We start from the raw sequence: 72,089 nt of genomic DNA on the forward strand, positions 1-72,089 counted from the left end.
TGCTGGAGGGCTGGAATAATTTTGTGACAAAAAGGGGCCTTGCTATTTTTTTTAGTTGCTCAGCATGTAGGCCATTGTCACCTTGGCCCTGTGTTGTGCAAGAACAGCATCCTCCCACTTTCATTCCTTGTCTGTGCAAATGGCGTTTCATGAAAGGGCACGCCCCTTGAATGTGGGCCACGTCCCTTAAATATGGGCCACGCCTCTTGAATGTGGGCCACTTTTTTCGTCAGTGCCCGGGCCGAATTGTGATCCCAATCCGACCCTGGCAGGTACTGCCTTTTTGTTATAATTAAATTAGGGAGGGGGGAGGGAAGCAGAGCGGAATTTTTTCCAAATCTGTAGAACTGGGCAAGTGTAAACAGCATGCATCTCGTCTATGTTGTGAGACATGACCTTTTTTCCCCGCTGCCTCACTCCCTATGGCCATTGCCATATACGGCCTGTAGACACACAAAGCACATTTACACATATGTCATTTGGACAAAACTGCAAGCAGAAGCACAGTGTGTCCCTAAAAGCACCTATTGATGCACACATGAAAATCAACAATAGACATACATCCTTTTTAATGCTATAGTTTATAAAGCACCCTATACCCTAAAAATAGCAGGCATTGTTCAGAGGGTCGAAGATAACATTTAAAATAGTAGAAGGCAATTAAAAAAATACAAACAAGTGAAATGCTAAAAACAATAGTTAATTGCCATGATGCACCAATATTAACTCTTCCACCGCCACTCATACTCACATTTTCTGACTGAGTTGTGGTATCTTTAGTCATACATTCTCATCTTCATCACACTGTGTGATCCTAGGCAAGCCACTTCACCTCACTGGGTCTCAGTTACCATATCATCTAAAGTACAAGTTCCTAGACATAGACTATTACATAGATGTGGAGCTATATTTGACATGCACACGTATTAAGTTTACTCTTCCTGTATAAGTGAGCTGATTCTGACCCCAGTAGCAGTTTCTAGAACCTTCTCATAATATAATATGTGGCTGTGCCTGTGTGACAATAGTCAGTATTGCGATGTCCTCCTTGTCAGTGCGGAGATACATTGGCAGAATAGTAAATTTTCTTTGTGCGGGTAAAAATGCATTTGCTGCAGGTCAGGACTAATGTAGCAGCAAAGAGTCTTCAGCAGTACTTAGCACCAACCTAACAACAACCATTTTATTTTGGACATTGCACAAATATATCAATCTCTCTATATGTCTGTCTCTATCTGTCTGTTTACCTGCGGCCAAAAAACCCGCTTAAAAGGTCTCAGCTCTTATCCGCAACCTTGTTCTTCAGTTTACTTTGAAAATCCTAAATAAACTTTACTTAAACCATAAAAAAAGGAGTGAACAATGCTTCTGTCTAGAAGGGAAGACATGAGAATACATGTTCGTGTTAGAGAGAAGCTTATTTAAAGAGAAATATATCACCATTTCAAAGAAAAACCAACATCTCACTGCTGCATTGAGAAATGAAAACATGTCACTTTGCATATTTTTTTTAAACTAGCGATGCTGATTTTCCTTTCTGAACTTTGAAACCTTTACAGTTTAAATAAAAGGAAAGCTGGCCTAATGCGGAACCATTTACCAGCTCTAATAAACCAATGACAGAATGTTGACGAAGTCCATCTCTGCGCGGCATCAAGAATGAAGTTGAGAAGCCATGCATGAGTGCACTTCAGAGGAAACTGTCCACAGGGGCATTGTAAATATGCCCCATGGGGTCTGACCATGTCAGTGATAGTTTATAGGCCACTGTTAGATCATCTTTGCTTTTAAGATGAGCTGAACTTGTCTGTCTCATACCAATCTAGGAAGCCCATCTGTCTCTCCAAGTCAGCGTAGCAGTAAAATACTAAGGGAGCGTAATAAGTAGTACACAGCTCTTACTATTGTGATTATGCTGTTCCTCATTACTGTAAACTATTTGTTACAGATACCAATCTTTACATTACTTTATTGATGAACTGCACGATTACTTAAAATCTTTACAGTGTAAAAACTTGATGAGAATCCTCTCCCTCCCCCCCCCCCCCCCCGACGTGCCCCATCCACACATACAAAGTAAATACCACATTGGGTTAAAATACTGACAGTTAATACTGCTTAGTTGTCCAGAACAGAGTTCTTTTAAAAGGAGGAGAGTATTGGTTACTCCATTGTTCCACAACAGATGAAGAGAGGCACGTAGAAGTTCGATAGAATCAATTCATACACCAAAGCCGGTTGACGCTAGATGGATTCCTCGTTGGGCCCTTAAACCAACCCAGGTTAGATGACTGGGGGCGATGAATTCCAGTTGCATTGCAGGCACTCCCTAAATTAACTGTGAGCTAACATCATTGGGGCCACCGGTGGGGCGCAGACCCCATTGTCAGAACCGTTGGAATTGGTGGCTGTTAAGTGGGAGTCGAGTGCCATTTTTACCTGATGTCTGAATTTCCCGACTCTGGCTAACAGACAGGTCGTGGAGACAGAGAGGCACCAGTCCGAGGCCTCTCTGCAAGATCTGTAGCCTAAGTACTGTAAGGTCGGGCGCAGAAAACGATGACGGTCGTTGACTAGCTTTGTGCAGCAACACAGCAAGTGTAGCCAGGATTCCTTGCGATAATTGCATAGTCGACAGGCTACGGCGCCATCCGTTCTTGCCCAATTAGGGTTAAAGTCAGCGATCCAGAGGGCCAAGAGGCGAAAATACAGAATTTTCTTTCTCATGTGGGTGGATACTGGGTCGTACAGGTATGTTTGGTGTTTACCAGAAATATATGATTTGTCTAGGGCCTGAGTTAGTGGGTTTTGCCGAAGGGATGCAAGGTCAAGCCCGAATGAGATGGTCTGGACTTGACGCTTAACGGCTTGGGCCCAGGCTGAAAATGGAATTTCGTGCAGGGGCAGGCTTCTTCTCTCGAATTTCAGTACATCAGTGGCTAGTTCCACCTTGGAGTGCCATGGGGAGCCCTCTTCACCAAAGATTGTTTTTAGGAAGTGCTTTAGGGTGTGTTCTGGCACTTTCAGTACTCTAATATAGAATTTTAACAGGTCCCCCTGTAGTGCCATCTCTGGTCGCTTAAGGCCTATTTCTAGCCTTAGCCTATTGTTCCTTGCAAATCTGGGGGCCTGTAGCACCATCTTGTAGGCTTTAGCCTGGGCCGCATTGACCACTTTGTCAAATGCACCTGGGTAGGCTATATGCCCATACGAGATGGCGGGGATCAATTTTGCCCTGAGCACTGTCAGCATTGGTTCGGCTGGGGGACTGGCCAAGCGATGACTTAAGCGTCTTAGCGACAGTATGGTTTTGTCTGTTTTTGGTTTAGGCTCCTTCAGGTGTTTGTCTGCAGTGGCACTCTCGGAAACCCAGGTGCCCAGATAATTGTAAGATGAGGCAGTAACAATACGGTGCTCCCCTAGGGACCATGAAGCTTCTTTTTTATGGGGGTATTTGCCAAAGATGACGATCTTAGTCTTGTTCACGTTGATTCGTAGGTCATTTGCTTTATTATATGTTGCAAGGCTGCTAAGGGCTCTTTGGAGCCCCACCCTGGTGTGATCCATGACCACCGTGTCGTCTGCATACTGGAGCGTTCCCAAGACGAGCTTCCACAATCTTAGGGGTGCTAAATTGGCATCTTTCAAGGCTGTCCCCATGTCCGGAGTATACAAGTTAAAAAGCATGGGGGCCAAGACGCACCCCTGCTTAAGGCCAGAATTGGTGTCGATTCTTGCAGTTGTTATTGTAGGACTTAATGTCACCTTGACCCAGGTCCCCTCATAGAATGCTTTTATGGCTTTTAGCAGGACTTGGGGTAGCCCCCAGGAATCGTGTTTTTTACCCAAAGCCGACCTCTGTTCACTCGATCAAAGGCTGTAGAGTAGTCTATGAAACAGCAGAACAGGGGCGGCTTATTCCTTGTGTTGGTCTTCTTCGCGAGGTAGGAAAGGGCTATGATGTTATCGAGGGTGGAGCAATTAGCCCTAAAGCTGGTCTGTGTGGGCGGGAGAATGCTGTTCTTGCCCACCCAATCCTCCAGATCCCTTAGAAGAAGGTGAGCGTATATCTTTGCTTCTATGTCGAGGAGAGCTATAAGCCTATAATTGGCTGGGTTCGTGTGATCCCCCTTTTTGTGAATAGGGAATAGGATTGAACCTTTCCAAGAAGTTGGCAGAATTGCGGTGGCAAAAGAGTGGTTAAATAAAGGGTTAAGTCTGGATGCAAAAAAGCTGAGGCAGTTTTGAAGACCTGGGCTGGAATCCCATTTGGGCCTGGAGCGCCATCGGTTTTAATGGCCTTGATGCACTTTAGGACCTCCGCCTCTGTGAACTTTCGGGGCCAGGTCGAACTTAGGCCTTCTGTCGGGGAGCTTTCGGGTCGATAGTTGCAGCCGCCACCTTGGACCACGCAAGGCTTCCGGGGGTGAGCCGGTTTGGCTCACAGGTGTACAGCCCCTTGGCGTACTGTTCCCATACTTTCCCTGCAACACTGTTTTCCTTGTGCACGCCTCTGGGGGTCAGACTATTGATGAAGTGCCAAAGCTTGCTGTTATCATTTCCTTTAATTAAGGAAAACACTGTCAGCCAATGCTGTTCGGTCTGCAGTCTTTTGTGCTCCCAGACTTTCTTTTTATAGTCAGTTCGCAAAGCGGCAATGGAGTGCCTCCCTGGCAAATGAGTGCCTTTCTTTTGTGCCCTGATTGCCTTGTTAAGAGCACGCTTACTCTGTATCAAGCACTGCGATTTTGAGCGGCGAGACCCAGTATGGAATTGGCAGCTTCTTAGATGGTGATTATTGCCCAGGCATTTCAATATGTTGGAGGTCAGTGTTTCCCAGAGGTGTGTGATGGGTTTGGTTCTTCCTCCCTTCTGGCTACATAACCTGACAGTCTATGGCTGAGGTTGGTTGACCATTTTATTCTTTTAAGGACTTTATGATGTTCTTCGCCCGTGGTGGTTCCTATGACTTCCTGTGATTCCACTTGTTCCCGCGCCAGATTGAATGTGGTGCGGAGGAGCCTGTGGTTGCTTCCATCTCTGTCATCCACTATGAAGTTGCAAAGTTTATGGGCTAGTCCTTCATTGGTGAAAATGTAGTCTATGGTGGAGACATTTCTAAAGGTTGGATTGGCAGTCCATTCTGGGTGGGTCTTTTTTTGTGTTCTGTGGGTGGAGTGCAGATTAAAATTTATAAGAAATTCAATCAATGGGGCTGACTTCTTGCTTGGTGGTGCCTCCGGAATTAGACCCAGGCCTCTGAAATTGAAGTCGCCCGCGATTATTACATCTTGGGCCTCCCGGTTTATTAAAAGGTCTTCCAATGTTGTGATAAGTGATTCCATGGCCTGGGAGGTTTGATATTTAATTGGGTTGAGATAACAATTGATTAAAAAAAGGGGACGGGATTTTTGACCCGATAACAAGCCCTCTATTGTGATGGCTTGAAGGTCAGGAGACCACAGTTTTAGTTCAGTTGTATAAATTTTACACGCCTGACTTACGTAGATGGAAAGGCCTCTTGACAGGCGACCAAAGATTGTCCTTTTGGTCGCTGGTTTAAAGTGTTCGTAAAAGCCACCAATGGCGGTCGTTGCCCTTGCCCAGGTTTCCTGAAAGCACAGTATGTCCCCCTGTGCTAGGTAATCAAGTGTAGTAGTGTCCCCAAAAATGTTACTCAGCCCGGCGATATTCCATGAAATAATGGTTAACTTATCAACTAGTCCCCTGAGTGGGTTTGCACGGGCATTGTTTACATTGCTGTTAGTTAGGTTAGGGACCCTGTCTCCATGTGACCTCCGGATGATCTGATACCTGCTGAGGCCGCTGCACACTCCATTGCCAGTCATTTTGCTGAATTTTGATGTTTAGCGGGGTTCTTGCCCGACCTGATTTTGTCCCCCCATCTGGGCGGGTGGACCTTGTACCTTTGAGAACAGATGTAGGTACGTGTATGTCATAGTGAGGCATCAGGACGTGTGGATATTTCAGTGCTCTTGGGGCGGCAACTTCAATGCCCCATTCAGCGAATAGTGTTGCTTCCTTAAGGACGGCCTGTTGAGCTTGCTGGGTCACAAATCCGATTATGGTAGAGTCGTCGTGGGTGTTTGTCTCCAGTCTCTTAAATTTCACCCATTCAATATTTTCTGATGTAATTTGTGCCAGCGAATCAATATGGCCAAAGAGACGGACAATATTGGACCTATTCAAGGTGTCAAATGAGTCTTTAGCTATATACCTTGGGGTTAGCTGCAGCTCGTAGGTAATTAATTTATTTTTATCTGCGATGGAGCACCAGCTCGCCCCTTCTCCCGGGAGCTTTGGCCTCTGGTTGCTTAATTTTGGAGGGTTTTTATGAGTGGTTTCTGGGTGCTGCCCATTAGACACCATGCTAGATCGACCATCCGCACGCGGCAATCCTTGCCACTCCCCCTGGTCTGGTGTCGAATTTGGGTGATTTTTGAATGTGTCGCCTGGCTGCTGCTTTCCTGGCCCCTCAAATGGTAGACTTACCACTCTTGGCAGATCTGGCTGGACTCCCTGGTTTAGTTTAGGATTTGTTACAGACTTGTGTTGAGGAACCCAGCCGAAAGGGCTGGGGCACCTGATGGTGCGGCAACTGCCACCTGTGAAGGCCTTTGTTGAGAATCCTCGTTGGTTTGATTCTCCGTAAAAGGGATTTGTTGTCTTTGGGCCTCGCCAGAAATGAGGGATGCGTCATAAGGCTTGCCGATCTTAGATGCCTGTTTAGGTATAAAAGTATAAAAATGGGAAAGAGTGGTTTGGGGGTGCTTTTAGTTTCAGTGGCACCCAAGGTTGATGACGCCGGTGGTATGTTTCTACTTCTGGCTTTGGATTTCTTTAGTTGTTTTTTAAGTCTTTTTTAGCTCTCCTTGACAATGGAGCTTTAGCGCTTTCCGATGCTCCTTCGGCCTTCTCCGCCAGAAGGGTAAAGACAGACAGGTCGTCACTTGCGGTATCAAGAGCCGAGACCTCGGGGTCACCATTCCCTTGTACAGCCAAAGTGTCATTATTACAGGGCCCAACTGAAGGTTCCTTAGGGGCACTGTTGGCCGCCGTGCTATAAGTTGTCTTTTCAGCGTGCTCTGTCGTCAATACTGGTAGCTTTTGTGCGGCTTGTTCTTGCATGGTCGTCTCGCCCAGACCCTTGGCTAGTGCAAGAATCTCTTTTAGAACTTCTGGTAGGCTTGCCCATTTATCAATTATGGCAGCACAGGAATTAGTACTGGCATCGTGAGCGTATTGAGCGTCGTATAGGGCTTCCAGCTTTGCCAGCTTATCGTCTTGACGCGCCAGGTGCTGGGCTATAGACTGCAAAAGATCGATTTGGACTTCCATCTTTGTGGATGGCCAGAGCAGTGCCCTAGCCATTGTGTCCTGAACTTCTCTGATTACGGACAAGTTTAAATCTTTAAAAGTGGCTTCTTCAATTGGGACAGTTAGGTCTTGGTGATGAGTTGGTGCAATACGCGGGACATTACCTCTTCCTAGTTTAATAGGTGTTGTTTCAAGTGTGCGTTCGATTGACTGTTCCAATTTTAATAAAAACAAGATTGTTGGTACCTCCGTTCCCTTGGAGTTAGGCCTCTGTGTTTCCCGGGATGTCACAGTTGCATTTAGTCCCTTGCCTGTGCTCTTTGGAGAGGAGGGTGAGACAGGCTCATTTGGCCTCTCAATGTCTGTGTCTGCATTCACCCCCAATATGGACCTGTCATGAATGTCAGCGGTGATCCTGATCGGGCTCTTCACCCTGGCGACGGGCTGAAAACGTGCTTCTGGGCTCCCACTTGTCTCGACGTTAACAGACTCGTAGGATTAAGAAACCCTTTGAGCCTGGGGGAACTTTTGGGGCCCCGGCGTGGCACTGCTCACAGGACCTTGTGGTGGTTCTACCAAGGGTGATGGGCAGATTGAGGCCTGAAAGAATTGAGTAATGAGGCCTTGAGGGAGGGAATTGCCAGTGCCGGTGACTTGGCCCTGGAGTTTTTGAGTACTTGTACTTCTGGTTACCCTTCATTGTGCTAAATTCTCAGGGATCACTTCCGCCTCATCCTCCGTGCAGGATTTAGTCTTCCTCAGCGCCGTCTTTTGTACGACGTTGGCTGGGGATGGGGCTGGGGCCCAGATGAGCGGTGCTCAATTCATTGACCTTGGAAGTATAAAAGGCTCAGTTGGTATTGCCATGATTCATATTTTGTAATCTGCACACTACACAAACGACAACTGCCTAACTTGCAGATGGATATTACCAGCGTGGCCTGAAACATGTATACAAAGTATCTAGTGATACCAATTAATTATTTGTGATAGGGGCGGAGTTTGCCTGGTTCCTAGATGGCTGCAAGGTAGAACAGCTCCTGCGGCCTATCTATGCTGTTAAATTATCCTGGCACCCACAGATAAGCATCGATCTGCACCGAAGGCAGTTTACGCTGCTATTACAGCAGAGTGCACCGTAGCATCGAGGGAGAGCTGCTTGGGGCTGCAGCAGGACTGTGGAAAGGGATCGCGAGCTGAGGAGGCCTGTGAGGTCGGCCCCTGGTGACTCGCTGTACATCGGCTGAGTTCCCGAGGACGGGCCCGACCTGTGGGCTCTCTGGCCAAACTCTGAGATAGCCATGGATGTATGGGAGGGGTCCAGCTGCCCCAGTCGGTAGATACTGGAATTAATGGAGAACATGCTGGATCTAGCGATTTGCAGACCCAAGAGTGGAATGTCGCAAGGGCCAGGTGCATTCAGCTACAGGGCCTCAGGCGCAGCGGTCACAATGTATTCCGCACAATGAAGAAGTGCAAGACACTAGCAGGCACTTTTGGTGATCAGAGTAGGAGACCAGCACAGACCCCCAACTTGCCCTATACAAGATGCACAGGGAAAGATGCTCTAGCCTGGTTGGCGCTGCATGGACATCCATCACTGCTCCTTTTAAGCATAATTACATTGATGAAGACTTAGCCTAGTGTCACACAGTGCAAAACATACAGCCAGATGGTCACAAGTGGTGGCAAAGGGCAGAAGGCTTGGTATAAGACTAATAGAGACAGAGCTGCATTATACATAAGACGCAAGACTAGAGGTATACACATGCTTGGTGGCTACTGCTGCATATAAAACTGCTTACACTGTTCATACTACTGGTGAAGGTTTGACTGCACTAGGCGCATATAGAACATTGTGATTTGTGGGCCCTGTGGCATTGGGTGCAATGTGCTGGGTTTTTGCCATGGGCAAGACAAAAATAGGAGCAGTCCAAGCTTCAGTTTGAGCTGCGCAGGGCACCAAAATAGAGTGAGGCGGAATCTGTCGCCCCAGAGTCTGGTCCAGAAACTACCAACCTTACTACAAACACAGAATTAAAGCAAATACTCCCAGCCATGCAACGTAGTCAGCCATCTGACGTAGATTGATGGGAAGATTGGTGCCCTCCCTTACAGCATTGATTGAATGACAGAGAGGCTTGATAAGCATCCTGAGTGGCTGGATATAGTTGAAATTGCTGAACACCCCACAGGCTAAGACTGAGGAGTAGGATGCCATGTCACAGATAGTGGGAGTGGCGGAACCAACCAAACATGGACAACATGGAACTATATGTGGAACGTCTCTTGATAACACTGCTGGGTAGAGACAGTTTCTCAGATATCTTCATCTTGGAGTGAGTACATGTATCCCTAGCCCGATCCCTGGTGCTCGCCCACGTCCAATATTAGCGAGACTCCTGAGTCATAGAGATCAGGACACGGCATTGCGGAAGGCTCAAGATCTGAAGACATTGTAACATGAAAGAATCAAATTGACTTCACACAACACGTTTAAGAGTCCAGTTGACCATTTCTTTCGGTCAAACGAAAATTGTGTGAACTTAATCTAGAATATAGCATGCTATACCCAGATGCTGGAGGGCAAAGGACATTTCTTCACTGACCGAAGCCAGCGCTGCAGTTCATCACAAGGAAAGAGAGGGCCAGAAACAGACGTGGATCACCCGAGGAACATCTAATGATGAGGAAGAGAATCAGGATATAGAGGAACAATGAGTGGACACTTGTATTCAATACGGACTGGAAAGGGAAGTGGAAGCTGAAACTTCATCGAGTGGCACTGGTGTTCTCCTCCAGGATTGTGATAGTTATTATGCTTGGCACTATTTTTGAGGTGTTTGGAGGTGTTGAGACAGATGCTGCACTGAACATAGGAAGAGGGACCCCTCTCCAGTGTATCGAACCTGAAATGGTGGTGAGACTGTTCCAAAAGTATCAATATGAAATACCGGAAGGGGTAGATACTTGCTCGGGGTGTAGGCAGATATGTAATGTACGGTGGTGATAGAAGTTCCTTCCCTCCTTTTCAATTCTTGTCTGTGTTATGGGTGAAAGTAAGAATTATTTTTCTTTAGATTCACAATGGGCGCAACTAATGTCTATATACTTAGTGGATTGGTTGGGCCTTACAGGGGCTTTTGTGTTGGACAATATCCGCCCCATGTGTACACCACAGTGGGTTGATTTTTGTTATTTTTTTATCTGATTGGGATGATGGGAAGGGAGGGCTAGGGAGGGATGCAAAACAGCTAAGCAACTTGGGTTATGCATAGCATTGGTGGAGTTCTTTAGCAGGGTTTATCTTCTATAAACATTGTAAAAAGATGATACAGACTGTATTTTTTGGTGTTACAGTGACTATTACACTAACAGGGTCGGATGGGAGATGTAGGACAAGTGTCATGATTCGTCCACTGATCGAACTGCTCAGGTGGAATGTAAGGAGCTTTAATGACCACTGTAAGTTACGCAAAGTGTTCGCATACCAGAAAATACATAATATTGACAAAGCGATTTTGCAGGAGACTCACCTGGCTCCAGACAGTAGAATGCTGACATGATGCCGGCTGCAGGGACATTACTGTGCCACTGGTTTCACCTCACATTCTCGGGGGGTACTCATATGGGAGGACAGAAGGTCCAGGATTGCGCTCCGGGAGGTATATGTGGATCCGGGAGGCAGAAATGTAGTTGAAAGATGCTATAGGGAGGACTTCGCATTATTGTTGGGAATATGTGAATTGAACTACAATGACCCAGAGTTCTACCACACGCTTAATGCATGACTGCTTCAGTGGAGTGATCTCCTGCGGGGGTTACAATTGTGTTTGGACCCCGTCAAGGACAAATCGAAGGACCCACTCCATCGTTCATCAGCATCCGTTAGAGCATTGCTAGAGATTTCTGAAAATACAGGTCTAGTGAACATTTGGAGACACAGATCACCTGAGGGCTCCAGATTCACACATTATACAGCACAACACGACATATCCACTTGCATGGATTACTGGTTGCTTTCAATGAGTTTAGCTTCCAGAGTCAATAACTGTGGAATACTCCCACAGACCTACTCTGACCCTTCTCTGGTGATGTTGGAACTGGCACTCCAGGCTCGGAAAGCTGTCTTTTTCATGTGGAGGTTCCCTCCCTTAGATGTGGTCTTCAAGGCAGAAATTGAGCAGGCCATTGGGGAATATTTTGAGAATAGTTTGGGCACAGTGAATAGATTTACTACAATATGGGAGACTTTTAAGGTGGACATTAGAGGCATTGCCCTCTCCAAGCATGCAAGAGTCCTCAAACCATTGAGAAACAGGCTGACACAACTAGAGAGGGAAATAGTGGAATTGGGGAGGAGGCATCAAACCTCGGCTGAGGATCAGATACTAGGGGAAATTAAAATCAAGCTGGAGGAGTATCACTAAACAGCCAGTAGTGAAGTTAGACACCAAGGCAAATATGCGGTCGACCGGTCATATGGGAGGGGGAGGGACTGGGGGTTAAACTAGCAGCATTATTGAGACCCAAACCAGAGACAATGTTGATTATGGAAATATTCAACAAGACTGAGCTCTCATAATGGCATGGAGCACATAGCTGATCGCGTTCACAGATAATATATGGATCTATACAGATCCCATATGCCCCCCTGAAGATACGAGTATTACTGAATACTTCATGGTGGCTCTTTACAAAGCCTACAAGATCTACTAATACGACATCTGATCACACTGTTTGAGGAGCTAGCGAAAATGGGCATCATGTCCACTTCGATGAGGGAAGCTAGGATAGTCACACTACTGATACCTAACAAACCATCCAATCACTGTTCCTCATTATAAATAACTAATATCACTAAAAAATGTAGATACCGAGCTATATGAAAAGATACTAACAAATAGATTGGCCCCAAAAATGCCTGGCATTGTGCTCCCGGAGCAGGCTGGGTTTGTACCAGGCCACAGTATCACATACAATCTGAGAACATTATTCGGCACCATGCAGCGTATTTACTCAGAAGTGAAGGGGGCCCGATTATCTTAGACACCGAAAAGGCGTTTGACTCCGTAGAGTGGAGCTTCAAGTGGGCTATTCTTTTTTTTTGTTTTGGTGTGGAGTAAGTATTTTTTCACCTGCTTAAGGTAATATACTCGGAACCTATGGCTAGGATCAGAGAGGGTAACTCTGCCACAGCACTGATCAAAATCTCCAGCGGAACCCAGCAGGGATACCCCTTATCGACTCTACTGTATGCTCTGGTAGCCAAACCACTGGTGTGTGCTCTTAGAGAATATCATAGTCACTGGGGGTTGTGTTTTCTTGACTATAGGCTTATAATATTGACATACGGAGATGACACATTGCGCTACGTATGCAACCCAGAGAGCAATCTAAAGCCTATACTCCGAAAGGTGGCGCGATTTGAAGGGGCATCGCCTCCGCATTGATTGGGACAAGTCTATAATTTTACTAAGTACTCCCACCACAGTGCCAATGGTAATGGAATGCCCATTACAGTGAACATTGGACTTTGTGAGATACCTTGGAATACAAGTTCACATTGAACCAGCCAGAGTGGTAGCTGATAATTATGGGAAAGCGTTGTAAAGACTGGTGGAGGTTGTGAAATGCTGTTCTAAGCTACCACTATCAATGATGGGCACATTGCTATAACAAAGATGGTGGTACTCCTCAGTATATTATTCCTCTTCCGAAACATACCAATAATTCCGCCACAAGTTATATTGGATAATTTGCGATCATTGCTTATCAAATTGTCCGGAGCCGGCAATCAACCTGGAGTGAGGTGGGAAGTGCTTACTTTAACATAAGATATGGGGGAGTTGAATGCTCCGAACTTGGAATTATATTATTAAGTAGCCTAGAAAGCATTTCCATTCCACTGGATTCACGGCCTGCATGATTTGCCACATTTGTACATTGAGAAAGATGCCACAGACCCACATGCGCTTCTGCAGATGCTGTCTTGATGTCCAGCTCGGCAACACAGTATATTTGATGTATTAAATTCTACAACTCACGCTTGGTGGAGCTTACTTGAGAAACAATGCGGTTCTCTATTATGCTTCCCACATACACCAATAGAATGGTGCTCCTAGTTCCAGATGGAATAGGAGAGAGCGGTAAGGTGTGCTTTGCATGCTCTGGGAATAATCACTATGGGAGATTTGTTCCAAGATGGCATAGCATGTAATTGGGAGATATCACAGGCCAGGACAAGTTCAACTACAGTGCTTACCCACTTTCAGTACTTTAGAACAAGGAATGAGCTGTGTGATTTACCAGGAGAAGATATTCAGGAATTACTCTAAATCCTAGCATTTTCTTCTCTTTTACAAGTAGTTGCTCCCCAGAGGTTGATAACAAGGCTTCATGCCCTCATGCAGGAAGCACATAGGCCTGGAATGGTGAAAGCCCATCTAGACTGGCAGAGGGATCTAGATCGAACTATAGATTATCAATGCTGGCGGTATTGTTGTGAAAAAATAGGTTGGTATAACTTAATAATAGACACAGGATAATGCATTTCAAGTATGTTCATAGAGATAACTACACTCCGGAACATCTTTGTCGATCTGGATTGCGAAACACAGTGGAGTGTCAATGGTGTAGTGCTAGAATAGCTGGGTTCACACATGTTGCATAGTACTGTCCAGAAGTATATGATTTCTAGGGGAAAGTTTTCAACAAGCTAAAGGCCATTACCGGAAATGCCATGGAAGTGGACTTGCTACTGACACTGATGGGATATGAAAGGGAAGTCGTTAAGTCAATTAGGAGACTGGGAGCTATGGGTCTGATGCTGGCGAAGCGCAGAGTGGCAAAGAGATGGGCTAAAAGGTCCAATTCCTACTCTCAAGGACTGGCATGCAGATATGATACAAATAGTTGTAGGGATTCTAGAAGTAGAAATTCCACGTGCAATATTCTGGTCCCTTTATTTTTCCTCCTGAGCTTCTGATTAACCATTTGTTATACAAACCGACTATGGGTAAAAGGAAGCTGATAAGCCCCAAATCCAGAGGAATAACACGGGTCTCTAGCAACACCCAACACACCCTATTAAGCTATCTTGGGGGGCAATGGGGCCACTGGACAAGCAGATATCTTCAGTGGTAGAATCACTGGAGACAGGCACATCATGTCCAGAGCCTGAACTTGAACAACCTGAAATCTTGGACCCTCAGGGCTGTAGTTTAAATCGAAACCCACCTATAAACGGCTGCATTCAGAATTTTTCTGGGAAGATTCTATCGAGTGATTCTGAATCCTCGTTGCAACCCCCACAGAAAAATCAAAGGAACCCAGTAATGGGGGAAAAGAAAGTTGGTGAACAGCCCACTAGTGACGGAGGTAAAAAACAATCTAAGGCCACTTTGCTCGCAGTGACGAGACAAAATCACCAAGGGATTAAAGAGTGGAAACCAGAAAAGGCTTGTATAAGGGGAAAAAAGATAGTAATTAAAGAAATGAAACCCACCAAGCTGACCTGAAAACCTTAACAACCCTAGTTGAGAGATTGAACTTTTATGTAAGAACAACATTAGAACAACTGGTGCTAGATTGTCCCATATCGAAAAATCCTTGACAAGTGAATCTTCCCAAGATATGGACAGAGATCTGTTACTTACTGAGACATGTTCTGTGAACAGAGGCAACATGACGCAAACAGGGCAACCCTGTGTAGTTGACATAAGACCTAGGGAAATTAATGCTTCAAAGCTGCCTACTCACCCAGATAGATACATTGATATCAGAAAAGTACATCATCCACAAACAGGGGTGAATAATTCTTTAACATCTCCCCTGCTGATGACGGAACCGCTCCGTCATCAGCTGCGGTGGCGCTGTGCTGATGACGGAGCAGTTCCGTCATGGCCCGGCCGCTGCGCCTGCGCGGCGCTGATTTCGCGCCTGCGCAGCGCGTTCTATTGAATGGGCGGGGCCATGACGGAACCGCTCCGTCACGAGCACAGCTCAACCGCGGCTGGTGACGGAGCGTTTTTTTCACCAGAATGCGGCCGCCGCGCGGCCGCCCCGCCCTGTTAGCGCTGCGGCGGAATAGCCGCCGCAGCAAAAGGGTTAAATAACATTGAGATAGGGACCGGGTATAGGGATGCTATAGCTATGGGAAGTGTAAATAGTATTAATATCCCCTCCCATGCTTCACAGATCTATCATCCCCCAGCACTCCCCAACACACTACAAGCTCTGCGAAAATACCCAATAGACGAACATCTTGATTTACCACCTGACGCAACTCCTTATTTAGTCATCCTGGCAAATGTGCCCAAAAAGGCCCCATTAGAAAAAGAAACATGGGACACGCTAAGGAATAAGTCGCTACATTGGTTGGGAATGAGGACTGGATTAACCCAACAGTTTTTCGCTGAGTTTAAAATGGCAAGAAGGGTACAGTGGGTGGGCACTCAAGGGAAAACATTTTCAGTTGATTGTATTGTCCTGTCATTTAAAACTCCAGCACTTGTGAAGAACATACTCTGGACAGGAAGTAACAGTTTGTTACTAGAGGGTTGGATTAACGTTTTACCACTTGGCTTTTTGTATCCACCTCGCATTAGGGCTGTGAATAATTACAGCACTAACAAGGCAGGCTCCATTCAAGGTCAATGGAATACTCTTCAAATTCACAATAGATTTGATGTGTTGTCAGGTATGGCAGGAACAAACTGACTGGCTAAATCCAAATCTCTACATTATGGGAAGCAGAACGCATTGAGAGGACTTGGCTCTTCCCCGATGGAATTTCATCTAAAATTGAACCCCCCTCCTCCCATTTAGATAACTAGCTCCGAATCCGAACCCCAGCTTAGTCAATATTGTCGTCCGGTGGCGTGTATCGCCACACCATTGTAAAATAATGCTCTCCCAGACCATAAAAGCGTGGGGGATGAAGTTAATCACGACGATAAAGGGGGCCCTATGAAACACAGTCTAGCTCAGAAAGGAACCCCCGGTGGGCCCAGGGTACACTTTTCTTTTTGGAATGTAGCAGGTTTGGGTTCTAAACTAGTTAACGATCAATGGCTCGGATTCACTGTAAGGTTCAATGTTCTCTGCCTACAGGAGACCTGGGCTACCTCCGCTATACATTTGGAGAGTTATAAGACCTATTTTTCGCCCGCAATTCCCTCAATCTCAGGGAGAGCCAAGGGAGGATTGATTATGTTCATCTCTAATCTTATAGAGTTTAATGAAATAGTTCCTCTTAAATTGCAACCAAATTTCCAAATTATCACCCTTGGCACAAGCAAATATGATGCCTATGTGCTGGTCAATTTTTATATTAACATTAAAGGAGCCCAGTTACTTAGTTAATTACTGTTCTAAAAGAGATCCGCTCCATCCTAATGGACCTCAATCACAAGAACCCTAAAAAGGTATCCATCATTTTGGGCGGAGATTTTAACTTAACACCGTGTGGGCATAATAATAATCTAACCTGTGGTATGATAGACGAGGACGGGAACAATTTAACACATTTCCTGCATTCGGTAAGTGGGAGCTGTCTAAACGATACACTATTCATTTTGGATCTTGCTTTGGCTAATGAATTAGTGGTTCCTCCAGTACCATTGACACAGACCTTTAATGGCAGAGGAGTTAGCACTATTATAGATTTTATATTTGTATCGAGGAATGCTGGGTCCCGCATTCTAAATTTTAAAACCCATGACAATGCTACTAGTGACCACTTTCCAAACAGCGTAAAATTACTATATCCTAATAAACCTAGTAGGAGTGATCGGGCCAGAACACTAGGACAAAAAGATCTAACTATAGACAGGCTGAACGGAAACTCACTTAAGTGGGATAGAGTTGACCCACTTCAGATTACAACGGAGGTGATAAAAAATTCCCGTAAATCAATAGAGGTATGTATAGACGCTACCTCCATGAACCAATACATTTTAGTCAGCTTCGAGGCCTTAACACGAGTAGTAAAATGTGCCCTAACTGTCCAACAGAGAAAGAAAGAAAAACCTAAAGGATGGTTTAACAGAGCATGCACTAAGGCATATTCTGACTTAAAATTCTCCCTGCGTAAAGCAGTTAGGGATAAAAATGAAATAGCCCTCCTTAGAAAGGTATATAATAAGGCCATAAAAACAAGGAAAGCTGAATTAAAAAATGAGGCATGGGAAAAGCTACATAAAAGCGGCAATGAGAAGGATAGCGTGGCTTTTTGGAAAACTATTAAATCCCCACTTTTATCTGTAAACAGTGATGTACCAAAAATAAAAATAGCCAAATCGCTGTGGGTAGAACATTTCTCGCAGATATTTGGGATGTGTGATAAGGAAGCACGTTTCCTAAGTTCTGGGGAGAGAGTAAGTCCCCATGTTAACCCCTCAATCTTCCCCATTGTCCTTGATATCTCCACGTTGGAGGTTGAGCGTGCCTTAATGGCTAGCAAAGGGGGTAAGGCACCTGGCCCCGATGGGGTTCCAGTAGATTTGTTCAAATTTAATATGGATCTTTTGATACTGATTCTGACAAGGGTGTTGGAAGCTTCTTGTGCAGTGGGCCTTATTGATTCATGGTCCAAATCAATCCTGGTCCCGATATTTAAAAAAGGAGACCGCCAAAGTCCATCCTGCTACTGACCTATTTCTTTGTTAGACTCTTTTTGTAAGTTAGCGGGATGTATTATCCTCGACCGTCTACATCAATGGTCAGAGGACAATAACATTCTGTCCGATCTCCAATTAGGGTTCAGGGAGGGACTGGGCACCAAGGAACAAGCATTAAATTTGACTCTACTGATGGGGAAGTATAAGAACGCGAAGGGGGAAACCTGTACATGGCCTACGTAGATCTAACAGCAGCCTTTGACTGCGTAAACCATGTAAAACTATGGATTATTTTAAGTGAGCTGGGAATCCAGCTTCCTGTGCTAAATTTTTTATGAGAAATGTACACAAATGCCACGGCTAGGGTCCGTTTTGGAACAGGCGGGGAACTCAAGACATCTTTTAGAGTGGAGAGAGGGGTAAGACAGGGCTGTGTCCTGGCGCCCTCCCTTTTTTCACTCTACACTAATGGCCTAGAACAGGCCATGTTGGAAGGGTGCCAGGACATACCCTGCATGAAAAACCGCCCAGTCCCCGCTCTATTATATGCCGACAATGCTGTGATTATAGCACAAACTCCTCTCGAACTCCAGCGTGCTCTTACCAGGTCACATAGCTATATGGCCATTCTAGATTTAAGGATTAAAATAAAAAAAACCTTTGTTATGTGTTCTGAGACAAGTCATAAGAAAATGAAGAGTGTTTTTATAGAAAAATCCAAGTTGGAAAACATTATTACGTACCCATACCTTGGAATTTTAATTGACAACAAGTGTTCCTGGAGCCAGGTAATAGAGGCCAGAAAAGTATTGTTTATAAGTGCCACCACCGCGTTAGTCAACTTTGCACACAGGCTTGGTAGAAGGCCACCTACAGAAATTATACAAATCTACAGAGCAAAATGTGTTAGTGCAGTGATCTATGGTGCAGGGGTGTGGGGTTATGGAAATGTAGATGCCCTTCAAAAGGTAGAGAGTAGCTTTTTGGGTTGTATGGCATTGCAACACGGGCTTTTACCACGCGTGCCATTACAACGCTGTTTTTACAAGGCAAGTCGTTACAACGACTTGCGCTGTAAGCGCTGGATAGTGGAATAGTTTAATTTTCTATTCCAACTCCAGCCCACGTTACAGTAGGGAAGGTGTTGGAATAGAAAATTAAACTATTCCCTATCCAATAGCGCCCTCCAGCGCAAGTCGTTGTAACGACTTGCATTGTAATAGCAGCGTTGTAATGGTAGCGCGTGGTAATACCCGCATTGTAAAGGCTGTTCCCAGCTTTTTGAGGTTTCTCCTTGCGGTGCCGAGAGGTACATCTACCTTTAGCTGCCATATGGAATTGGGTCTCCAATACATCACCGACTTGGTGAAACTCCAACCAATCCTTCTGTGGCATCAAATCTGGACCTCCCCAAATTTGGTTTTTAACAGAGAGCTTCTGAACGACAAGCCTTTCCCTCGAAAATTCAGCTAAGATAGGCTGGATCTTATATGTTAAACATTTTTTGTATGATTTGGGTATGGCAAGATACTACAATAAGCCCCTACTTATTCGGGAGATCTCTAGGAAAAACCTAAAGAAACTATGTTTGCCACACCTGGAGGTATTGCGACTGACCATTGAGGCACCTAAAAGTTCAGTTCAACACATCCTGCTATTACAAATCACACTGACCATCCAGCCCTACCTGACATTTAAACTGAGCGGTTATGATAGGTTTGTGCTCCCCCGATTTAGAATGAACACATTCCACCGATTGTTAACTTTTCCTAAAGTCAGTGATTGGTCTCACCTATTATCACTGTGTCCCTGTGATGAAATGTCCAGTCAGTCCACGATGCACGTGGTCTTGTTCTGAAAATTCTACCACAAACCAAGGAAGTATTGGGTGAAACCGATAATGAAATCTTGGATTTGCGACAATGTCGCCCGGCCGTCCTTGTGATTCAATACTTAGAAGTGGAGTGTTTTGCAAAGAACATAGCTAAATTTTTAAAACTCTGTATAAAGCACAGGCCGCATTTGGAACTGGACACCTGAAGTAACTACAGTGAAACAAACTTTAGTGTTTGTAAATTATTTAACTTCTGACTTGCCCTCAATTGTCTTAGACAGCACTCTGTAATTTTGTAATTATGGCCGGCAAACATTGTCATGGATAAAATATTGATTGTGCTTTTATCAAAATTTTCTACTCTTAGAAAATGTAATTACAATCATGTTGTTTTAAATGAACTTTTATGGTTTTTAGATTCCTAAAAACCGAATAAAGAAACTTTGATTGATTGATATGATATATTGTTGTTCTCAATTAGGTGTGTATAGTGAACTACTTGCAACACAAAGTTAACCTAAGAACAATTAGGGCCCATACCAAACTTACCTGGGGGGATGGAGACCGGTAGCCAGAAGGGGAAGATGAGGAGTGATTTGGACTTAGAACAAGTATTAATGCCGCACAGAATTTAACAATTCCCAGTATTCAAAGTTGTGAATATACATACCAAATGATTGATGAGCAACGATAATTACAGATGTGTGTGTTCAAGCCTGACACCCTGTGTTGCATCACCAGTAAATAAAATAATGTAAAGAAATTAATCATTTATAATAGAAATGTAAAACTGGAGTAATCTAATACTTGTGTGATTAATCTTCTGTCCTAACGTATACTGTTAAACCAATTTTACTACATTTTCCCTAAAAATGAAGACAACATTTAAAAAAAAGTTTATAGCACCTATTAGTGTGTTGAGTTTGAGAGGCACTTTGTTCCCCACACTCCCTCCATAGCAGAGTACTTGAGTTATTCAAATTTTAGCAGATAATCGAGAAGTGGTCTAGGAACCTGCATGTGAGTGGCAATCAGTACATTAAATGGTATGGTAGTTCCATGACGTTTAATGGGTACATGCCCATGCTGCGCAGGGATCACTGAAATAATATCGACTGACAAAATATCGAGTTTGTATCTACAAACAGGTAAGTACAAAAATATCGAGTTAAAAATATCGTTAACAAAAATATAGATGTAAAAAATATCGACTTTATTAAAAACAGTGTTAAATTAAATTAATATTAAATTTTAATTACTAAAATATACTTAAAACGACTTAAATTAAATTATAATAATTAAATAATAAATGAAAATAATAAAAATAATTTTTTTAAATCTTATTTGTTGACCCTGAACCCTAAAAATACCCCTTTACCCAAAAACCCAAAACTGACCCTGAACCCTAACAATACCCCTTTACCCAAAAACTAAAAACTGACCCTGAACCCTAAAAATACCCCTTTACCCAAAAACTAAAAACTGACCCTGAACCCTAAAAATACCCCTTTACCCAAAAACTGAAAACTGACCCTGAACCCTAAAAATACCCCTTTACCCATGAACTGAAAACTGACCCTGAACCCTAAAAATACCCCTTTACCCAAAAACTGAAAACTGACCCTGAACCCTAAAAATACCCCTTTACCCATGAACTGAAAACTGACCCTGAACCCTAAAAATACCCCTTTACCCATGAACTGAAAACTGACCCTGAACCCTAAAAATACCCCTTTACCCAAAAACTAAAAACTGACCCTGAACCCTAAAAATACCCCTTTACCCAAAAACTGAAAACTGACCCTGAACCCTAAAAATACCCCTTTACCCAAAAACTGAAAACTGACCCTGAACCCTAAAAATACCCCTTTACCCAAAAACTGAAAACTGACCCTGAACCCTAAAAATACCCCTTTACCCAAAAACTGAAAACTGACCCTGAACCCTAAAAATACCCCTTTACCCAAAAACTAAAAACTGACCCTGAACCCTAAAAATACCCCTTTAATTTAACATAATTAACAATTAATCTATTAAATTAAATTAATTACCAATTACATTTTAATTAAATACCATATATTATTTAATTACCAATTAATTAATTATTACTACCAATTAATAAATTTACATATTTAATTAATTATAATTAAATTACTTCCCACCCTATTCCCCTATAAACCCACAACCCGCTACAGAAAAGACATTATTTTAATTTACATAATTAGAAATTAATCAATTAAATTAAATTAATTACCAATTAAATTTTAAATAATTAACATATATTATTTAATTACCAATTAATTAATTATTACTACCAATTAATGAATTTACATATTTAATTAATTATAATTAAATTACTTCCCACCCTATTCCCCTATAAACCCACAACCCGCTACATAATAAAATGACACAATAATTAAAAAAATCATTAATTAAAAATAATTATAAAATAAAATGACACTTTTCACACATATTATTACATAAAAACACTATAAATAATTAAATATTATTTTAAAAACTATATTTTTTACTATCTAAATTATATACTTGGATATTTTCACTGTCTATATTATTTACAGTCGATATTACTTCACTTACCTTAAAAACGATATTTTGGCTGTCGATATTCTGTCTAGTCGATATTATGTCCAAACGATATTTAAAACTCGATATTCTGTCCAAACGATATTTTGGAGTCGATATTATGTCTGTGCACCGCTGTGCAGATCCCACAAATTCATACAGGGAAATTTGAACATCACAGATAAAATTCCATTGAAGTATGGTGTGGTTTGAGTCAGAGAAACATGGTTGCCTGATCCCTCAGCCCTGTCACAATGCACCTAGTAGCGGAACTATTCTGGCACAGTAAGACAGTGCAAAACATGGAACCACATCAAGGATCATCCCCAACCGCCCCTGACAACTTGCGAGGTCTCTTGTCACAGAACCCTGTACTCACCTGTCAGAATGTGTATGGTGTAAGGACCGAGCTGGTATGATTCTTACGAGTCTCCAAATTGACCACCACCATGAACCTTGCGCCTGCAATGGTGGCTCATGCTCCTGCCAACCGCTGATGCCCTGATCACTGGCACGTACCACCAGCAAGTCAGAACACCATCACACATGCTGCGGTTTTGATAGAACTTTTACATTGTCAGTGCCCTGTATTCCCACACCGGTCATTGCACCAATAACAGGATGAAGGAAGGGGCATGCTCCTCAGACTCACTAAATAGGAGCAATCAATGTTAGAGTAACGGTATCCATTTTACAACCATACATATTCACCAAACACTGAGTTCCTATAGGTACTCAGTGTCAGAACAGCAGTGCTCACTCTACCTTCTACATCTGCGGCGCCATTTTTGTAGCCACCATTACGCCTACCTCCTCTAAGCATACAGTGTGTTCCATGAAAACCACTCCTACCACAAAAGACAGTGTTTAAATGAAAACTTTAATTTTGGGGTCGGAACAAAGCCCCCTGCTTTGGTCACATAAAAGTGCGGTATTGTGTGGTTGCTTGACTCCTATGGGAGCTGGCGAAGTAACAACAGCAAAGCACCATGCGGAAAAGAAACCTTGAGAGCATACGCCGATGTGACTATTACGCCAACTTAGTGGACTTCTGAACTAAATTAGTAAAACCTTAAAAAAAGAGAAGTGGCAAAAGTGGGCACACCCAACCTCATGGCGATCTAATACCTCTTCTCCCTCTCGCATGAACATTGCTCTTAAAGAAACCGATGTGGTGAGGTGTGCTGCCTACATCACTTCCATCGCTCAAACGAGACACACAGAATACAACTCCAAAATACAATTAGGAGGCTGCTCGAAAGATTCGGACTTCAGAGGTAAAGAGTGCAAATATGCAAGAGACCACAAAGAGATAAAAGAGATACAAGCAGGCCAAAAACACTTCAAAGCTGAAACCCTAGGTCCTCCTTCACCAGTTAGGTTGGAGGTGGATATCACTGCTAACATGGACATTATCCTGCAAAGACTGGGGGAATTTACCAATCTAGTTCAAGAAACCAAAACCAATACTAATATTATGTAAAGTGGTGCCATAAGGAAATACATCAAGAGTTTAACACCCAGGATCAATGAGGCAGGAGGCAGAATACGTTATTTGGAGGACTCAAATACAACAATTAAAAAGCAGTCCAGGAACTGACAAAGGTTACCTCCCTGAAGAAGGAGGTCAATGAGCAGGAGAATCACAACTGAAGGGGGAGCTTTAGTCTCATCGGACTTCCTGAGGATGTGGAAAGCATTTCGAACTCCTTTGCTGAATTCTTAGAAATATAGATCCCCAACATCCTAGGAAGTGCCTGTGACAAGAATTTGAAATTAAAAGAGCACATAGGATTCCGACTTCCAAGAGACTAAATGTGCCTCCAGGATTCTCCCAGCCAATAAGGATGATGATTTTTAGGCTTCTCAGATGCCTTCATACTGACGGAATAATATCACACATGAAAAAAATACAATATATTCAGTGGAACGGAGCAAGAATCAACAGTGCACAAAGATACTCAGCCATACCCTACTCTTTCATTGGACAATCAAAATAATTCAGAATTCTGCACAAGGATAAACAAATTTAGCCCTATTCACAAAGGTAAAGTTAGACGAATATTCTATGTTTAGACCAAAAGTCTAACTTTATTACTTTTCAGTATTCACAAAGGTAAGTTACGAGTAGTATCTTTACGACTGCGGAGGTTCCACACTGGGGGTGGAGATTTAGCACTCAGGGTTTAGATTCCACACTTAGGCAAAACCATCCAGTAAGGAGGGGCAAGATTCTAGAATATTGCAAATAATTGAAGGGTGATATAATTTTACTACTAAAAATGAAAATCGACCTGAAAGACAACATTAAGTTACAAGCCCCATGGACATTTGACTGTATAATCTCCCCAGGTCCACATGAGTTACTTCGCTTTTCTCCACAAAATATGAGATTACAGTTCTCTCCCAATCATTTGACAATGAGGGGGGATAGCTCATTGTTAAGTGCAAAAAGAAGGACAAGGTTTTTCATATTGTTAATATTTAGGCTCCCGTAGTCAACTCATTTGGATTTTTGGAATCTCTAGATAAAACTCTCTCTGACCTCCGTAGTAAGGCAGACATAATATTAGGTGAAGATTTTAGCCTCCCTATCAATGGAAATTTAGATAAACTATCAACAATCTAATTCAGAGAATCCAAGTCCTATGACCAGAAAAGAGGATTCTACAATATTTATAATCTTGCAGATGTGTGGCGACTATTTAACTATACATGCAATGGAATACACCTTTACTCAATCCATCACCAGTCATGTTCTAGAATAGATTTCATACATACTAATAATAGCCATGACCTCCGATCTTAAAATCAGACCTATCATCGACTCTGACCATACATTCATCTTCTTGGAAATAAGGATTGGCGAAAACAAGCCGACTACGAAACAATGGAGACTCAGCGATGCTCTATTAGAGGATCCTAAATCAAGAGTTCAAATCCTTCAGTCTATTTTATATTATTTAGAAGTAAATCATCCACTGTCGACCACTGCAGTTATTAGATAGGATGCATTAAAAGCCACCTTCATAGTCCTGATGATAAATCTAATGGCACTTAAAAACAGGGCCACGAGCAATGAACGTTTAGACCTAGAAAACAGTTCTACCAAACCTACACACTCTTCAATATGAATACAAAAAAGGTTTAAGTCGAAGATCACAGAAAATGGATTGACATAAACAAAGCTAACACAGCATGCACAAGAAACAGGGTGGAGAAGCTATTATTTCAAATACACCAAAAACAAATTAATAAGGCATGCAGTTAAAAGTAAACAAGCATTGTGATAGCCAATAGGACTCGCCTTTGGGACCTTATAAGTGTTTAGCCATGCAACAGTTAATGTTGTTGCAGTAAGGAAATTGTGCTGCATAACTAAATGCATAAAGGTCACAAAGGTGAGACCTATTGGCTATGCCAATGCTTGTTATATAAGGTAGCTCGAATGCCCTTGGGATGAGTTAGCGCTATATAAAAGTGCATAAAATGGTCTGTTAGTGAAACATGTAGTACCCCTGGTAAGGCCTGTGTAATCAACATGTTTGGCTCAAGTTAACAGCTCAGAGGAAAATCAGAAAGGAATACCCGATGAGTGACAGGCGGATGGAATATGGGTATGGCAGCTGCACAGAGAAGCCCTCCCGAAGATCTAAACCACATGCGCCTTTTGCCAGTCAGTGAAATGGCAGCAGTTGAGCTGAAGGCATGATCTGTGCCATGCACTGGTCTAGCAATGGAGCCATTGGACGTAATGCAAGCAGACAAAATGCAGCATCTCCCCAAAGAATTTCCCCGAAGCCACTGCACCTGTTGTACTATGGATACCTAGGCATGAATGAGAACCAGCAGATAGCTTATAGGAATGCCTCGTGGGCGGGACTTGTATGCAGAAGAGCAAAATAACTGAACCCCGGAAGTGAGGTGTTAATATACATACAATTTGATATATCCTAAGGGTTACCAGCAACTCATAAGTGAAGGGTTCTAGCATCAACAAGCTTTCTACAAGACCAGGAGTTTTATCTGTGTTGCGGGGCCCAGCACCTTTCAGGACTTTTTCATAATCACCTCATTGTTCAGTTAACAGACTAGGGTTTTAGATGCATGTTGTTATGTGGATAACCTTGACATACTCCTCAGTCCTAATGTATAAACAACGATGCTCTGTTTTTATTATCTGATACTCCAATAAAACGATTGAATTAGAAACAAGTCCATTGAAATATTATAAAGTAATAACATATTTCAAACATTGTGTATTGTATCCCACTGATATATTGAACCTGCTAATATGCCTCAAAATATGATGGTGCAAAACACACTGAACAAATGAAAAACATCGTTATTTTTTTTGTCTTAAAATGTTAGTTGGCGGAGTACATCTTTTTGCAACAAACATAATTTCTTAAAAACTAATTTCCATAACTTAAACACACTGATATGTTGATTTGCAATTGCCTACATTTCCACTGAAAAACGCCCACTAAAGAACAATATAAAACAAGTTGTTTTTATTCCTTGTGCGTGACACAAAGGTTCACTTGACATTTCTAAAAGAGAAATCTGTCACACTCCCGTATTAAGTAGTAGTGAGCCCTTAAAAATATTTGTGCATGCATTCACAATCCCTTCCCATTTGCGAGTACTTTACCACCATTCTGAGAAGGGTGGTTAACTGTGAGTGTTTTGCGACCGCAATTGAGGTCGCAAAACATTCTTACATAGATTAAGGTTTCACTATTAGGAAGGGACGTCCTTGGAACGCCCCCCCCCCCCCCCAATAGCGAGCTGCTAATAGTATTTTGCGACCTCCAAATTGATTTGTGACTCGCAAAAAAAGATTAGTACATGGGCCACAGGTTTTTTTGCGAGCGCAAATGGGTCTAAAATCCATTTGCACCCGCAACAAACCTTTGTACATCTGGCCCAGTATGCCAATTTCTTTGGACCAATCTCTGTGTGGGCAAAAGGACATGGAGGTGGTAGGCAGTGATGGAGCGAGCTTCAGAAATGATTTTATTCTGGCTCGTGATATAAAACTCTCATAACTTGAATTAACATATTAATGAGTTATTGCATGATTTGTTATAATTAAACCAACCTAGAGTAAGATTTCCATTACATCACACACGAGACTAACATTATGTGCTTTTATGTTGCAACTGCAAGTATGTTATAATAAATAACTAATGCTGTTTTGTCTGTCCTATTGTCTTTGTCAACATTAATGCGGCTGATTATCTGATGGCATGTGCTTTTATTATGTGTGCTTATGTGTTTGTCTATGTTGTGTCTGTTTATCCAGGTTGTGTTTGTCTATCTTTTGACTCTTTCAGATATATGAAGAATCCTGCTGGACATTATGAAGAATGTTAGATTTTAAATGTGCTGCTTTTCTGTGTGCTTCTGCTAGGTGACTTATACTAATGGGTTAACATTAGCTATGAAGGTAGGAAACAGAATGACTTTCATTTCCTGAATTAATTATTGTTTTGTGTTTGTTTAAATAATAGTTTTCTGAAAAAGTGACGCGAGCTAAAAGTGGCGCAGTGACGCAAGCAAAAGTGGCGCAGAAAATTGATGCTTTCTGAAAAGAGGCCTGCTGATGAAAAGCCACATGAGAAAAACTTATTTTGAAAAGGATGAGAAGCCTATGGACTTTTATTGTGAAAAGTTTTTGAAAAGAACTGCAAAAGGCGACTCTGTGGAAAGGTTTGCTAATGTGCCACGAGAAGCTCAGAACGGACAGGCTCAAGGCCAGGATGTGAGTCGCTGCATTTTTGTTAAGGGTGGGCGGCCAGCTACGCTCCGTGCACGGAGTGCGCGTAGTGCCGTGTCCTACGCATTTTGCGTAGCCGGCGTAGCCAGGCGGTACTACGCGCGCTCCGCAGACGGTGCGTAGTCGGCCGCCACCCGCCTCCCTCCCGCCCTCCCTAAATACTGAAATAAAAGGATAGAAAGCTTTTAAAAATACTTACCTTGTCCGCCGTGTCCCCGGGGCTTCCTCTCGCCGTCTCTGGATTCGCGCCGCCATTTTGGATACTAATGCGCATGCGCGGGCGTCCGCGCATGCCCATTTCTCATGAGAAATGCGCATGCGCGGGCGCCCGCGCATGCGCATTAGTATCTGAATCGGTGGCGGCGCAAATTGCGGGACGGCGAGAGGGAACCCCGGGGACGCGGCGGACAAGGTAAGTGTTTTTAAAAGCTTTCTATCCTTTTATTTAAGTATTTAGGGAGGGCGGGAGGGAGGCGGGTGGCGCGTAGTGGGGCTATGCGGAGTGCGCGGGTGGGCGTAGTTTTGTGCCCACTTCGCGTAGCTCCGCGTAGCCCCAGTCCGCACACTACGCCCAGGGTTAATTTTTGTGCACTCCATGAACAATCTTTGCTACAAAATGTAGCAGCCTAAGGAAGTGCTGCCAGGACTCTGTGCATGAACAATGGCTTTGTGTAAAAGCCTGGACTTGAGGTGGAAGATGTCGCAATTTACTGTGGTGTGAGGTAGTTCAGCCAATGGGGAGCCAGAATTCAGCTGATGGTATGTGAAATTAGTTAGTTTAGCCATAGTTTTAGGGTATAAGAATAGGCTCTAGGAGCAGATTTTTGGCTTACGCTTCTTGATTCCAGAAGGACGTGTTCTGCTGTCCGATGAACACACGTAAGGAAAGGTGACATTTAAAAGACTTAGTTTTCAGGCGATGAGGGTAGAGACAGAGAATTAGTTAGGGTTTGGAAATGCTCTTTTTCACTTATTTCTGCTAATGAATAATATTTTCTTGAATTAAGCTCTCTTTGTAAATGATGAATAAAACTTTCTTATGACTTTTTAAAATGCTTGCTTAATAAAGTTCCAAAACCTAAGTTTTCCTGAATATGTTTGAATAAACATTTAAAATGACAAGCTGGTCTTGTTTATTGTGGATAGTTTAAACAACATATAAGATCCATTCGCCTCATGATTCAGCTGCTCTGTCATTTTATGGGCCTAGTATTGATTGGTAAGTTTTGGTGGTAGATGGTGACATCATTTATGCAGAATTTTAGTCGGAGCGCTGGATCAGTTTTTGGTAGCATTCATACGGTTATATGTTGTTTTTGACATACATGCTACATACATGATACATATATGCTGGTATATACATAGGATCAATGTTTAACATATGTTGAGTTTTTGATTTTGTCATATTGTTATATGTAGTTTTAAGGGTTTTTCCAGCAGTGTGAAAAATTCCTGGTTTGCCATGGCAAGAGTAGTGTGACTAGAAAAGTTACACAGTGCATTTGTTCTGCTTCAAAAGGTGATATCGCCGCATATCACGTGTTGTGGACGTACAACACAAGTTTAGGGACATTAGATTGACTGGTTAAATGTATAGTGAGGATTGTCTATGAAATCGTAGCATTGAGCATAGGGACCTGGTGAGCCTGTTTTAAAACTCTCTGTGAAAAGAGTAATAGGATTTATCCAAGCTTAAGTGAAGGGTAAGCATTATTTTATGGCCGAGATACCCGCCACCCCCTCTCAACACAATCCCCAAAAGGAGGGAAACTGGAAACAGTTCTTGAAGTTTTTGGAAGTGGGATGGAGTGACCATCCCGGCCGTATTTATTAAAACAAAATTAAAAACATTAAACGTTTCATGTTATGTACAATTTCATTACCACATTGCGATGTTTGGCTAACCTTAACAGATTCTCTAATACAGAGGTTCTCCTAGCCGAACTAGCATCCTACAAAACATTTTCTTGACATATTGAAATTGTACATCCTAACGTTTAAGGGCCAACGGCAAGGTCATAACCGGTGTCAAGATCCCTAACCAGACTTACCCCTCCCACTTGGGAGGGGCGACAGCACGGAGGCGTACCTCAAGTGCAACTATTACCAATTTCCCTTGACTTGACGGGGGCACCTAAAAAATTCGACGCCAGTTAAAGGTCGTTCGAATACTCGTGTGAGGTATCTAGAAGGTATCGTAGACCTTATCCCAACCCCACACAACTTACCGCATCTGCCGTCGCAGATGTCACTGGCCCCGGGAAATTCCCCAGGAGGGGGCTGTAACCCCTCCTACAAAGGAAGGGGCCTTGACCGCCTTTCCTTTACTTCCGGCGACCCATCCTTAGAAGGGACCGCCTCCCCATTGAGGGGCCAATGGCCACCTCTCCCGAGCGCTCCCATCCGTGTTGGGTGACGCCCACTCATAGGGATCTACTAATTAGTGCTCACCGATCATGACCTTACCGCCTACCAAAATAAATACGACAGTGCTAACTAAACCTAAGAATACATTGGCCACTATGACCGAAAGAGCATGCTTAAAAAATCAACACTATATCTGAATCATTTTAATGGCAAAACGTACTCAAACAGACCATTCTTTATTATACTTAACATCAACATGACACTACAACCTGCAAACGAAAGAGAAGCAGAATTAATCAACTTTATTACAAACAACTGGCTGTCTTCAGGGGCTGGTGGGTGGGTCAAAATTGGCTCTTCGTTCTGTCCCGAGCTCACGTGCAGCGAGGAGGTGCAGCTTCAGAGCACAAGAACAAGAGGATGTCTTCTGGTCTTGCGTCCCTTTTTATCCGTCTTCAGGGCGGGCGTACACCCGCCCCTGCCTGCCCCGAGGGCGTGGCTGGCTGCGTCATTGTCTAGGCCAGCCCACTCTAGGGCGGGAAAGGGCGCGCCCCAGCTACGCCGCTTCGGGCATACCAGCCGAGACGCGCCTCCCGCCCAAAATGGCTTCCCGGGGGGATCGAGGCACTCTGCCATACGTTCGGGGGGACCGAGTGGTCGCCCCTTTCCATATGGCCGAGATACCCGCCACCCCCTCTCAACACAATCCCCAAAAGGAGGGAAACTGGAAACAGTTCTTGAAGTTTTTGGAAGTGGGATGGAGTGACCATCCCGGCCGTATTTATTAAAACAAAATTAAAAACATTAAACGTTTCATGTTATGTACAATTTCATTACCACATTGCGATGTTTGGCTAACCTTAACAGATTCTCTAATACAGAGGTTCTCCTAGCCGAACTAGCATCCTACAAAACATTTTCTTGACATATTGAAATTGTACATCCTAACGTTTAAGGGCCAACGGCAAGGTCATAACCGGTGTCAAGATCCCTAACCAGACTTACCCCTCCCACTTGGGAGGGGCGACAGCACGGAGGCGTACCTCAAGTGCAACTATTACCAATTTCCCTTGACTTGACGGGGGCACCTAAAAAATTCGACGCCAGTTAAAGGTCGTTCGAATACTCGTGTGAGGTATCTAGAAGGTATCGTAGACCTTATCCCAACCCCACACAACTTACCGCATCTGCCGTCGCAGATGTCACTGGCCCCGGGAAATTCCCCAGGAGGGGGCTGTAACCCCTCCTACAAAGGAAGGGGCCTTGACCGCCTTTCCTTTACTTCCGGCGACCCATCCTTAGAAGGGACCGCCTCCCCATTGAGGGGCCAATGGCCACCTCTCCCGAGCGCTCCCATCCGTGTTGGGTGACGCCCACTCATAGGGATCTACTAATTAGTGCTCACCGATCATGACCTTACCGCCACAGGCCGGATAGTTGACCGGCTATCCGGACCCCCCACAAAACTCCTACCTAAAGGTCATGTTTCAACGTTTTTAACCATGCTAAGAAGTCTCCTATGAGTAACTCATTTCCCACCCGAGACAAATGCACACCATCCCCTAAATACATACTGTCATCATTAATACAACCATGCGAGATAGAATGCAATGTCTTGGAACGGAACAACCTACTCACTTTGTTATTAAGTTTTCTAACAGAATGGTTCAAAGCAGGAATCGATATAGCCCCCCGCCACACTTTTCGTGGGATCATATGAGACCACGCAATTATGCACCCCGGAACTTTCCTCGCCAACCAACTTACAGTGGAAAGCATTGCCTCTAGGAGAAGTCGTCTACCGGTGGTGACCAAATCATTGCCCCCCAAATGTACTATGACTATAGACGGCGGTGACCTCGTCCGCCCTAACAAACCCTCAAAGAATGCTTGAAACTGGTCAATACAGAGGCCGCCCCTTCCGTAGAAGGACACCCTGTACCCGTATTCCCAGGCTACGTGAATCATGTCACCTGCTTCGAATACGTCTGCGGCACGCCTCACGTATGAGTGGCCCACGACCCACACCTCCTTTTTCACAGCCGGTGATGTCTGACCGCTGGCCCGGTGTTGGGTCGACTGCATAGTCCGCCCTGCCTCGTAGGCTTGCGCAACTGAAAACCAAACAAAAATAAGAGGCGTGAGTACATCGTTACAGCTTTACAACATGTGCAACCGCACATACCTCTTATAACAATTGGAGGACCAACGCCCCACTCGTTTTACTTGTTCAACATTAAGACCCCTGGCTGTAGCTTCAGTGGCAGCCCCTATCCGAAAGGAATGGGTCCCGAACTCGCCCGGGTCCAAGCCCGCTGCGGTAATTGACATCGCAAGCACCCGCTGAAACTGAAACTTCGTCAGTGGGGTGGCGTCCGCGTGTCTCAACAATGTCCCCCCCCATGATGCCACCCTTCGTGCTAGGTAATCTTCTAAACACTTTACCGGACACATGGAGGACCCAGGAATCCTGCGAATGATTATGCAGTCACCCATCCCATCTTGATCGGTCTTGGACCTGACAAAGGAGACAGTCATCGTCTCGCCCCTGATCTGAACGTGTTCCTGGCACAAACCCCCCTCCACATCCTGTTTGTTCCTCGCTACTAATTCACTTATCCTCATCGCCCCGTGAAATGCAAGCGTAAAAGCAGCTCGGAACAACAACGTCTCAAACTGAGACGAGCATGTGGCAGGGAGTGCGGCCAGCAACTGGGACAACCTATCCAGACCTATCGGGCGCCTCTCATCTACTCTGCGACCCTCAAGGCGTTGCCACCCACGCAGCGCTTTTTGTACCACGAAAGACGCTGTCGGGTCCTGGATATTGTGTGCCCTGGCAGCAAAGGAAATGGCAGCACGATGCCTCTGGGCCGTAGCCACTGACTTCCCAGCCCTACGCAAGAACATCAGAAAATGTACTACCCATTCCTCATAGCCCCAAAGCCCCTCTCTCTCAGTCCCCAAAAAGGCTAAATAAGCCCTGAACGCCCCTTCATATGCCTTCCTCGTCCTTGGTGCTAGACTCTCTCCCACGAGGTGACGAAGTTCGGGGCACCGAGAGACCAGAGAGCTTCGGGAAAGGGTGCCGGCTCTGGGTCCGCTGAGGGAAGGAAACCCGAGAAAGCCTGCATTTGAAAACGAGACAGTGCATCAGCCGCCTGATTCAACACCCCTGGGACATGTTTTGCTCTGAATATTACGTTCAGTCGCATACACAGTAAGACAATTTCTTTGAGCAGCCTTAAAATCATTTTACAACGTGCTGCCTGACTATTGATGCATTCTACAACGGTCATATTGTCAGACCAAAATATGACAGAATGATCTTTGAACCCTTCGGGCCAGGTTCTGAGGGCCACCAAAATGGGAAACAGTTCAAGGAAAGCAATATTACTTGTCAGCCCCTCTTCATGCCACCATGTCGGCCATCTTTGTGCCGACCATTTTGTGCCGAAGATGGCGCCAAAGCCCATGCTTCCCGCTGAATCTGTCCATAGACCAAGCTCATCAGAGGACACGGCTGGTTTGTTCCAGACGACTCGACCATTGAAGTCCGCCAAAAATGCTAACCAGATACGCATGTCCTGGCGGACCTCAGCCGATAGTCTCGTGCGATGATGACCCTCCTTTAGGCCAACCATCGCTTGAGCAATTGAACGGGAAAAGGGGCGGGCCATTGGGATCACCCTCAGGGCAAAATTCAACTTCCCCACCAGTTGCTGCAATTGATGCAGCGTAACTTTAGATGCATTTATACATACTTGCAGGGCTGCCCTGAATTTCGACACTTTAGCAGCTGGTAAACGAAAACAACCCTCACTAGAGTCCAACTCAATCCCCAGAAACTCGAGGCAAGTCGTGGGACCCACAGTTTTACCTGGTGCCAATGGCACGCCAAATTGACCCATTAACACACATTCGTCATCCCCGGCGGCCCCAAGGAACAAAAAGTCATCAAGGTAATGCATTACGTTCCGGAAACCCGTTTTCTTCGTGAAGACCCATTGCAGAAAACTACTGAAATTCTCGAAATATGCACAAGATATAGAGCACCCCATCGGCATACACTTATCCATGTAATACGAACCTTGAAACATGAATCCCAGAAGACGCTGGTCGTCTGGGTGTACCGGGAGCAATCGGAACGCTGACTCGATATCTGATTTCGCCATCAGCGTCCCGGGCCCCAGGCGATTCAAAATGGCTACGGCCTCATCGAATGATGCGTACCGCACCGAACATACCTCTGGATCAATTGCATCGTTTACAGAAAGACCATGAGGAGCTGATAAATTATGAATCAATCGAAACTCACCTGGGTCCTTCTTGGGGACCACCCCTAAAGGAGAACAGACAAAATTCTGTACCGGGGGTACACTAAACGGGCCGGCGACCCGACCTCGGGCAACCTCTTTCCGGATCTTATCCTGCACTACGGTCGTATGCTGCAAGACGGAAAGTTGATTTTTGCACGTCTCGACACCCTGAAAGTCCCCTACCGGGATGCGGAAACCATATGAAAAACCGTTCCGCAGCACCCCAGCAGAAGTACGATCCGGGTATTCACTGAGCCAGGGAATCATCGCCAAGGTATCAATCGGGGTTGGTAAAGGCGCCCCTCGGACTACTTTAGACCTGTTTGGCGCCTCCTCTACCCCCATTCTCACCCGTTCTGGCTCTGCACGAGGACTCAGGATGGGGCGACCCGCAACCACTACATTCATGCTTGAACTTGCACGATCCCTGGGGCCTAGTACATTTACCTTTGTTAAAATTGAAACAGAAACCCCTTTTCCCTGTACTGCCGGCAGGTCTCGAGTAATCGTCGGTACCCGCCCCTGACCGAAAGGGCGTCCCTGCATATTGGCGGGAGGACTCGCCAACATTGCCCCCCACCAACGGTATTTTCAACATTCCTGATTCTTTCATCTTATCCCATGTTAAAGAATCATAACAGTCCCAGGTTAAACTTTTGTTATGCTCCATCGCCTTCCTGAAAAGGTTATCATAACAGAACCACTGGTTACCTTGGTGCGATGTCGAGTACCCCATGATTCGTGACTGATAAACTGGAAACTCGGGAAGCAATTCAGGCCTACGTTCCCCCAAAATCGACGTAAAAATTCCCCATGCATTGCCCCAGTTGCCAATATTCTCATTCACTTTAAAGGCGGCCATTTTTGCGCGCCAAACACTCGGATGCATTAGATCCTTTTGACCCTTAACAGTTTCCACCTCATAATGATCGACAAGCAGGGAGAAAATATTCACATATTCCCCCGCCCAAATCTTTTCCTTTATTGCCAAAGGAACATGTTGCCCCAATTTTTCTCTACGGGAGGGTGCTGACTCGTCCCTCGCGATCGGCAATGGCCGCTTACCTGCACCGGACGCTGCTTCCGCCACTCGTGGCTTGTCTATCACTGCAGCCGGCGTGGGCACCTTGGCTGCACCTCGTTTCTCACGTAACTGTTTCATCAGCGCTTGTGCCTCGGCAGCCGTGGCGCCCTCGCTACTGTCGCCCAACCACGCTGCTAGCTGTGCCGCCAACTCGGGAGGCATATCCTCGGTGGATGTCGGGGTGACCACAACGGGAATCGGATTCCCCTCCCCCGGTACCGGGGCTGGCGCCTCGAGCGGGGCACTGGGAACCGGGACGTCTCCCCCGGCTGGTCCCCTTTTTGGCCTCTTGGGCTTCCCTCCAGAAACTGCTCCAGCCGATGGACGCCCCGATCCCTCCTCCCCGTCTCGCTCCGCCAACCGCTTCTTTATTTCGGACATCTCCTTTACGAGGACCCGAACCATTTGGTCAGTCGTCATTCTCTTCGCGCCTTTCTTGGGCATCTCTCCGATAAAGTATCTGGAAGACAAAAAGAAAGATCAAAAACGCTCAAAATTGGCTCTTCGTTCTGTCCCGAGCTCACGTGCAGCGAGGAGGTGCAGCTTCAGAGCACAAGAACAAGAGGATGTCTTCTGGTCTTGCGTCCCTTTTTATCCGTCTTCAGGGCGGGCGTACACCCGCCCCTGCCTGCCCCGAGGGCGTGGCTGGCTGCGTCAGTGTCTAGGCCAGCCCACTCTAGGGCGGGAAAGGGCGCGCCCCAGCTACGCCGCTTCGGGCATACCAGCCGAGACGCGCCTCCCGCCCAAAATGGCTTCCCGGGGGGATCGAGGCACTCTGCCATACGTTCGGGGGGACCGAGTGGTCGCCCCTTTCCATTCTTCTAGGGTTTGAGTCCTAAAGAAGAAAGGTAAGCGTTGTTTCTTTCCTAAGGTTAGAGTCCTAAGGAAGAAATAAGCATTGTTTTCTTACTGGCGATTCTGGATTACTACGGTTGGTTAGAGTCCTACCGAAGTTTTCATGTATGTTTGTTTTAGGGTTTTCTTGTTTGAAAGTGCGTGAATGATTTGTAATATCAATTGAGTTAAATTTTGAATTGCTAAATGTATCTGCATTCAATTAGAGACACAATTGGTTATTATCTGTTAGAAGGGTAGGGTAAGAATTGCTCTATTGGCCATGGAGACTATTCTGTGAGAATAGCGTCGTCCATTCCACGCTGAGAATACTTGAACGAATGTTTAAAACTATCTCTTTGTTTAGAGAAGCAGGCAAATGGTTTGTTTTATGTAGTTACTAATTGAGTTTAAAAAAGTAATTGGAAAGTGTTTTTAAAGCCTTCAGGGTAAAGTAAAAGCATTGTAAAGTGCTCCGCGCTATTTAAAAACATTTTAAAGTATTGCGCGCTATTTAAAACCATTCAAAAGTGTCCCGATCGAAAATTGTAAGGAGGGGCTGTTTTGAAAGCGAGAGCGTGTGGGGAGAGCCTGGAGTTGCAGCGGCTGTGTGCGTCATAGCCGCCGCGCTCTGATTGGTTCAGGCGTTCAAAGCATCACAGCAAAGCCGCGTTCTGATTGGCTGAGGCGTCGTGCAAGCAGCTGTGATTCGCTGACAGCGTTTTTAATGTTTAGAAGTGGTTGCCCGTGACATTTATATTTTGCAAGTATCCCTTGAAAATAAATAGGTGGTTCGGCTGAATTAATTAAAGTCTATTCCATATTGGGGCACACGTCATGAGCTAGTCCCGAGTGCATGGCAAGAGCACACTCGAACATAGAACTGGGCCAGATGAGTACAACTACTGTGCTTGAAGGAGAACACACAGTGCCTAGTGGGATTATGTTGCACCTCGCTTTGATTTCCTCACAGCCGCGCTGTTTATTTAAAGGGAAATAAGTGGCGAGCGTCTCGTGCATTTTATAAAGGAGGGGCCGTTTTCTGAGTGAGGAGCGTAAGGGGAGAGCTGCCAGCTGCAGCGGCTGTCTACGTCAAAAAAGCTGCGCTCTCATTGGTCAGGGTGACGCAGTGTCATAGCAGGGCCGCACCCTGATTAGTTGAAGGGCCCTAGTGTCACAGCGGAGCTGCGCTGTGATTCGTTGAGGCGTTTGTGGTGTCACAGCAAAATCGCGCTGTGATTAGATGAAGCGCTGCTGTATTGTTTGTAATTGAGAATGTTGTTCCCGATTTGTTTCCTTCCTGGTTGCACGATTGAATAAAGAAAGCATGTTACAACTGACGTGGGCGAGAGATTGCGCGCTGTGTTGAGATCGTATTTGGCAGAGGAGGGGCTGAGCGAGAGAGGAGAGAGACTGCAGCAGCAGCAGTAATGTTATAGCTACAGCCGTGCTGTGATTGGCTGAGCTCGCGAAAGCAGCGCTCTGATTGGCTGGAGCGCTGTGCTGTGATTGGCTGAGGCATCGCTGCAAATGGCCGATGCACGTTGTTTGTTTACTTTTACTCTAGCGCTTGTGCCTTTTTAGTGACTGTCTCGTTCATAGCGTAGCGTTCGCATCTCATATTTGCCAGTGCAGACCTTATCTGCCGTTTATGGCTGGTATCTGCTGTTGTTTTTACAAGTGGGTGTGCAAGATTGGGCACAGATTTAAAGGAAGACACATTCTGAGAGCCTAGTGCACAGTCCTCTCATAGTTTCCCATCAGCGTGGGAACAGGGCAGTGTTTGATTCAGAGAGACAAGTGTTGTCAGATGCCCTGTTAGTGAAGCGCATGTTAATAAAAGCGTTCTTTCTTACACTTCATCGTTTTTTTTCAATAACGCAAGTCTTCTGAATACTAGAGGGATAAAAGCTTATAATTATTTTACTACTTCAGTGATAATCTGGTACACACATTAATTAAAAAATACACAGTCCTTGTTCAATTGGCCAAATTAATATGAGAATACAGGAAAAAGAGAAGGGCTTTGTGAACTAATTAGTGATTTTTGCGTGTTGGTTAGCTGATGTCGCAAGGTCAACATGGTAAACAAATTTAAATTGAGATTATTTTTTTTAATAAAGGTAAGTATTTTACATCATGGATAATTATTATCCAAAAAAGAAGAAAATGTTTTTCTGCTATCAGAAAATGAAAAATGTATTTAAAAAGGTTAAAAAGGTTGTTGCTACATGTGAGAGTAAATTAATGAATAAACAGGCGAATAATAAGCATACTGATAAGGAAAATGTAGCTTTAAAAGACATATATTGTGAAAGAATACCACCTCCCCCAAAATAAATAATTTTGAATGAAAATTCGATTCCCAAATCAGAAAATCTAAATAAAAAACCTGTTAGAGAAGAATTAATTGATCATTGTAAAAATGATGTTGTAAATACAGATCAGGACAGAAATTCAAGCAGATCCCCAGAGCAGATTAATGTAATGCCAAGAGTCCCAGTTCAGATTAATGAAGTCCCAGCCCAGACCCCTTCTCAAGGCGTCACAACAGAAAGGTATGATGAGATGCCTAGTACTTCTGGAATTAATATTCCTGGTTATGTAAATTCTACAAATGATTTAATTGAGCAGTTAACCAGAAACATGGAAGCAGTGACAGATCCTATGACAATTGGACCTGATCTCTCAGTGCTTAAGAAAGATGAAACTAGTCCCACAGCTTTAATGGTCACATTGAATTGTGAAATTCAAAAGTTTGCTGAAAAACTTTATTCTAATGTACCTGAAAATGAGCTAGTAATGATTCCAACTCAGCAAGAGAGAGTGATGACTTTAGCTTCAGCTAGTGTGGACTCTGACGTTGACCTGATTGACCTGACACAGCCTGATGAGAATAAACTACTGGATGTTACAAAATTAAAAAGTGATTTAGAAGAATTAATAAATGATACAATCAGTACAGACAGATTAAAAACATATCAGGATGATAAGGACATTGAAGGCTTGAACAATACAGGTAGGATTGCCCCTGCCCATATAAAAGATTTAATTTGGGCTTTGAGAAAAAGGGGTAGTCTGAATAAATGAAAAACAAAATGGAAGAATAAAAAAGAGAAAGAAAAAGCGTATTTAGCTGTTGTAGGAGAGTGTAAAAATCCACAGATGCAGAATGAGATAAATCAGCAGCAACAGTTACTGAATCAACAGCTACAAATACAGCGACATGAGGTGATTCAGCAGAATGAGATACCTCCGCCGCCATTTCCAAATTATGTTAATGAGCAGAAATACAATACAGATACAGGATTCAGTGGAGACCAGAAAAACAGACCAGATCCAGTTAAAGTTACAAACAAGCAGGGAAACTCATTTCCTAATGTTCCACAGTACACGATGAAGCCAGAAACAATTCCTGTTATTGAAACATTCATTAAGCAGGATGTTCTAAAAGAGATTGAGAACAGTCTTTGTAACTCACCAGATATGGGTATTAAAAAGCCAGATGAAACGTACAGAATAGTACAGGACCTGAGAAAGGTTAACGAGATAGTTATCCCTGGTTGTTCTATTGTGCCCAAACAAGCAGAGATCCTTTGTCAGATACCACATGATGATGAGTGGTATTGGGTCCCAATACACCCAGAGAGTCAAATAATTTTTGCTTTCAGGTTCCAAGAGAGAACTCCCAGTCAGGTAACTATTGAGAGAAATAAAATGATTGAGGCAATGGAATCCCCAAAGACACAAAAACAGGTAAGAATGTTCCTAGGCATGGTTGGTTACTGTTGCCAATGGATTAGTGGTTTCTCAGTAATTATGAGGCCATTGCAAAGACTGACAAAAGCAGATATAAGAGACCGAATTGTCCTGACAAAAATTGAGCTTAAAGCCATTGAGCAATTTAAAAAGAGTTTGAGTGAAGCTCCTGTTCTGGGCATGCCAGACTTCAACAAAGTGTCATATGGTTACTACGTTTCTGTATATTGTGTTAAGTTAGCATGAGTTTATTAAATGTTTAAACACCATATTTTCCTTCGGCTTCAGTTTGCACACGACACCTAATTGTTATTGTAGCTTTCAACCTAGACGAAAGATGTGATTTATTTGAGAATAAAATGTTATTGCTCTGATATCAGTCGTGCTTGGTACACTTGGTACAACTGTCTGCACACTGAGAACTGCACCCTCTAAGAATAACCTAACACAAGGTTGCTGAAGGCCTGCTCCTCGCACCACATTAGACATAACACAAATAATGTTGCTGCCAACATTGGGCTCTACGCGGGTTTAAGATAGAGTTGCAGGGAATGAATCAACACACTTGATGCTTCGCATGCAGAGAGCTGATAGCTGTTGATGTGATCTGCTCCTACTGACCATTAGAGGTATGGGCCCGCCCTGCTAAAACCCCAAATGAGACCTTCTTAGATATAATATAGTATGCTAAATAGGGTGCGCGAAATATAGGTGATACAGAATTTCTATAGATTTTGCATTATATTATGCTATCACCGTTCGCTTATTATGGACTAGTGACTATGCTGATAACTCTGATTTTTATAATATGTATGTTGATATTAAATAAGATACTGCGTTTGAGAACCTTGCATTGAAAAATAAACATTTCAAACTTGCACGTGTGTTCTTTGACTCCCCGTTTTGGTTTGTACGGATTATATAACGAAAGAGTGTTCATGTGTTCCACGATACCTGAGGTACCCTAAGTTCATGTTCTGGATTGTCTAAGTCATTGGGAAGTTATTACTACCGATGAGACACTGTAGCTAGCTTGGTAAGGGGATTTCTGAAACTAACTGGTTCGAGAGAAGATCGATAACAAGAAAGCGTTTGGTCCCTCATATCGTGCACCGGTTCGAGTTTTTGGAGTGAAGGGCACAAGAACAGTCATTTTACCACCACTTCCAGGTCGTAAGGATAACAGATTTATTTCTATTGACAATGTCAAGACACACAGGGTGGCCGATTCTTCATAGCATGATACCGGCTGTATCCTGTCCTACCATGGTGAGGCATTCTGTGCTGGCAATAACTTCTGGTGCAGAACAGGAGGTGTCCCTCGAGATGCCTGCCATATCCAGTCCTTTATTAAATACTATTCCTGTTACTAGCATTGATGAGCTGAACTACACCTATCCTGCTGATTTATCGATGCCTGATTTGCAGACTCACATGGCCGACCAGTCCAGATTCTCTTTTGACTCTGTTTCGGAACTTTCAAAGAAACCCTCAACTATTGCAAAATATGCCACGTTATTTAAAAAACATTTTTTAATTCCCCCTTGGACATACATTTGGTTGATCCTATTTTCATTTTACCTTTTTATGTCAATTGGTTTTGTGTTTTATTTTTTCCGCCTGATCGATGGTCACTACGTTAAAGAAAGAACAGGAATTCAGTACCTTAATGGAACATTGGCCCCTCTTTCCTCTTCACATTCAGCACACGGACTGAAACGAAACTTGAATACAGTCAACATTACAGCTTGGCCTGTCCTTGATGGGATTGTGTGGGATGCGGTTAGATTTCAAATACATGGGCCCACTGAAGTGATTAATGTTCCGAATGTGCTTAGAGTAAACATGGGAGATGTGATTAAACAAAATATACGTTCTGATGATTGGGATATTCAGGCCGTAGAAGCATTATTTTCTGATTTAAAATACTATGCGACTTTTGATGCTGAAGACTTATATTTAGATTCTATTAATTATGGTGATTTGTTTTGCTTCCAACATTATGGTAATCATTTTCTCCATAAGACGAATTCCAGGAGGGTTGCTGTGAATTACACGCAGTGGGAACACTGCCCAGCTCCTTTAATTGGAAGCTCAAGTACATTTCTGAAAAAATACAGTTATTTTACAGATTTCAATCAATCAAATCCTGAGTCATTTTATTCCAGAATGACAGAAAAGTCCATGTCCAAAGTTAGACTTACCAATACAAAGTTGCTGTATTCAAAGTCCTTTCTAGACAAATTAGCTTTAGATGGCTACGAGTTCTGGAAGGGAATAATTGACCTTAAATCGGTTTGGGGTACCAAAGATTGGCAGGTACAAGGCACTGAGGCTTTGCACCGTGCATGTCTCATCCCAAATCACATGTTGTTTCTAAATTCTACTATTTCACAAACAACATGCTTTGGATTGGCTACTTCTGAAACATTAAATACACCAATTATCCCCGAATTAGAAGAATATTCAGGGTGGGGTAATTTTTCTGAATTGTCTATTTGTGAGATACAGTCTTTAATACACAATTGGTCCTTTAATGTATCCAGCTTGGATCCAAAGGGTTGGCTGTTGTGTTCTGATTCTTGCCAACGTCGATTTCTGGGGTTGGCTGAAGGGTTCACACAAGTGCGACCAGATCCCCGTTTTGAAACTGATTATACTGTCACCACTTACTCTGTAGGGAAACTGTGTCAGAATTGGTTACAACATTCCACATTAGCTGCAGTTAAACTACATCTGTCTCAGTTAACTGAAAACGTGGATTTAAATGATTTTATAAAAGGCCCAGCTAAGGGTAGATCTAAACGGTGGATTTATGCTGTTTACCAATGAAATTTGGAAAGTGTCTCAAATTGAGGCTGCTAAGCGCCTAAGGGCAATTGACCAAGCAAATTTGGAAAAAGTACTTGCAGTGGTCGATAACAGTATTAACACGCATTCTTCCCGAATTTACACATTAAACAATATTGTTTCTTCTGTTGTTGACATTGTGCATGATGAAGTGTCCGTATTATATCATGGTCAAAATCAATTGCGTTCTGTTATGCAGTTTGCATGGACACTACAGACTCTGAAGGCTGGTCGAGTGCCTTGGAGCTATATGAACGTCTCATCACTATTTGCCCCTTTTAATCTGACTGACAAGCAGTGCATGCTTTCCATGCGAGATGCATCATTTTCTATGTTACACATTGAGAAGTTAGAATATTTGCCATTCTCTGTGGCTGAGGCGGCTGCTGCTACATGGCTTATCCATGGTATTATTACTTTACCATTTGCTCTGTATAAGTTTACAAATTGTATGAGATATTTTGCTATAGGGCGATATGAACCACTAGGCAGTGCTTTCCTACATGAGACATGGTCTTTATCATATACATACAGATGTCTGAAAGAAGGAAAGGAAGTGAATCTGAATGGTGAAGAATGCACACAGTCGCCTGACCGTTCACTGATATGCAGGCACATCCAATTGCATGGTTCTTGTAATCAGGACAGGCCAAATTTAGCCTGTGTTTTAAAAGGCACACCGGTTCCTGCAATAGTTCCCACATTCACTTTATTGTCTAACGGTAGTTATTTACTTTTGAACAACGAGATGTTTTGTGGGTTAATGGTCGGTATCGCCTATGTGGTTACTGTATCAGAACGTGTGGTGTGTTGCAAGAACGTGTTATATCCACCCACGCATGGGAATTCAGATGTTTCCATTTGGTCGCGAATCCCAACCTTGAGAGCGGAGTTCAATGGTTTGAGCCGAATAAGAGCCCTATTGTCTCAAAAAGAAGTGGCCCTGAGCTCGGCCCGTGAAACTTATGTCCTTCACATAGCTAACACACGCACAGAGGTGCAGGCGCTTTTAAATACTGATTTGCCGTTTCATTTCTGCGAGCTGGTTCATCAAATCTTTAATGCCTCCTCCACGTCTGGTCTCGCACATTTTTTAAAATTGGTTAGCAGTGGTCTCGTGACTACGTTTGAAAAAGTATTTGGTATTATCCCTGCGTTTTTTCATTCTATATTCGCAAGTTTGTTTGGCGGATTCCCTGTTTTGCTGGCTTTGGCTGCAGGCGTTCTGGTGATATTTTGCTTTATAAAACATGGATGCCCATCCTGCGCAAGAAAACGCTCAGCCCCTACTGTTGCTGTTTCGCAACCGGATGCTTGATTACTATGGCACCTTACCGCTTGCGACTTTAAGCACGGCTTTTGGATTATCGTTTTGATTTTCCTATTTCACATGTGTCCAGCCTGTGTTTCATTGCCTGAGCTGTGATTTCGACTGGGCCATTGATTTGTGTCTCTGCTTACCGACTTCTCCTGACGTCGATTTTGATCAGCTGATGAGCCCCGTAGTTGCTCACAAGTTGGTTTGTTCTGGCGAAAGGGTTATGGCCGTGGCAGCGATGCATGGACTAATGGGTCAGTGGGACATATCCGCAGCGGCGCATGACTTTCCGGCACATAGCGTTCTCGAGAACCCACTGAGTTGTCCTCTGATGTTGCTAGAGGATTCGGTGCTGGAGGAGCACGTATGTTCTTTCCCATTACTTAATTGGATGGCTGAACTGTTATCGGATGATGACAGTGATTTCATGTTGGAAGCTGTGGCTACCTATTTTGCATATTCTATCCACCCATGAGTGGCTTTGGAGACTTTCACTATTATGGCATGTGACTTTTAAGGAATTCTGAATGGTGCCTTTTCTATTACGAACATTGGACTTTTATATGTTCTGGTCCTATGATTTTATAAATGGCCTCAGGTTCAAGTTTTTTTTATATTTTTGTGTGGCCACTATAGGCATTCATACATATTTTGTATTATTGATTTTTATATACATTTACATACATTTAGCTTGGCTCAATATTGTTGAACTCTGCTTTCATGTTTTGCCTTTCTTATAGTATTGGCTTAATTTTTTCCTTTTTTGACCGTCCTCGGATCATTGGGGGGGTGTCATATGGTTACTACGTTTCTATATATTGTGTTAAGTTAGCATGAGTTTATTAAATGTTTAAACACCATATTTTCCTTCGGCTTCAGTTTGCACACAACACCTAATTGTTATTGTAGCTTTCAACCTAGACGAAAGATGTGATTTATTTGAGAATAATATGTTATTGCTCTGATATCAGTCGTGCTTGGTACACTTGGTACAACTGTCTGCACACTGAGAACTGCACCCTCTGAGAATAACCTAACACAAGGTTGCTGAAGGCCTGATCCTCGCACCACATTAGACATAACACAAATAATGTTGCTGCCAACATTGGGCTCTACGCGGGTTTAAGATAGAGTTACAGGGAATGAATCAACACACTTGATGCTTCGCATGCAGAGAGCTGGTAGCTGTTGATGTGATCTGCTCCTATTGACCATTAGAGGTATGGGCCCGCCCTGCTAAAAACTCAAATGAGACCTTCTTAGATATAATATAGTATGCTAAATAGGGTGCGCGAAATATAGGTGGTACAGAATTTCTATAGATTTTGCATTATATTATGCTATCACCGTTCGCTTATTATGGACTTGTGACTATGCTGATAACTCTGATTTTTATAATATGTATGTTGATATTATATAAGATACTGCGTTTGAGAACCTTTCATTGAAAAATAAACATTTCAAACTTGCACGTGTGTTCTTTGACTACCCGTTTTGGTTTGTACTGATTATATAACGAAAGAGTGTTCATGTGTTCCACGATACCTGAGGTACCCTAAGTTCATGTTCTGGATTGTCTAAGTCATTGGGAAGTTATTACTACCGATGAGACACTGTAGCTAGCTTGGTAAGGGGATTTCTGAAACTAAGGTGAGTTTTGGGCCACCCTAACTCACCCAGGTTCTAGATCTCTGTGCACAGTTCTGTGGGAGAACGGAAACCCTGCTACAAAAGAAATTGAGCTTCTTGACAAAATAGCAGTGATAAAATGTGCTACAAATGGAGAGAAAAATAATTATGTCTCAAAAGGCAATGAGCACGCAGGTACCATTGTTAAGTTTTGTGCTCAGGAGTGGGTTGCAATCAACGGGGAAAAATTCAATGAACATGTTTCAAGCATCCTCATACTAATGTTTGCAATTCAGACATGGCAAGAATTAAAACAATTACAAGATGAGACACATGATGAGGAGAAAAACACATGGCTCAAAGAAGGTTTCAGACAGCAGGAGGAAGATGAAATTTGGTTTTACAAAGATGACAGACCTGTTATGCCCAATTGCATAATTGCTGACATGGCACGGATGTACCATGGTCCAATTGAGAGTTTGGGAACCATAGGCCGGGAGGGTGGTTCATTTACACATATTCAAATAGACTTCTTTGAAATGCCCCAACATAACAAAATGAGATATGTCCTAGTCATCATTTGTTTATTTTCAAAATGGGTAGAAGCTTTTCCAACAAGAAAAAATGACACAATTTCTGTATTCCATCAGTTGGGAACAAATGTGTTTTCAAAAGAAAAGGAGCAGGCTCATAATCTATTGCCAGGAGATTTGCTCAGGACAAAGGCTCATCGGAGGAAGAACTGTTTAGTACCCAGGAAGCAAAACGCAAAACAGGTGATATCAGTCACAACAAATTCTGTAAAGTGCAGGGGTCTGAAAAGGTGGGTGCATGCAAGTCATATCCTTTGTGTACCTGCACCTGATAACACTGATGAAGATAGTGAAGACACTGCAACTGATTCAGACTCTGAAGAAGAAAGTTCTGAAGAAAATCCAGATCTTGAAGATCGACAAGGTGTTCGACATCTGGATGATGATGTCAATGTGAATGAAACATTGAATGAAGAAGATCTAGAGATTGTGATTCTAGATTCGGAAAAGGATGAAGATCTGCTAGAAAAAGAAGCAGAAAAAGAGTCCGAGACTGAAGAGATTCAAGAGCAGGAGAGTATTGAAAAGCAGATTGGAAGCTCTGAAAGCAGGAACAGAAATTCTGGAACTGGGAAGCTAGTAGCAAGTCCAGAAGAGAAGGACAAATTGCCAAGTACCAGCTACAGAGATGTTGTTCCTAACGGAGTGAAGCTACTGAGTAAAGAAGTTCCTAGATACAGTATTGAAATCTCTGAAACTGACTCTAATGAAAGTGATGAAGAGTCTGAAATAAGAAAATTCAGAGGAAGGGCTTGGAAAGCTAAATATATTGAAATAAAGCCTAAGAAGAAACTCTTGAGAAAAGGTGATGTCTGGCCTAAAGAAGATTTGAAGTTCAAATTCATGAATAAATTGAAAGAACAAGTCAATGAAGTGTCAAATCAGAAGAGTGATTCAGACAAAAAAGAGCAAGCTGGAAAGAAAATTGAAATGATTACCAGGAAAAGCAAAAAACCCTTAAAGCCCACTCTTAAGTACAAATCTCCAGAGTGGGCCTATATTTTGATTCCATCAGTAGTTGAAATTAGCAGTAGCAGCCAAAAAGATTTGGAAGAAAATGGTGACAATGACTAGGTTTAGTTTTCTTTAAGTTGAGGTTTATTTTTGGCATAAGGCTGAAGAAATTGTGTTAGGGTGACACAAGGTTGAAGAAATTGTGTTAGCTGGAAATACTTTTATGTAAGACGCAAGGTCAAAGAAAACATGTTTTAGAATTTGAAAAAAAGAGGGGGTATATATACTATGTACTAATTTTTCAAAAATGTTTCAAAAATTTAAGGTTTTGTATTTTGTTTTGTTTTATACTACTCAGATTGATATTTGTTTTGTTGGTGCAATTCAAAAAGTAGTTATGCAATTTAAAACTTAGTTACCTATAAATTCATTGGGGGTTGGGGATTCAAAGGTGGAAAGGATCCAACTTAGCTAAATATAGAAAGGGTAAATGATATAGAATTAGTAGGATGAGAGACTCAATACTCATTATGAAAGTTGCAGAAATATAGATGAAATTAGAGTTTAAATACTAATCCTGAGTAAGCCTGAAACATGTTCAATAGATAACATTTTTAAGTAAAATGTTTGGATTTTGTTTGGTGATTTTGAAATCACCAGATGAGGGAGTTGATGGAGCGAGCTTCAGAAATGATTTTATTCTGGCTCGTGATATAAAACTCTCATAACTTGAATTAACATATTAATGAGTTATTGCATGATTTGTTATAATTAAACCAACCTAGAGTAGGATTTCCATTACATCACACACGGGACTAACATTATGTGCTTTTATGTTGCAACTGCAAGTATGTTATAATAAATAACTAATGCTGTTTTGTCTGTCCTATTGTCTTTGTCAACATTAATGCGGCTGATTATCTGATGGCATGTGCTTTTATTATGTGGGCTTATGTGTTTGTCTATGTTGTGTCTGTTTATCCATGTTGTGTTTGTCTATCTTTTTACTCTTTCAGATATATGAAGAATCCTGCTGGACATTATGAAGAATGGTAGATTTTAAATGTGCTGCTTTTCTGTGTGCTTCTGCTAGGTGACTTATACTAATGGGTTAACATTAGCTATAAAGGTTGGAAACAGAATGACTTTCATTTCCTGAATTAATTATTGTTTTGTGTTTGTTTAAATATTAGTTTTCTGAAAAAGTGACGCGCTAAAAGTGGCGCAGTGACGCAAGCAAAAGTGGCGCAGAAAATTGATGCTTTCTGAAAAGAGGCCTGCTGATGAAAAGCCACATGAGAAAAACTTATTTTGAAAAGGATGAGAAGCCTATGAACTTTTATTGTGAAAAGTTTTTGAAAAGAACTGCAAAAGGCGACTCTGTGGAAAGGTTTGCTAATGTGCCACGAGAAGCTCAGAACGGACAGGCTCAAGGCCAGGATGTGAGTCGGGACATTTTTGTGCACTCCATGAACAATCTTTGCTACAAGGAAGTGCTGCCAGGACTCTGTGCATGAACAATGGCTTTGTGTAAAAGCCTGGACTTGAGGTGGAAGATGTCGCAGTTTACTGTGGCGTGAGGTGGTTCAGCCAATGGGGAGCCAGAATTCAGCTGATGGTATGTGAAATTAGTTAGTTTAGCCATAGTTTTAGGTTGTAAGAATAGGCTCTAGGAGCACATTTTTGGCTTACGCTTCTTGATTCCAGAAGGACGTGTTCTGCTGTCCGATGAATACACGTAAGGAAAGGTGACACTTTGTTTTCAGGCGATGAGGGAGGAGACAGAGAATTAACTAGGGTTTGGAAATGCTCTTTTTCACTTATTTCTGCTAATGAATAATATTTTCTTGAATTAAGCTCTCTTTATAAATGCTGAATAAAACTTTCTTATGACTTTTTAAAATGCTTGCTTAATAAAGTTCCAAAACCTTTCCTGAATATGTTTGAATAAACTTTTAAAATGGCAAGCTGGTCTTGTTTATTGTGGATAGTTTAAACAACATATCAGATCCATTCGCCTCATGATTCAGCTGCTCTGTCATTTTATGGGCCTGGTATTGATTGGTAAGTTTTGGTGGTAGATGGTGACATCATTTATGCAGAATTTTAGTAGGAGCGCTGGATCAGCAGTATGGGTGGCCGGCAGTGAAAGGAAAGCAGGACACAGGAGACCTTAATAGCACTTAGCATGGATTAATGTACCTCACAACAGGATCCTTCCTATTGGGTATTCATGTTTTTGCCATATCTTTCTATCTCACACCAACTTGTAGACAGCCCCTGCTTCAGTTGGCAGCCATTGGAGAGTGGTCAGCATGGGGGGTAATGCGGTCTTCTCTCTCGGCTCCGCAGATGAACCGCGCTGCTCAGTGTAGCATCATTTGAAGGTGGTGACATGGGTTTTGAGAGACTGGCCAGAAGAGAGTTACATTACCCCCAGGTCCCTTATGTCCTCATCCCATTCATTAAAAATGTGGAGATAATCATCACCCGACAGAAAAAAAGACAAGAGGAATGCTGGGACCCTAATACTGCCCCTCCCACTGGGAGTACATAAGCAGTACTTACCCAGCATCCCTCCTGTTCTTTTTTTCTGTCTGTCGACAGAATGTACTTTGGATATGCTGCTCCTGCTGGGCTGGAGTGCTGGTGCTTCTCTTCACCCCCCACCCGGCTGCCTGGCTGTGTGGGCGCAGGGTTTCCAGGACTGTCTCTCGGCCTGCCGGGCTTGCTGGGAGTCCGTCTCTGTTCCTGCCAGAATCCTGCTTGGAAGGGCCCTTTGCGGCTGGTGCGTGTGCTCCTGTTTCATTCCGGTTCGCGGGTTCGTCTTCCCGAGCCTGGCCGGGTGGACGTGCCTCGCTTGAGCTGTTCCTTGTTTCCCCTGGATTCCTGCTGGCAGTTGGGGGGGGGGAGGCCTTCGCGCTGGTGTTGGCCCCTGCCCCGGGTGAGTCCCGCTTGGCGGATTTTCTCTCCCCTGCTTCTTCTGCATGCATATGAAATGTCCTGGGCTCGTGAGTCTCTGGGTTCTGTTGACCGTAGGGGCTGCGGTCTGCTCCTCTGCCGCCACTATGTAGTGTGTGTGTTGCACGGGGAGCTCGTCTTCCTCTTATTTTCTGTCTTTCAGCTTCTGCTTGCTGCTGCCTCCTGTTAGCCTGGCTGAGGCGCGTTGTTGCCAGAAGGAGTATGCAGCGTTTCTTGCCGATGAGGCTGTAGGTTCCATTCCCATCCTGGTACCTTCTGCATTGGGGAGAGGAGTTGGCCTACCGGCTGGGGCGCTCGACCTTGGCCCTGGAGTTCTGGCTTTGAGTCTCTGTAATGACGCTATAAATCCTGTGCTTCTGGGCTCCTCACTGACGGCCATTGTTGACTTGGCTTTTTAATTTCTGATGCCTGGCTATGGATTGCGTGTTTCCCTTCAACTTGCTTTGCACTGTCTACTCGAATGTCTCTATTGGGCTGTTCACGGGTTCGGGCCTTGCGGACCTTCGTGGCTTCTGCTCTGCTTGCCACTTTGTTGTGTCGGCCGGTGTTTTGTTTCCGGGATGGTCGTGATCGGTTGCTGTTCATGCTGTTTGTGTCAGCTGCATGTTTTTCGTTGCGGCAGGGATGGCGTCCTTGCTGCCCTACGGGTGCCGGGCTTGGCTGGCTGCTCCTTAGGATACTCCTGGGGTGCCCGCTCCTATTGGCAGCAGTTGGGGCTGGTGATCCTGTGTTCTGATTCTGGGATCAACTCACGGGCTGCCGGAGGTGGGGGTTCTTTCCTGACCTCCCTTCGGTTTTTTGCTCGTCAGATGGCTGTGATGTCCGGGGTCACTGGTTCTCGTCCGGTCGGGAGGAGCTGGGCCCTTTGGGGGCTGGCCATGCTTTCTCTCTCCTCCTGCGAGCGGCTGCCTCTTGGGTGGCTCTCGTTCATCATTTTGTCATTGACAGTCTCTGTCATGCCTGCCGTACTTTTAGGCTCTTCTGGCGCGGACCCCTTTTTCCGTTGCTGGGGTCTTGCTTTGGTGTTGCGGGCCTCGCTGCTGTGGCTCTGTTTTCCCTTGTAGGGTCTGGCTCGCGCCCCCTCCCTCCCGCCCTGCACTTGCTGTGCTGTGCACTGGCTGTTTCCTGCCTGGTGGCACTCTGTCCCTGGTTTGGGTGCCTCGTGGTCCCCCGAGTCTGTGTCCCTTATTTCCCGGCCTGGTTCTCTTTGTCGGTGCTTGGTGCCTGGTGGTGTGTTTTGTCCTGGCCCTTGTTCCTGGCTGCCTGTCTCCCCTTTGCTGTGTGGTGCGCCATGCCACACCTGCCTCTCTGGCTGTTCTTTCTTTTATTGCCGGCCCTGGTGGATGTTTCAGGGTGTTCAGCTGTCGTCCTGGGTGGTACTGTGCTACTGCCTCCCTTTTGGTGTGGTGGCCGCTGCACTGGTGGCTTCCTGGGGTGCCCTGCTCTTGCTGGCGGCTGACTTCCCTGGGTGTTGCGAAAGTTGGGACCGTGGTCCTCCTGGGCCTGCGTGGCAGTTGTGCTCCCCGCCCTTGTTCTGGTATTGGTGGTTGTTTTTCAGCTAACCCCTCACTGGTGCTTGCCCTCTCCTGGGCTTTTGGTCCTGCCGGGGTCTGCCCTCTTTTTCTGTCGTGCCTTCCCGGTCTTGCTTCTTAGTGTGTTCCTGGTGCAGGTTCTGTGGTCTGGGCTCGGGGTGCTGGATCCACGGTGTGGGGCGGTGTACGCTTCCTCCTGGTTCCAGGAGTTTGCGCCTGTTGCTGCCTCCTTTTCCTGCGGCCGGGGTTTGTCTTGGCCTTCTTTGTGCTGGGGTATGCCTTGTCTACCTGCCCTGGCTCACTCCTGTCTCCCTTTGCTTCTACGAGCTCTGCTCCGTGTGTGGGTGTTGCTCTCCTGGTTGCTCATGGCTCTGGCGCTCCCTTTGCGCTGTTGCTGGCTTCTGGGGGTTCCTTGGCTTTGTCCTTGTGTTCCCTGATTTTACTGCACCCCTGCTCTGTTTCCTGTGTCTTTGGCTTACTTCGGTGGGTCTTGGCCGCCCCTCCTGGTTCGGCCGTCGGTGCTGCTCGGTCTGGTTTGGGCTCCTGCTCTTCCTTTCCTTTGCACCTCCCTCCCCCGGGCGTGTTCCCTGTTGTGGTTCGCCTGTTTGGTCCTTGGAGGTTTGTGCCCCTTCTGTTTGTGCCTGGTGGTCTTTCGATGTTGCCCTGTCCTAGGCTCTGGCCCCTGTATCCCCTCTTCATTGCTGCGCTAGGGGTTCTGTCTGGGCTCCTCAGGTGGTTGCTCCCTGGTAGGGAGGGGGGTGTCCTGGTGTGGTCTGGTCCCCCTTCCTGGTTGCCTGGCTGGGGTCCTCTGGCTTTCTGGATTCCTGTGCGTTTTTGGGGCCTGTTGGTCGCTTTCTTCGGCCCTGCCTCCTTGCTTGTGCTCTCTCTGTCTGGCCTGGCGCGTTGCTCATGGTGTCGGGCCCTGTCCTGGTGTGTCCTTCTGGGCCTTCTCCTGGTGTCAGATCTCTTCCCGGGCCTGTTTCTCCTGTGGTTGGGTGTCCATTTCTCTCCTTGGTCCTGGGGTCTCCGTTCTGGGCTTTTGGGGTTGCCCTGGTGCTCCTTCTTCATTGGCCCTCTTTCTATGGCCTTGTCCGGGCCTGTGTATGGTCCTGGTGTTCGGTGCTTCTGGGTTGGCATTTCCAGGGTTGCCTTCTGTTGCTCCTGGCCTACCGGCTTCCTTCTGGTATTGCATTGCCTCTGGCGGTGCCTCTTTGGTTTGCTGGTTGTGCCGTCTCTTCTCTGCCGGCTGTGGGTTGTATTTGCCGGGCGTTCCCAGTTTTTTTCTGGTGCCGGTGTCCTGGCTCGCTCCTGTCTCCCTTTGCTTCTACGAGCTCTGCTCAGAGTGTGGGTGTTTGCCCCCGCTTCTCTTGTTGGGATGCGGTTCTGTGGCCTCTGGGGAGTCCTCCCTCTTGGCAGCGGGTTGTCCGGGGTCTGCTGCTGGTTGGGCTCTGGCTTCGCTGCTTCGCTGCTTCACTGCTTCGCTGCTTCCTCCGCTTTCCACTCATCGTTTTTCTCTGTTTGTTTCTTCTGCCTTCTGAGTGGTCCTGCGGTGGTTTGCTGGGGGTCTCTTGTTGCCCTCCTGCCCTTGCTTTGGCCTTTGGGCTGCCTGGGCTCCTTCCGGGGGGCTGGTGCCTACATGGTCGGGTTGCTTGGCTCCGGTCCTGGATTCCTGGTTCCTTTGCATTTGTTTTCCTGTTTCCTGGCCGGTTTTCTTGGCTCCTCTCCGGCGTTGGCTGGTGTCGGGCCTGGTGGGTTTCTGGCCTGTGGGCTGTGCGCCTTGGCGCCTTTTCCACTATTCCTGGCCTTGCTGCGTGTTTGGCTGGCAGGTTCGGTGCCTGTGCTGAGCTGGGCTGGCTCGTGTTTTATTTGGCCCGTCTGTGGTTCAGTGGTTTCTTGCTTGGTTGTTCCTGTTTTGGGGGCTGCTGGGGGTTTCCGTTGCCCTGGGCTTGAACCCTGTCTTGTTTTCCCTCCCTCTTGGGTTGTGGGTTCTTGGGGTTGTGTCCGGTGGCCCTGTCCCCTCCCTTGCTGGGCATGTTTGGTTCTGGCTTGTTGGTTCCTGGTGTTTGTTGGCCTCCCTGTTGTTTGGTCCGCTGCTGGTTCTTTCTGGGGGCTTCCCTGGCCTGTGGTCTTTTGGTTTGGCGTCCTCTGCCCCTGCTGGTCTGGGTGTGGGGGCTCTACTGGTTCGGCTGTAGGCCCCTTTCCCTGTGGGGTTTTTGGCTTCCTGGGGTTCTGGTCTCTGCTGCCGGGTCCTATGTGCCTTCCTGCTGGTTCTGGGCTGGGCTGCCGTGTCGGGTGGGCCCATTGGCCATGTCCTTTGGGTCTTTTTCCCTGGTTGCCCTGTCTGCAGTTTGTCTCCTTGTTGTGGCTCCGGCCTTCTGTCTTTTCTTGGTTGTCTCCGGTCCGTATTTGGTCGCTGCTGTCCTGTTCTGGGTTGCGGTCCAGTTGGTCCTGCGGTCCCACCGTCCCTCCTTCTCGTGCTCCTTGGGTTGCTGCATTTGTTGTGGTTTCCTGAGTGCATTTGTGGGTTCGGAAGGACGGTTTTCTGCTTTGGTATGCTCCACATTGTTAATAAATAGGACGAGGACATAAGGAACCTGGGGGTAATGCTCTATTACTTACCGGTAATCTTCATTACTCCGGGTCCCGTTGTCCTCGTCCCATTCATAGGCCCCTCCCTCCTGCCCTGCGGCCAGCCTTCCTGTTTGGGATTGGTTGTACAGGCGGAATGCTGGGTAACTACTGCTTATGTACTGCCTGTGGGAGGGGCTGTATTAGGGTCCCAGCATTCCTCTTGTCTTTTTTTCTGTTAGGGGATGATTATCTCCACATTGTTAATGAACGGGACGAGGACAACGGGACCCGGAGTAATGAAGATTACCGGTAAGCAATAGAGCAATACTCTACTACACCTGCTATAAGCGCTGAGCTGTTCCACATGAATACACATTGGTAGCTCACTGTAATCCTTAAGATGCGCACAATGGATACAATGTATGAACAGCACGAAGAGGGACCACACAGCTAGCACAAGAACAGAGCTGTATTAAGCAAGATGACAAGAAGTAGAAGACGTGAATAACCTGGCAAACACCAGCTGCGCCTTCCCTAAGAATCGAGCTTGTTAACCGAAGATCACACAAAGCACTGCTGAAGGTGCCGTGAGATGCTGTGCTGGTTCCAATCTGTGGTCAGAAGTTTCCAAATCTCTAGTTCTATGATAGAGGCTCTTATCTGAGGCAGGAGAGTTGTACAACCGATACACTATCAGTCGAGGTATCTATGTTCTCATATTAAGGAAAATATTCAGTGCTAGGTTTTAAAGCACTTTTGGCATGTACATTGGCAAAAAGACCTTTCTTTTCGGAGATGCTTCTGAAGGGCACTGAGAAAGTCCTTGTTGTCCTCTAGACACAACTTCAAGTACCTTAAAGAATATCAGTAATGTAGTTATTATATAATTTTGTGAATTTATAAAGTGCTTACTATCCTGAAGTGGCCTTGAAGCACTTTGCAGTATGGTAGCACTCTACTCCATGGAGCTCAGAGTTAGATTCCAATGCTACTTGTAAGTATGTCAGTGAGCCCTTTATTAAGTCACAGTATTAGACAATGCCTGACCAATTGTTGTATGGTGTTTATAGTAATAAATGGAAGTTAGTTGTTATCGTTAATTTACGCTAATGCTTAAGGTATGGATAGTTTTATATTCTTGATATCTGTGATTTGGCGGTAAATAGGGAGCAAGCGCTGAAGTGTGTGTGCCCTACCATACTTAATTAGTTGCCTAGTGCACTGTGCTATCGAATGGGCACTGTGTTAGCTTTGCTGTATAGCTATACGTGTTTTAGCACATGCTTATTAGTGCTGGGTCCAGGGCCGGACTGGGAACCAAAACTGGCCCTGGCAAAGTGCTCGGCGGCCCCCCCACCCCCACCCTCCCCCTCCCCACACGGGGGGTTGGAGGTGCCGCCGAGCGCTTTGCTAGGGCCGGTTTTCGGACGATTTTGTTGCAGGGCCGATTTTACAGCTATGTTGCAAAAACGGCCCTATAACAAAATCGACACCCAGGGGTTCAAACCGGCCCCCAACCTTGCGGCGCACAGGGGGATTGCCCGGTTCCCGCTGCCCGCTGCCCGCTATGGCCAGTCCGGGCCTGGCTAGGTCATTAAAACTAGAGCGAGTATTCAGTGGGGTTTAGCCTGGAAAGTTGAGAAATATGGACAGAGGAGTTATGGACCGGTTCCGGTTAGTAGGTGTAGGAATAGGCACTTTCCAAATTATTTGGATTTGGCAGTAGTTCCTATGTGATTTTATGCTGCCAGCACAAGTACTACAGGAATTAGCAGAAATGAATAGAGTCGAGTTCAGTTTGGTATTTATTATTAATTCTTAATGAGTTCTTCATTTACTAAGCGTTCTCGGAGTTTCCATGGTACTGTTCTTTGAATCTCTCTTTTTTTTTTAATAATAGAAATATTGGGCCTTACCTGGTCTGAGAGCTGTCCACAAGAGCAGCAGGGGCAACTATAGAAGTTAATTATGAGTTTTACCCAGGAGCAAATGATCCTCAGCAAGTAGCTATGGTCTATGACCAGAAGCAAATACACCTCGCCAGACTGTGCCCAACAGCAACTATTCTGCAGCAGGCATCTATGTGACCCACAAAGCAGCAACTATTTCCTAGAAGATCATCAGTGGTGGATGAAAGGAGAACCCGTTTCAGGAGATAGGATCTTTCCAGGACCAAACTGGCAATGTCCTTCACCTGTCATCCTTCACCTGGATGCCCTTGCTGGACCCGCCTAGATTCCAAATTTAATTGAGGCACAAATTTAGCTATCACATGGCCAGGATCCAAACGGAGCCCTACATGCTATAGACTGGCGGGGGTAATCTAGTACCAAAGTTCAGCCCTAATGCACAGCTGATCAAGCGGAGCCACCCTGCTGTTAATCACCCTGTTGTTAATGATCATCTAACCGACTTACTGGGCACAATGGAAAAAGCAGAGAGTTGCACATAAGGTGTTTCAAATTATCACAAAGCTTAAAAAAAAAGACTACTGTGATCTGCCCTTGTGCAGTGAACTTATTTTTGGTGGGAAAAAGAGACGGTGTGCATTGAGAGAAGTAGAAAATAGAGAAGGCAGAAATGGAGTGAACAGAAGGAAAGGAAAAAATGGCGAAAGAAACGTACGTGAGAAAGTGATGAGGGCTGAGACAAAAACAAAGTGAGGAAAATGGTGGAGAGGAAGATAAGGAGAAAGGAAAAGTAGAACAGAATAGAGAGAAATTGAAAATATAACATCACAGAGGAGTGTCTGGTGCTTGCCTAGATTGCCAGGGGTGGGGGCAAGGGAGAAGCAAAAGCACAATTGCGCAGTGCCAATTCCAATTTAAACCACAGCATCAAAGTTTTCAAAAGCAGTTCTAAATAATTCAGGTTAATGCACTTGTAAAAGAGCATATATGAATAAATAAACTTATGAACTGTAAGCACACAAGCCCATTTTGGAGGAACAAAACTTATCAGCTGACCCTGGCATAAGAGGAAACGGTCATCTGCAAGGAAGCCATACCAGGAAAGAAAGGCCAGGTGATGTACCCTATATAGGTAATCCACTGAAGGGTTGTGGGGGTCCCAAAAGAGGAGTATATGAAATTCCAAACTACCCTAGAAGATGGAATCGAAGTAGTTCAGGTTGTATGAAAACGTAAAGAGGGTCGACAGACAGAGAGAACAAGGGAGGGGAGCGTGGAAAGGAAAAGGAATATAAAGAGCAGCGGAAGAGAAGGAGAGAAAGCCGGACGGGGAAAGGGAGGAGTGGAGGAGACAGATCTGGGAGTCACATTGTATAGCAGCTAGCCTCTTCTGCTGGCAAGTCATTGCAGACACAAGTTAACTCCTCTTTGCTTGTGTCGCACATAACAGCCCGAGAGCCTCCTCTCTGTGCAGTGAGGTTACATGCTGCAGAGACCTCATGCCCCGTGAAGTTACACAATGAGGGGTGCGCTCTGACAGTATATGGGCCTCTGAGTCACGGTGACTTGACATAGGGCTTCAGGACAAACGCATCATAGAGACAAGTGACTAATAATACAGCGACACATTTCTTTTAATAACAGGGGACCTCAGTGAGATGGTCAATTACGGGGCCCGCATTGTTCCTGCTCAGCGGCTTCTTTTACGATGCATGAACCCGGGCAGAGGCCACAGCCGAGGCACTTCCAGAGTGTAGTGATGATGCCGTGACAGGGGTCGCAGCGGTCTGTAACTGCAGAGACAGGGAGGGTGACACCAACACCACGAGTCTCCTACAATACCCTTTACTGCACTCCCCACAGCAGCCGCACACCACCCACCCATCTCACGCTGCTTTAGGGGCGCCACCCACAGCAGAGGTACTCATCCCCCCTGCGAGTCTCACACCCATTGCTGTTCCGCTCCTTCCAATGCTGTTCAGCCAACTCGGACAAGGCTCATTCAGCAGCGGGACCAGGACACAGCAAGGGGCTGGCCTCCGTGGGGGCAGAGCAGGGTGTAAACACCAAGCCATGTTCTGTGTAGCGTTCACAAAGTAGGCATCCATGATTCAGGGGAAAGGAGGTGGCAGAATGGGTGTGCGTAAACACCTCCACCAATCTTTGGATGGATCCTGCAGGCGGGTTTAGTTTTGGCTTTGGTCTGACAACCTTTTGTTGCCGTAGCTTGAACCCGCCCACTTGCATCTCATGCAACGCAGATGCTCTCGATGTAAAGATGCAATTTTTTCAGGGGCAGTAAATTGCACGCACGGCTGCAACAAGTACCTCACAACTAGCGATCTTCATGACGACACTTGTCATAAAGGCAGTGCGTGAAAAAACAAGAAGTCAGGGACTGCGGGACGGAGGGGGAGGGACAGGAAGAAAGTAGGTCTGTGCAATAAAGGGCCCGCTATCCATGGAAGGATACAAATGACGACATGGCTGTCAATGGGGAGGGACTAAAAAGCCTGAAACCAATCGGAAGGCAGCATTTAACACACAAGCCAATGGGCGGAGAGTGGGCGTAGCGTCCACGAAGCTTCCAAGCTATAGTGAATACTGCATGTCTCAAAGAGACAGCGCAAGCGCTGCCTAGCTGAGACCTAAAAAGGATAAAAACCCAAAAGATGTCAACTCATATTGAGCCATTAGCTTGTTGATTACAAGCTTGTAATGAACCAGAGGCGCAACTAGAGCCAAATTTCGGGGGGGGGGGGGGGCTAAGGAAAAATTTCGGGGGGGGGGCTGAACCTTTAATCAGTAGGCAGAGTGGAGCTGCAGGGGCTCTTAGAAGGGGGTGAAACAACTGCAAGGCCTAACTAACATTCAAATGGTCTTTTAAAGACCTGTGAAACGTTCGGGTGCGGCTCTGTGTGTGCCCGGGATCTGTCTCATCCCGGGCTGCCACACACGACGGGGGAGGGGGGGCTGATGCCCGGTGAGTCTAATGAGTGTTGCGCACCTGTAATGAATATATGGGCAAATTGTATAATCCAGCAGCCCAGGTGGAATATATAATGACCAGACAGGGTTTGTGGCTGGTAGGGTGATATCAGCCAATACAGGCTTCTTAGTCCACGTTTTAGATTATTTTGGGGGTAAACAAGGCCCTTGCAGTCAAAATAATAGTTGAGGTAGAGAAAGCATTTAACCTGGTAAATTGGGATGCTGTCTTCTCTGGTCTAAGAAGGTTTGGTTTTCCTTCTCAGTTTATAGTAATTCTTCAGAATCTATACCAAAGGGCTCAAGCAATATTTTTTGTTAATTCTAATCTAGCAGGGGTAGTAAATATAAATGAGGAAAGTACCAGGGGTGTACTTTCTCCCCAGTTTTATTTAATTTTTTCATGGAGCCCTTGGCAGTTACGATTCCGGAGATTGAGGGGACTGAGGCTCATATATTTGGAATGTCCAAATTAAAATTGTTTGCTGACGATAGTATCCTCTACTTTAGGCCAGAAGAGCGGATTATCCAAAAGCTGTTTTAGGAGTTTGAGCAGTTCAAACTTTTAGGGAATATCCAATCAACCAGAGTAAAACAGAACTGCCTTTATTTAACACCTCTATTTGTAATCTCCCGTCTTTTCTTCAGTGGCAAGCTCGTTCTCTTAACCTGATCCGATATTTAGGGATATGTGTAACAAATAGCTATTCCCAGATTTACCAATTAAACTATATGGTTAAGATGAAGAAGATTAAGAATTTGTTGGACAAATGGACACATCTTCCTCTCACACTAGTAGGTAGGGTAGCCCTTATCCAAATTTCCTTTTTACCCTTGTTGATATTTAGTTTTTCAAATGTCCCTATAAAAATTATCAAGGCCTATCTTAAGGGACTTGTGGTACTCTTCCGGTGCTTCATGTGGAAAAAGAGGCCTCCAGGGTTAAACCCTCAGTACTCCAATTAGATAAATCAGGGCGGGTTGGCATTGCCTCAGATGCAGACCTATTATGAATCATCTCTTATGGCCCATAGGAATGAATGGGGAGTATTCCTTATTTGCGATTAGCAATTTGCTAATCGCAAATAAGATAGCGATTTGAAGGGTGCCAAGGGTGTCCAAAAGGACACCCTGTAGCACCCCTTAAATGCACATTTCAACAGTGTTGCGCACACATATGTCCTAAGGACATGTGTGTGTGTAACATGCAACTTAGAAAAATGCTTTTAAAAGCATTTTTCTACGTTTTCGCTATTTACCACGCGGTTTGACCTCGCGGTAAATAGCCGTCGGAATTTGCGAATTCGCAATTTTAAAATGTTTCAAGGATAGCATTTAAGGAATCTCTAATAGAGATTCCTTAAATGCTATTCCTCGCAAATTTGCGAGTTTCTAAATAGCAATTTTTGCATTTGGGATGATGAATCCCAAATGCAAAAATTGCACTCGCATAGGGCCAGATTCTCAGAATCTGGCCCTTTGCGAGCGCAAATATGGTTGATGAATCAGGCAGTAAATCACTGCCTGTTTATGCTCAAGTTTCACATTGTAATCCATTACACTGAAATACTTGAAGATAATACACGTCAGGAAAGTAAAGTTCACCCATGGAGACGGAACCTCTTTTTAAGCATCTAGTGATCTCTGATCAAAACCAGCAAAGCATCGCGAACATACATTTTCTCTCCACGGAATAATATAAAGGTTGGTCATTTGTTATCCTCTCGACAGCATTTCTAATGCCTGTCTCACCTGTTTCTGAATGACCACACCAAGGTTTCCAGCTAAAGATGAATCACATTTGCAAGTCTAAGAGGGAGATTTACAAAAAAGTTGTACAATGCAGCGCAGCCCCCTGCAAGGCTGCGCTGCGTTGTGTGACAGGGAGGGAGCAGGAGAGCACCATATTTTTAAAGTTATGGCTCTCTCCTCCCCTTTCCCTTTCGCCAGCACTGATTTCAGGTGCTGTGCACCATGCGCACACCTTAGCTCAGCGCTAGGGTGTGTGCATGAGTGTACCATAGGTTTTGTACAGGAAGGGAGCCCTTCCTGATCAAAATACTATTCTAGGCACAATGCAAAGCTTTCCCCACGTTATATGCTTGCTGCACAGTGCAGCAAGCATGTAAAGTCAAAAAAGGAGGGAGAAATTAAAGCATTTCTCCATCCTTGTGCCTAGTTGAAAAGGGCGCAGTTTTATCACGCTAAACTCAATCTACTGTTTTTAGTAAATTGGATTTAGCGTGAGAAACCTTGTGTGGTTGAATGGGAATGCCCATGCACCACCCTTGGTACGCCCCCACGGCGCAAAGTAATGTGAAGCAGTGCAATGCGCTGCTTCGCAATACTTTTACGTTCTTTCCAGCGTGCTGGAAAGTTAATTAGGAAAAAAAGACTTTGTGCCGTTTTGCGTCACTATTGTGACTCAAACACAGTGCAAAATCTTAATAAATCTCCTACTTGGGGGCCGATTCCGATCTCGGTCGGAACGGCTCCGAATCGGGTTTGGGATTAGTGGGTCGGATTCGGAGGCTGAATTTCCGTCCGGTTTGTACACAGGTCCGGACGACGAAGTACGATGAGAAGAAGTGCGAAATCTCTGGCCGAATCGTTTCCGGGTCCGAACTGCTCCGTACGACTTGACCGTAAGCTAACCATGGCACGCAATGAAGGTGAATTGCGGCTGAGCCAGTACGATGCGTGATTTGGACAGCCGGATCGTGTCAGAGCTTCCGGCTCACAATAACTCCTGGAGCTGGACTTTGGGGGTCCGCATCGGAACCCCTGTAACCCGCAGCCTTACGGATCTGACACAGGGGGAGACCCATGGGTCTCCCCAACACAGGCATATACGGTGCGGATGGCACTGAAGCGTACACACTGTAGGGGGTGCACTTGTCTGGAATGTACCCATTCAGTCAATGGGGAGCCCATGTACACGTTGTACGACTGGCTCCCATTGACTTCAATGGGAGTCTGACCGAAACGAGTCCGACAGCATACGGCCACATCGCACTCACTCGGTCCGGCTGCAGGAGTCCGGATCGGTCGGAAAACACCCCGGATCCGGCTCTGTCGGAGTGATTTCCGACCCAGATCGGAATCGGCCCCTAAGTATGCATTCTCTGCCCCCGAGAACCACGTCTCTCAGTAACGCCACTGCATACATTTGTCTCTTGCATACCTAACACAACCTTTCTTAGCCCCTTGCCTTGCACCATAAACCTCATCTGCTTCTAGATCAAGTGAACCTCAAATCATGGCAATAAAATCTCCAACTCCCCAAAACCATTACCTACTGCACCAAATATGTAAACATGTACAGCTTGAACTATTGTAACTCCACTACATTGTTAACACTGTTTTGTTGTACTATTATGCCATCTTTGATGTGAAAATGCCCTGTTAAAATTTGTATTAATTTTGTTACTTTTGCATGTAAATACATCCGGTAATTCTATTCTTTAACGAAAAGAAATAGATTTTGCTTTCGTTTGACGATGACCCAGATACATGCCTGCTATTCAGGGGTTTTGTGCCCACGAGCAATTATCGGTATGGGAGAGTCTCAGTATGGAAGCCAAGCACGACCACCCCTATTTCAACAAACTGCAGGGCTTAAGCCACTGTTATAGAAACCCACCAACCCCGCCCGGACAATTTCAACAGTTTCTGGTCGATCTCATTGCTGTCCTACCTAAGACTTGACTGTTCCCGGCTACAAACATTTGTTAACACCAATACCATATTACAACCCTTTCAGGCTCGATGCAAAGAGACCCATGGCACCGAGCTCATTGTAACCTCTGAAGTGGATGATCTTCATTGATTGGTTGATGATGGTGGTGTGGAGGACCTGGGGCTGTATTAGGTATTTGGCGCACTTTCCCAGTTTGCGCCATTGCTTACCTTTCAAATGGTATGACGAGTGCAAACAGAGACAGTGCACCATATTACAAAGACTGCGTTGCCCCCAGGGCAGATGGGAACTGATGCTGGTTCAAGTGACATTCCCTCTTTATCCCCTCCAAAGGACTGCCTTAAGCCACTTTTTTGTGTCACACTTTCATTGCGCCTCTTAAGGGCATGCTTACATCTGTGCCCGCATCTATAGTACAAAGGGTGAAGAAGCAAAGAGAGTCCCTTATTTGCAGGGGACCACACCCCCATGCAAATGATGGAAAACACTTTCATGATAGTGCAGGTGCTACTTGTGTGCCAGCGCAAACAGTATTGCAGAAAGGGACGCACAAGCATCTGTGGGCCCCTCTGTAGTACCATTGTTGCCTGGGGATGCCAAAAGGGGGTGCAAATGCCTGTTGCTTCCCCGGGCACAATGTACAAGATGACTCCTAGTCTTGTTTGTCCAATCAGTGGCATTTGAATCAATTCATCACTCTCTTCTTCTTGTCCACCTGATGAATATTGGCGTTTAGGACTTGACCTGTCTTCCCAGGGCTCAGAAATATCCAAACTTTTGTTTAACATCTACATGTTGCCTTTCGCTTACCTTTTACATACTACAGGATTCATATATTATATGTATGAACATGATGCATATTTGCGGACCTAGTCACAAAGGTAAATATACACTTGTCTATTCACTTCTGTGTATATATCTACTAAACATAGGTTTCTCACTCCACTTTTTTGCTATCCACCATTTCTGATTTCAGATTTCTGAGTGTATCTGTACACCTAGGTGTAGAATTACATGTCTACAACTCCTGAAATCAGTGGGAGGTGCCTCCTGCAGCACGATTTCCGAGTGTATAGTTATTGCTAGTAACTTTGCACACATAAGTGGAGATGTGTGGAGCTTAAGTGGGGATCTCCCGAGGAGAAAGTATAGGAAAGCTATTATATTGTATTATTCTATATAAACCCATTATTAAAAATAGCTTAATTAAAACATAAATGTAAATTATTTTAAAAATGTATTTTTAACTTTGAACTAATAGAGTAAAATATTACAGCACATTACCGATCAAATAAATGTGTATTAAATAATTAATTCGTTTTGCACATAGTAATTATTTTATGAATTTTCTCAAACCATAATTAAAAAAAGACTGTCATCCTCACTAACATTTTTATTTTGATTTAATATGTAGTAATGTTATTAAAAAAATGAGCTAGAAACAGTCTATGCAAGGACTGAGATGGTCCACTATACAAATGGACAGCGGGGCCATATTATACAAAGTGCTCTGGGGCACAAAATGGGTGTTAAAGCCTGCTTAATGCAGCCCCCCTCGCACCCGCAGGGCTCTTTAGTATTACAGAAGGGGCAACAGACATTTTATAGCCCCTTCTGTAATAATGATAGTGCTCATTAACTTGTAGTCCCATGAAAATAAGGGAAACTCTTTGCCTCTGTTACTGTGCCGTATTATGGACGCAGGCGCAAGGGCAAAGAAGGTGGCAGGAGGCATACTGAAAGTGCAACACAAAAAGGTGGCTCACACTCAGTGAGCCCCCTGATGGTAGCCCTTTGGGGGGGCAAACGGGGTCCCATGGGCCCTCCCAGACATCTCTTTGGAGTCGGGTGCAGTATCTCTCTCCCCTCTTAAAAAGAGCAGGCAGGTTGCTGCCTGCACTGTGAAACACAGAGCAGCTTTTAACACCTTGGGTGCTCATTACGAGCTGAGCTCGTCATGAGGCACAGTGGAGCCATGCTCATGACGAGCTGAGCTCGTCATGAATGTCGCGGAATGCCCACGCAGGGATAATTCCCCTGCTGAGCTGAACGTTCCTTGGAAACGGGCGTGCTCATGACGAGCTCAGCTCGTCATGAGCACAGCGCCACCGTGAAGCGTGATGAGCGGAGCTCGTCATGAGCGCCATCCCCCAGCCCCGCGGAGGGATTAGCCCTGCGGCAAAAGGGTTAAACAACTTTTCTGTACTTCATTTTAAGGCGTTGCCTCCAGGGCAGCTTGTAGTCATGGCTATCCTGAGGGTAGCACATTCAGCATAACAGGGTGCACTTTCCTTGCCGGCGCCTGGTGCACTGTCTGAATGGTGCGTTGTGGCGCAAACAAGGAAAGTGTGCCCTGTGCATAATATGGGCCTTGCATTTTCATAAAGGAAACATATCCCGTGAACCAATGGCAAGGAGTAGATATGACATAATTTCACTAACATTTCCCAATTAAAACTTTAAAAAGACCTCAGTCAATTATTCAGTGAACCATGCCTGCTGGGCCGAAATGCTTTAGGATTTGAGGCACCATTACTAGTGTTATCACAAAATAAATAATTAATCAATGGACGCTCCACTTCATCTTGAACCCAGGACCCCAGAGTGACTCAAAGGCTAGTATTCTGGCCTCCTTACCGGAGCCCCAGGGACATGAAAGGCTACCTAACAGTTTCTGGACATGCCTTCAGCGAGTTCCTGACCCCCAAATGTTGCCTCCCAGGTCCTGGGCTCTTGGGGTGGGTCTAGAGCATTTGAATTCAATCCTTTGGGCCCTTCAAAACCATGAATGGGCCGTTTCATACTGGAACTACACCACTCACTCGGAAAATCAGTCTGAGCCGCCCCAGTCCATCTCATCGCGAAGCAGCATCAACAGTCCATGGTGGACCGCCAATGCAAAGCTGCAGCCCACCTGTCTGTGATGCCCAGCCTGCTCATCGTGCCATGCCAAACTCTTCCAGCGATGCTCTTCTTCCTCACAGCGACCCTCTTCAATGCGAACAGGACTCTTGGTACAAAACTTGAGAAGGTAAAAGTTCAGCCTGGACAGATCTGGTGCTGTATCCAACCCAAACTCAATTGCAGTTGACCTGAACATTTGACTTTGACGAGGTCCACCCTTACCAGATTGCAGCAGATGGCGCTTTATGCTTTTAGGTGCTATTTTCCATCTCTATTTTTCTAACCTATTGTGGGATACTCTTTGCTTGATGTTTTCATTGTTTTTCTGTTTGAAGCATTGAACTAATACTTTACATTAGCACTAAGTTAAACCTGACTGCTCTGTGTCTAGCTACCAGGGGGTTGAGCACAGGTTAATTTGAAGTTTGATTGTGTCTTACCCTGACTAGGATTGCAGTTCTGCTTGACCAGGGTTCAAATCCCAGTCAACCAGGAATTTAATTTCTAACTGCAATGGTCTTTTGTGTGTGTGTGTGTTTGTATTATAATATCCTTTCCCAAACCTCTCTCTAAATTTCCATAAACCTCTCCAATGTAGTAATAAGTGTTCCCCATTTTCCAGCCACATTTGTCCCTACCACATTAACTACTGAATCGTATACCTACATGTGTTGAGAAAAGATAGACGAAACGATAGGAGAGGCAGAGGCAAAGGCCTCCACAAGTAGGTTTCTGTATAGCATTTGCAGTACACTAGTAGTACTACTGTAGTACTACTTTATGTACTACAAAGTACAATTTGTGAATCAAGCCCATGGTGTTCACAAACTTCCCTTTACCAACCCAAAACATATTTATGTAGGTACTGCCTATTGTGCATTGGTGAATGGCCTCCAATTTTCTGAAATGCAATCCAACAAAGACAGTGACTCCCCTTACTACAAGCACCATAAATTAAAGCAACCCTTCCTGTCCAGAGATTATGGACACTGTTATGCACTCTCTAAATTTGTCCTCAAACCAGGTATTTAAACTGATGCAGACTTCTCTTTGGGGCACCAGGTATCGAGAGTAGCCATAGCATGTTTCTAGTTATTTAAACTCTTGAAGAAATTCTGCTCTATATTGTTTACAAAATAATTTTGTCATTGCCAATGCACTTGTGCAATCCCAGAAATTCTATCTATCTTGGTCCACCAAACAAGATAAACAAGATTCTTAAAGGCCTTCAATTGGTGTAGAATGCTGCAGCCAGGCTTCCTAGCGTCAGACACTGTGATCACATTGTGAGTGATGTTCGGCTTCCATTAAGCAGAAATGAGCAACAGGTTGAAATTTGAGAAGTGTCGAAGTTTCAAGCATCAGGCTGCTCTGCCTGAGGGCAGCCTCGCCAGCCAACATACTTAGCCAGCACCCAGGTTTTAGTGTCCTAGGCTCAGCCAAGGTTCCTGTGCCGTAGGCTCTAGGACCAGGACCAGTACCATAGCATTTTTTCCACTCGTCCTGCACCATTTGTCCTCTTCTTTACGCTTCCTGCATCTCACCTCCCCACAACCCCTCCCTGAACCTACGTAATGGAGGCCGCAGTATGAACTCATTGAGTAGGTCTTCAACAGCTCTCTCTGCCACAGTCATCTCCAGTGACTGCCATGCAGCCTGACTGAAGGCAGCCTGGCCACCCAGCCTTCATTGTGAGCCTGCCCAGGTTACGATACCCTAGTCTCAGCCCCAAGGTTCCTGTGCTCTAGGCTCCAGAACCAGGAAAAGTCTCTCACCATTTTTACAGCTTCTTCCTCATCGTTTTCCAGGCTCTTCTTGCTTCCTGCCTCCCCAGCACCCCTGCCAGGACCTACTTAATGAAGGCCGCAGTGTAGCCCCATTTAACAGGTCCTCACCAGTTCACCCTGCAACCAGTCATCTCCCATGGCTACCAGGCTGCTCTGCCTGAAGGCAGCCTCGGCAGCCAGCCTACCTAGCAAGCAAATCAGGTTCCAGTGTTCTACACTCAGCTCCAAGGTTCCTCGGCCCTGTGCCTAGGCTCCAGGACCAGTGCTTCAACATTTCTCCAGCACATCCCACAACGTTTTTCTCACTCTTACCGCTTCTTGCCTCTCCAGCACCCCTCCCAGGACCTACCTAGTGGAGTCAGAAAATACGCCAAAGGAAACTCCGTTTGCACCCATCTGCACCAGGATCACTCCCAGTGGCAGGAACCCTGGCTTTCCCGCCACCCTCCACTGTACCCCCAAAGAGCCCCTGGCCCTGGACCTCGAACACCGAAGCAACAGTTGCTGTACCTCCTCCCCACGAGCCACTAATGGACCCATCTCCTGCCAGCATTGCCTCTTCTCCTGCAATACAGGACCAACAGCCTGCACAGGATCTCACGCCACTTCCTCCCAGATGACCAACAACAACCCGCAACTGCTCCACTGCATCTTGCTCAATTCCCGAAACCTCTGCAAACACACCACAGAAACCATCACCACCCTCTCCCCTGATGAAGTCTTCAACACTGAAACATGGCTCATCCCCTCCTCAAACATCAACATTGACAGTAAAACACCTTACGAAAACAAGATGATACACGAGACTGCACCATCAAACTCAGTGGAGGCATTGCCATCATCTTCAAGGAAACCATCCAATGCATCGCCACCAACTACCACCACACACCTCTCTTGGAACACCTCAACTTCCAAGTATCGACCTGGCAGCCACAGAAAACACAATCCACTCCTCCCAAGAACTCAGCAACAAACTCTCAGACTACTTCCAGAGGAAAACTGCCACCATCCACAATAAGTTCAACTCCCTGCTCTGAAACTCAACGTCCTGGCACAAACTGATCGATCAGCACATGGTCTCCACTCATTACTTACCACACAGACCACCACGACCATCATGTCATCCTTCCACTCTGTGGCACACACCGACCCCTGCCCCCACAATCTTTTAAACCTCGGAACCAGCCAAATCAGCAAAGCACTTAAAGTTTTATCAACACCTCCATCACCACAGAAGCCTTCCCAGACAGATGTAAACACACACAGGTCAGATGCCTCCTAAAGAAACCCTATTCTGAACTCAGCTAATTCAATAATTACAACTGATTTCCTTGCTCCCTTACCCTGCCAAAGTACTTTGAAAGCCATCAACCAGCACCTCACCAAATACCTGAAACAAAACAACCTGCTTGTTGCCTCCCAATCAGGAATCCGTGCCACCCACAGCAGGGAGACCACATAGATTGCCACCACAGACAACATCAGAACCCTTCTCAAACACAGGGAGACCACAGCCCTGATCCTCCTTGACCTCCCTGCGGCTTTCTTGACCGTATCCCACCACACCCTCATCAACAGACTCCACAACATCGGCATACATCAAAACACCCTCAAGTCGATCACCTCCTTCCTTACAGGATGGACACAGAACATTCGCCTGCCTCCCTTTACCTTCAAACTCAAGAACATCATATGTGGTTTACCCCAAGGATCATCCCTCAGCCTCACTTTGTTCAACCCCTACATAACCCTCTCACGACATCAACAGCTCCCACAACCTCAACATAATTTCCTCTGCAGACAACACTCAAATTATACTCTTGCTCACCAAAGATCCCTCAACCACCAGAAACGAACTTTCGAGACTTCATGACCAAGGTAGCCAACTGGATGAGAGCCAATTGCTTTAAATGCAATTCTAAGTCAGAAATACTAATCTTCGGAAAAAACACATCCAAATAGGACCACAGATGGAGGTCAAAAGAGCTCGGACCCACATATGTGCTAACAGACCTGCATGCAAATTAGGCATCATTCTCGACCATAGTCACCTCCTTCGCTTCCACACTTTCCACAGAATCATCAGATGGGTTCCAGGCAACACCAGAAAGACAGTTACTCACACACCCTTCACCTTCTGCCTCAACTACAGCAACACACTTCACACTGCATCTCCATCCAGCTCCACAGAAAACATCAGACCATACAGAACACTGCAGCTACACTCATCCTGGACCGCCCCAAAACGCACACCATCCCCCACTTAAGAAGAGATGCTAGTTCAAAAGCCTCACACAATCCTATAAAGCAATACATGATCAAGGACAAGCCAATATCAACCACCGACTTGCATCTACCCGCAAGACACCTGTGCTCCTCCTCACTAGGCCTTGCGCACACACCCACATCCATCCTATCGGGGGCCACTTCTTTTCCCACATCGCCGCCAAGACCTGGAACATCCTGCCCCTCCACCTTCAAACAGGCCCTCCCTGGCAGACTTCAGAAATACCTGGCTTTTTTATGGAAACCTTGCACCCCCAGCACCCAGATACCCCTTGGAGTGATGGTGCTATACTCTAAATATGCTGATTGAATAATTGATTGATTGATTTATATGTTTGCTAGCTTTAGGACTTTGTGTGCTTTACCACTGCAAAACAGTAGTAAAGCACCTGAGATTCCCACAAAGCATGTGTTTTACATTGAAACTCCCTTTTTGAATCTATTTACTATTTAACAACATCAATGTCCTAGAACCCCTCCAGTCTGGCTTTAGACAAGGCTGCAGCACAGAAACCGCGATGCTGAACATCATAGATGATATCCATGGATCTCTTGATTCAGACAAATGTTGCCTCCTCATTCTCCTCAACCTTTCTGCAGCATTTGATATGGTGGAGCACAAACTCCTCATCAAGGCTCTTCAAGAAAGAGCTGGCCTCAGCGAGGTAGTTCTCAAGTGGTTCTCCTCATTTATACACAATTGCACTCAAATAATAAAAATTAAGAACTTCACCTCCTAAACCCAGCAAGTCAACAAGGGCGTCCCCCAAGGATTGGTCCTCTCTCCTCAGCTTTTTAACATCTATATGGAACCGCTCTCCAAGCTACTCAAGAATGCTAACATCCGCTTCCACCTCTATGCGGATGATACACAGATCTATCTGGAAACTTCCTCTCCCAATGACATCCAAAGACTAAATGATGTCCTGAAAGATGTTCAAGAATGGCTGACAAACAATCACTTGAAACTAAATACAGACAAGACCGAGACACTCCTCATCTCGAACAAAGAAGACAACCCTCAAATCACCGAGTGGCTAAAGGCAATCAATGCGCTCAAAGGGAATCTTACTCTAGCAGACTCTGTTAAATCTCTTGGCGTCACCTTAGACTTTAAACTAACCATGATAAAACACATTAAGAACTCGGCCAAAAGTGCATTCTTTAACCTCAGACTTCTGAATAAAATCAAACCACCCTACTTTCCTAACAAGGATCTCAAACTGGCCACTCAATCTCTGGTACTGTCAAGACTGGACTATGGGAACGCAATCCTAACAGGTATTCCTAAATCGCACTTGGCACCGATCAAAACAACATTACATGCGACAGCCAGAATGATCACCGGCATCAAAAAATCTGATCACATCTCCCCGGCACTCAAAGAACTCAAATGGCTCCCAGTAGAAATGCGAAGTAACTTCAGAACGGCCTACCTAACCCACAAAGCCCTCCATACTGGCAAACCCGAATACTTGGCAAAAAAACTCAAAAAAGCAGGCCAAGCCAGCAATCTGAGAAGCTCTAACTCCTTCCTGCTCATCCTACCTAAAACCAGAAAGA

The sequence above is a fragment of the Lissotriton vulgaris genome, chromosome 4_1 (genome assembly GCF_964263255.1).
Source record: "Lissotriton vulgaris chromosome 4_1, aLisVul1.2, whole genome shotgun sequence".
Classification (NCBI taxonomy): Eukaryota; Metazoa; Chordata; class Amphibia; order Caudata; family Salamandridae; genus Lissotriton; species Lissotriton vulgaris.